The sequence below is a fragment of the Schistocerca nitens genome, chromosome 1, assembly GCF_023898315.1.
Source record: "Schistocerca nitens isolate TAMUIC-IGC-003100 chromosome 1, iqSchNite1.1, whole genome shotgun sequence".
Classification (NCBI taxonomy): Eukaryota; Metazoa; Arthropoda; class Insecta; order Orthoptera; family Acrididae; genus Schistocerca; species Schistocerca nitens.
The window spans coordinates 933,392,310-933,464,398 of record NC_064614.1 but is presented as its reverse complement, the minus strand read 5'-3'; positions in this window follow the sequence as shown (position 1 = coordinate 933,464,398).

The following is a 72,089-nucleotide window of genomic DNA, read 5'->3' as shown; positions in this document are numbered from 1 at the left end:
AAAGTGTGATGATTGCTTTCAACAAACCGCTCCCCTTTTGTAACATTATGTTAAAACATTCAACCTGGCGTTTCTGAAGATCGATAGGCATGCCTTAATTTCTAGATTCTTGCCTGATTATCTTTTTGCTCTGAATTATATATCGTGTGTGCTTAAATTGTTCCCGTATGCTTGTTCCAGTTAATAACACGGATCTTTCTATTAATGTTAGCACGTTAGTAATGCTGCTTACTAATTCAGAGAATAATACCGTTCTTATATTAAATTTTCCCAATTTTAATTTAATTCGATGATGACCAAGCAAAATTTTGTAGCACACAGAGCTTCCAGTATACTGCAGATTTTCACATTAGCTAACTACCATTACTTTCTGTTTGCAGATCGCCTTTGAGTTAACCATTCACCTATTAATACACATTTAACATAAGCTGAAATGTCTCATAAAATACCTTCTCCGAGTTGTAGGTATAAGGGGTGATCAAAAGTTTGCGTTTGAGTTTTGCTGCAGAATGTATGCAACCCAGCGTGACTCCATTGTAGGTATATAGGCACTGACATGTGGTTAACTGGCTAGTGTGATGTTCAGACCGAAACGTTTTGATCGCCCCTTACACTTCCCGTAGTGGGCGGCAGATTGCTCCAGTATTTAACTCGGAACTGATAAGCGAACTAACTGAGAGCGCAACACAACAGTAACCATCTAATGGGTACTACAACCCTCTAGGGACTACACACTATTATTATTATTGTTGTAGCTGTTATTATGAGTGGCAGTGTTCAGACGCAAAAAGCATTCCCAGCCTGAAGTATTCCAATCGTGCCAGTTCAGAAATAAAGAGTCCACCAGTTACGTGATTCACGAACATTACGTGTAGTATACGCATTTTATGTTGCTTGATTTTAAGTGAGGCTTCTGGGTCTGGATGAAGTAAGTGTCGGGAGTGAGATGAATGGTGTAAGAATAGCATGTTTTGTATCAAGTGTCTGTTCTCAATATATACAGGTGACTTTCTTTTTCGTGGAGCAGTTGTAGGTCGCGCTTGCGATGCACTAAGAATTCCTTAAGTATCCATTCTCTTCCCTCAGCCTATAAAATAAGCGATATTTTCGTCTTTTTTTAAAAAAAAACTAATGAAACAATCAATGCACATTATTTATTGATTCTTAAACAGCCTTTTCCGTTTTTTTTAAAAAAAAATTCAATCATCATTAAGCTCAACTCCTATCCGAGGAGTTGAAGTTGTTGCGTCCAAACTGAGGTGTGTCTATGACAGCAACCCTGCATTATCTGAAATAAAAAACTTACAATTTTCTTAATCTATAGGATACTGCACACTGAGTAATAGCACAGTTTCTTGAAATTTGAGAAAATAATACAACGGCATACGTTTGAAATAAAGGTGTTGTTTTGTTGTGTGTCTTTAGTCACGTTATTTGCAATAACTAATGCATAAATTGAATAAAATATTAGCTTATTACTCCTTGCAGATATGTCCGTGGAGTAATTCGGGCAAATTTCATAAAGATATCTTTATTAGTGTGCCTGCAGACCATTCTGTCAGCTTGGAATACACTGTTTCTCAAGCTGATGGAGTGGATACAGGGTACACTAACAAAGAATTTTTCCAAAATTTGGCTGAATTACTCCTGGGCCATGTCCAAAAGGAATAATAGGCTAATTTTTTATTTTAATATTTTCATTAGTTACTGCAAAAAATGTGACCAAAACGCCCGCCATTTTATTATTTTCCAAATTAAAATAAGAACCTGTGCTATCACTTCGTGCACAGTGCGCTATAGATTAAGAAAATTGTTTTTTGATTTCAGGTAAGCTCTGTAGCCCGTAGGACTTCTGTTATGGACAAACCTTATTTTGGACAGAGCAACATCAACTCCTCACATGGAAACTGAATTTCGTTAAAAAAATCTAGAACTGTTGTCCAAAAATCAATAAATAAAGTGCAAAAAGGTTTATGTTGGTTGCTTCATTAGTTTTCCCACCCAAAAAAGAATCTTGAAGATCGCTTTTATTGTAGGCTGACTGGGACAATGGACCTTAATCATTCTATACAAAAATGTTATAGATGAATAGTAGCGATTGTCTCATTGGCTCATTAGCTCGTGGTTTCATAAAACACTTTGTAAGTAGGCTGTTTAGGTTTTTATGTTGGTAACGCCACGTAGCGCTCTCTATGAACATCATTGACTGTGCTGTGTGCAGTCTGTGGCAGATTGGACTCATTGTTGGAATATTCGCTTGTAGTGTTGGGCAGTTGGATGTGAACAGCGCGTAGTGTTGTGCAGTTGGAGGTGAGCCGCCAGCAGTGGTGGATGTGGGGAGAGAGATGCCGGAGTTTTGAGAGCGGACGATCTGGACGTGTCTGTCAGAAAAACGAAATTTGTAAGACTGGATGTCATGAACTGATATATATGACTTCTGAACACTATTAAGGTAAATACATTGTTTGTTCTCTATCAAAATCTTTTATTTGCTAACTAAGTCTATCAATCAGTAGTTAGTGCCTTCAGTAGTTAGTATCTTTTATTAAGCTGGCAGTATTGGCGCTCGCTGTATTGCAGCAGTTCGAGTGACAAAGATTTTTGTGAGGTAAGTGATTCATGAAAGGTAAAGATTATTGTTAGTCAGGGCCATTCTTTTGTAGGGATTATTGAAAGTCAGATTGCGTTCCCCTAAAATATTATGTGTCAGTTTAGTGATGATCAGATTAAGTAAAGAGAAAACTGAGTACGTTGAGTTTTGCTCAGCTGTTTGTAAAGCAAATAACGTAAAAGGTTTACCAGCGCAGTAATTCGTAATTTTTCTAAGGGGACATTTCAACCTACAAAACTAGATATCATTTATCTTTCGAAACTGTTCAAAAAAAATTCTCTTTCAGTCTTAAGGATTACTTTGTAGTAACGTTGATGAAGGTGGGGGAATGGCAGGGAATACCAGTGAATATCTGACTCCGCTCGTGGACAAGGGTCTCAGAAAGATTGGTAATCACTGATCTAGTCATTATCAGCAGCCCATAAACATTGCTTGGCCGTTGGGAGCTTCATACTATGCTAGAAGTGAACATTTCCTTTAGGCTTCCAAAAATCTTCTAGCAGGAACCTAAAATGAGATACCTGGTGTTCTGTCGGTGGCGATAAAAGAATTTAATTGACTTATACGATACCCAACTCTGAAGCCAACTTCCGCGCACATTACAACTTGGAAGTCGGCCGCCCGCACAGTCTGCACACCAATAGAAACACTAGACGACAAATAACATGTTTCCGCATCCGTCATACTTAGACCGTCTGCTGCTCCATGGGGTCAACCAGTCTGTCACTCGGCCAATCAGCTTGGATATCAAACGTGGCTCACGTGCTGGACTTCGATACCTCGTTGTGATGGATCACTGCCAATCGTTGCAGACACAGGATCCTTCCCACTTTCACACAGCAGACAATTCGTGGATTTAGCCGTGAACCGATACTACCACGATGACATACTCTCGTATGACATGTACAACCAGTCACTGGACCTTACATCTCTATAGCATGCTCTCCCATAGCCTGACCCCATGTGAGGTTCACGTTCTTCCTCAGCTTGTCTGTCCTTTCCTATATCAGAAAATTTATCCAAAACACGTTTAAATCCCAAATTTTTGGAATCTACTGTATTTTATGCTTCGGCATTCAGCATGGTTCTGCCTGAGTCCCTTAAACCTCTTTCTAATCCCGACATATAAGTTTCCACTTCTTTCTTTATATCCTCCCATAACATTCTCCGATTCTGCTTGAACCTAGCCTGATCCTGTGTGGTTTGGAATTGCTCTTGTTTTATATCGTCCAATGTTTTCTAAACGTTTCTCTATCATTTCTCTAAAAACTGTAATCCATGATAGAATATTATTTCTGACCACGTGTACAAACAAAAAATAGATCTCTAATACAAAACAAATCTGAATATAAATACCAGTGTTACTTTCGTTCTAAGTCGAAAACGATTACAAACACTTCGTTGATTATTATTCTGAATACAGTCTCACTACTACTGATTGTTCTAGTTCAGATATCACTAAATTATTTATAAAGATATGACGCGTTTCAGCTCACTGTACACAGTGTTACTACTCCCAGACGCTCACGTTACAAGTGGAATCGAGTTCATCTTCATACTTTTACAGAATAAAATATATTGATAAAACTCTTACCTATACTGCAACCGTTGCGTTGTCGTTTCAAGGCAGTGTTGCCAGCTAATGATGAAATCGTATTTCTCGACAGCAATCAGTTACTCAGCTTCTGGCAAAATTCAAAAATAGATAACAGTAAGTGTTAACCAATATTCAACAAAAACATGTCGTTGAAAGAATGTCTTTCGCAACGATATGCTGTTTTTAATGACAGTGATTGTTTAACAGTTAGTTCTTATCTATGCTAAGCACTTGGCGATATCATTCGAAGATTTCCAGGATATCCGGATCGTACTGATATATTTATATCTGAGCTTTTACATTCACAGGCAACGGCCTTGCCGCAGTGGATACGCCGGTTCCCGTGAGGTCAAGGAAGTTAAGCGCTGTCGGGCGTGGTCGGCACTTGGATGGGTGCACCATGCGCTGTTGCCATTTTTCGGGGTGCACTCAGCCTCGTGATGCCAAATGAGGACCTACTCGACCAAATAGTAGCGGCTTCGGTCAGGAATACCATCATAACGACCGGGAGAGCGGTGTGCTGACCCCACGCCCCTCCTATCCGCATCTTCAGCTGAGGATGACACGGCGGTCGGATGGTCCCGGTAGGCCACTCGTGGCCTGAAGACGGAGTGTTTTTTACGTTCACACACAAACCATCTGATCCATATGAACAAATACAAATATATCAGTTCTGAGAGTGCAATCAATTATTTTATGAGTAACAATGTCTTGGAGAAATGTAATGCTTAAACTAATCAATTATTTTATGAATAGCAATGACTTGGCGAAGACTTATGCTTAAAACTGTCGTGATGAAATTACAGGGTCGCCAAAATAAAACTGGACTGGAATATATTCTATGCACCTTAAGATAGACAGTCCAACTTATACGTTCCGCTTAAGGTGCATGGAATATTTTACAGCTTAGTTTTATTTTGCGCAGTCCGTAAAAGATTACATTGTCTTGTTGCGGTCAGTGCAAACCTCACAATCGGAATTTAATTTATTTATTCATACATGAGTCGGCAAAATTGCGTATGAATTTCAGCTCTTCCTTCCTACTTCCACACGACAAACAATTCAAGATTTTAGTCATCAACCAATACTACTGTGATAACAGACTCTTCAGATCCTGTCCGAATGTCACGTATAACTAAACACTAAACCTTACGCCGCCATAGTATAGGCTCCCCCAGCCTGTCCCCTGTTATCAGCCTCACCCTCTTGAGGCAGCAGAAGCACAGACACCGCCGGCACGGTAGCTCAGCGTGTTCGGTCAGAGGGTTACGTGCCCTCTGTAATAAAAAAATCTGAGTCAATCGATCAACAATGAACATAAATGGATGTCTTACGACGTCCGTCCCGAGCACATGCAACGAACAAAAGCGAACAAAATGAGAGTTAAAAAAAAAAAAAAAAAAAAAGGGGGGGGTAGCGTGTTTGATTCATAATCAAAAACGTCTTCGGTTCCGGGTTCGATCCCCACCACTGCCTAAATTTTGATAAATAATCAGCATTGGCGGCCGAAGACTTCCGGCATAAGAAGTCAGCCTCATTCTGCCAACGGCCTTGTCAAAGAGGGCGGAGGAGCGGATAGAGGTTCAGGGCACTCTCTTGTGCTAGGGGTGGGAAATTGCCCCTAAAGGCGGAAGAATCGGCAATGATCAACGACATGAGGATGCAGAAGGCAATGGAAACCACTGCATTAAAGACACGTAACGTGTATCCACAGGACATGTGGCCTGTAATTGAAGAAGTGTCATGATGATCTCTCCATTGGCAAAAGATTCCGGAATAGTCCCCCATTCGGATCTCCGGGAGGGGACTGCCAAGGGGGAGGTTACCATGAGAAAAAGATTGAATAATAAATGAAAGGATAACGTTCTACGAGTCGGGGCGTGGAATGTCAGAAGCTTGAACGTGGTAGGGAAACTAGAAAATCTGAAAAGGGAAATGCAAAGGCTCAATCTAGATATAGTAGGGGTCAGTGAAATGAAGTGGAAGGAAGACAAGGATTTCTGGTCAGATGAGTATCGGGTAATATCAACAGCAGCAGAAAATGGTATAACAGGTGTAGGATTCGTTATGAATAGGAAGGTAGGGTAGAGGGTGTGTTACTGTGATCAATTCAGTGACCGGGTTGTTCTAATCAGAATCGATAGCAGACCAACACCGACAACGATTGTTCAGGTATACATGCCGACGTCGCAAGCTGAAGATGAACAGATAGAGAAAGTGTATGAGGATATTGAAAGGGTAATGCAGTATGTAAAGGGGGACGAAAATCTAATAGTCATGGGCGACTGGAATGCAGTTGTAGGGGAAGGAGTAGAAGAAAAGGTTGCAGGAGAATATGGGCTTGGGACAAGGAATGAAAGAGGAGAAAGACTAATTGAGTTCTGTAACAAGTTTCAGCTAGTAATAGCGAATACCCTGTTCAAGAATCACAAGAGGAGGAGGTATACTTGAAAAAGGCCGGGAGATACGGGAAGATTTCAATTAGATTACATCATGATCAGACAGAGATTCCGAAATCAGATACTGGATTGTAAGGCGTACCCAGGAGCAGATATAGACTCAGATCACAATATAGTAGTGATGAAGAGTAGGCTGAAGTTCAAGACATTAGTCAGGAAGAATCAATACGCAAAGAAGTGGGATACGGAAGTACTAAGGAATGACGAGATACGTTTGAAGTTCTCTAACGCTATAGATACAGCAATAAGGAATAGCGCAGTAGGCAGTACAGTTGAAGAGGAATGGACATCTCTAAAAAGGGCCATCACAGAAGTTCGGAAGGAAAATATAGGTACAAAGAAGGTAGCTGCGAAGAAACCATGGGTAACAGGCGGAAGTACAAACATGTTCCTGGAAAATCAGGAATACAGAAATACAAGTCGCTGAGGAATGAAATAAATAGGAAGTGCAGGGAAGCTAAGACGAAATGGCTGCAGGAAAAATGTGAAGACATCGAGAAAGATATGATTGTCGGAAGGACAGACTCAGCATACAGGAAAGTCAAAACAACCTTTGGTGACATTAAAAGCAACGGTGGTAACATTAAGAGTGCAACGGGAATTCCACTGTTAAATGCAGAGGAGAGAGCAGATAGGTGGAAAGAATACATTGAAAGCCTCTATGAGGGTGAAGATTTGTCTGATGTGATAGAAGAAGAAACAGGAGTCGAATTAGAAGAGATAGGGGATCAAGTATTAGAATCGGAATTTAAAAGAGCTTTGGAGGACTTACGGTCAAATAAGGCAGAAGGGATAGATAACATTCCATCAGAATTTCTAAAATCATTGGGGGAAGTGGCAACAAAACGACTATTCACGTTGGTGTGTAGAATATATGAGTCTGGCGACATACCATCTGACTTTCGGAAAAGCATCATCCACACAATTCCGAAGACGGCAAGAGCTGACAAGTGCGAGAATTATTGCACAATCAGCTTAACAGCTCATGCATCGAAGCTGCTTAAAAGAATTATATACAGAAGAAAGGAAACGAAAATTGAGAATGCGCTAGGTGACGATCAGTTTGGCTTTAGGAAAAGTAAAGGGACGAGAGAGGCAATTCTGACGTTACGGCTAATAATGGAAGCAAGGCTAAAGAAAAATCAAGACACGTTCATAGGATTTGTCGACCTGGAAAAAGCGTTCGACAATATAAAATGGTGCAAGCTGTTCGAGATTCTGAAAAAAGTAGGGGTAAGCTATAGGGAGAGACGGGTCATATACAATATGTACAACAACCAAGAGGGAATAATAAGAGTGGACGATCAAGAACGAAGTGCTCGTATTAAGAAGCGTGTAAGACAAGGCTGTAGCCTTTCTCCCCTACTCTTCAATCTGTACATCGAGGAAGCAATGATGGAAAAAAAGGAAGGTTCAGGAGTGGAATTAAAATACAAGGTGAAAGGATATCAATGATACGATTCGCTGATGACATTGCTATCCTGAGTGAAAGTGAAGAAGAATTAAATGATCTGCTGAATGGAATGAACAGTCTAATGAGTACACAGTATGGTTTGAGAGTAAATCGGAGAAAGACGAACGTAATGAGAAGTAGTAGAAATGAGAACAGCGAGAAACTTAACATCAGGATTGATGGTCACGAAGTCAATGAAGTTAAGGAATTCTGCTACCTAGGCAGTAAAATAATCAATGACGGACGGAGCAAGGAGGACATCAAAAGCAGACTCGCTATGGCAAAAAAGGCATTTCTGGCCAAGAGAAGTCTACTAATATCAAATACCGGCCTTAATTTGAGGAAGAAATTTCTGAGGATGTACGTCTGGAGTACAGCATTGTATGGTAGTGAAACATGGACTGTGGGAAAACCGGAACAGAAGAGAATCGAAGCATTTGAGATGTGGTGCTATAGACGAATGTTGAAAATTAGGTGTACTGATAAGGTAAGGAATGAGGAGGTTCTATGCAGAATCGGAGAGGAAAGGAATATGTGGAAAACACTGATAAGGAGAAGGGACAGGATGATAGGACATCTGCTAAGACGTAAGGGAATGACTTCCATGGTTCTAGAGGGAGCTGTAGAGGGCAAAAACTGTAGAGGAAGACAGAGATTGGAATACGTCAAGCAAATAATTGAGGACGTAGGTTGCAAGTGCTACTCTGAGATGAAGAGGTTAGCACAGGAAAGGAATTCGTGGCGGGCCGCATCAAACCGGTCAGTAGACTGATGACCAAAAAAAAAGGAATGTGTTATTTTCTGGTTTGTAAAAATTCACTTTTTACCCGTTGGCATATTACAACTAATATGCTTTTTTAATAGACCTACGCAGTTTATTATGCCATTCGAGAGATACTGAATGAGAATAATAGGGGAATGACTTGTTAGTCTAGGCAGAGGCTTTCACGCTAAAAGGTTCTGAAATACAGTCAACAAGAAGAAGAAGCCCACTGGTCACATCAGTTCATCTTAATTGCCAACATAAGAGTATGAGGTGCCAACCTTTCGGATCTATTATTCACTCATTGCTTGTCTTCTTTGACTGGAAATCTTAACAAAACAATGTACCATTGTATTTCACTTCTATAGTTATCGAATGCCGTTTTAAGGAAGGCGGGCTGCATTTAAAACAAAAAGTTCCATCTCCATTTTGACAGATGGAAAATACGCGAGAACAGAAGTATAAATTACTACACCATCATTCGCGTGCTATAAACTACAGCATGCCTGAAGGCTCATTTCTAATTTTTGATCTTTTTAGCGATGGCAGCGTTATATGTTATGCTCTGTATACCTTGAGGCGCCGATGCATCGTTTATAATCCAGCTACTCCCTGGGCTTTCTACTTAGCGAGATGCCGCAAAGGTGTCATGCCGAGCTCACATTCGTAAGGGCGACCATTATAATCACCGGCCTGACTGAAGTTTTCTATTGTTTTTAGAAATCGTTTAAGGCAAATGTCGGGGTAGTTCGCCGGCCGCTGTGACCGAGCGGTTCTTGGCGCTTAAGTCCGGAACCGCGCTGCTGCTACGGTCGCAGGTTCGACCCTGCCTCGGGCACGGATGTGTGTGATTTCCTTAGGTTAGTTAGGTTTAAGTAGTTCTAAGTCTAGGGGACTGATGACCTCAGATGTTAAGTCCCATAGTGCATAGAGCCATTTGTCGGGGTAGTTCCTTTGAAAAGGACATTAACTTCTCCAACTCGACTATTTTCTCAAAAATAAGTTGTCGTATGAGTAAAACTGTAGCACAAGCTCGGAAGACAAAGGTAGAAGTCAGAGCATTTACTTGAAAGCAAGGAAGAGACAAAGCCTGTACTTCAGACTGAATGAATAACTTTTACCTTTCCCTCCTACCTTTTACTTCTAACGGAGAAGCAAAAGCTTCTAGCTATCTGCTTCGTCAGCATTGTCAGCAACATTTCTTGAGTAAGCGCAGGCATCTGATTTAGATTATCTTTGACTGTAAGAATTCCTTTCGGTTCATTTATTGTAAGTGAGCACTTGTAATTCGTCGATCAAAGATATCCTTCATCATTCAAGAGAACAGTGTTCTTAAATTCACTTAGCACTTCCCGAACACTTTAATTTCTCCAAAGTCGATTGTTATGTATTGACCCGGGACAGATGGCCTCAACACTAGTGAACATTTCGTTTACACTACATGTAGCCTGCACATTTATACTAGCGCAACTCTTTCTATTGATAGTCGGAATTCGCACGTGGGTACAGTCTTCTACACGAGTAGCACTTGAAAATTTACATTTTTCTAGCCACCCCTTTTTTGCCACAATCATACCATATGCTGACGATGCAAAATTTGAGTATTTAAAAAACAATACTCACTGTTTTTGTAACTGCAGTTTGATGAGTCCCCATTTCTTCTACAATGCTGGACTGGAATCCGGGATCAGCTATATACCGAAGGAAAATCTTCATCCTCTGTTCTGACGATAGTGCTCCACTTCTTCTATCCCTATGTCTGACAGGCAATTATTCGCAATCTATTTAACATTTTCTTCGTTGAAGCGATATAGAGTTTTATAATGATTTCCTGGTGGAAATCGACGTGGTCTGTAATATTTTACGGTGTACACATCCTGATGGTTGAGCTATATATGTGTTATAGTGGAAGTGGAAGATTAGGGAAGGTAAACCTTCCCTAGTGGATGCGCATCACCATTAAAATGATCAGTGAGAGCTTACCATAAACTGAAAAAAAACACATCCGCTACTGAAGGTGAACCATCACTGTACCCATCTAGGGAAAGTGTACAGTAGCATATTATCCACTAGTGAATGTGTATCATCGCTGCTCCCGAGTTATTAAGGGTGCATCCAGCAATGCTACCATGCATCGACATGAATGTAATTGTCATCAGCTCACTATTGTTATGTTATACAGAAGTGCAGTTATGGTTGACAGTAGTGCAGTTACGGTTTACATTAGTGCAGCTATGTTTGAATCAGTGAAGTTCTCCGAACATCTTAGAGTGGAATGGGGAAATCTTAGTTATAATTCTGTCTTGATGGACAGAGAAAAGTACGAGTCACTTATCAGCAAGGCTAAATCACTAGAATCTGGACGAAAGAGGAATGGCAACGACTACAAGTTTTTGAAGAGATATGAAGTGCTGGAAGTGAATGGAGTAACCAGATTAATACAACCTGTAACTGAAGAAGGTAAGATGAAATACGATGTATATGACGAAGAAATGTATATTCTGCATGATGCTGGCCACGGTGGACGCGAAATTATGAAACGCTTGACCTCAATGTTCTGTAATATAACATACAGAGATGTCCAAATTTATCTTAGTTTGTGAGAGCCTTTTTTACAAAAGAAAAAAGGTCAGAAAAAAGGAACAGTAGTGAAGCCAATGCAGTTCAAGGAGCTAAATTCCAGATGTTAACTTCCAATCGCAACCAGATGGAGAATGCAAATTCGTAATGGTTTATCTCTACCACCTCACTAAATTCGTTGTTCTCAGGCCACTGAAGTCCAAAACATCTGAAGAGGTATGCGGTAACATTATCGACATTTTTACGTTGTTAGGCAATCCCTCAGTATTGCAGTCTGACAATGGTAGGGAGTTCGTTAACAAAATAATGAGCAGCTTAACTGAACTATGGGCCAATTTTAAGATTGTCCAAGGTAAACCTAGACACAGTCAGAGCCAAGGCAGCGTAGAGCGAACAAATCAAGACATAGAAAATATGCTAACCACATGGAGGCAGGGGCACAACACGGCGGGCTGGAGCCGTGCATTAAGATTCGTGCAGCTAATGAAGAATAGCGCTGTACAGTTTAGAATTAAAAGATCTCCGTACGAAGCGATGTCTGACTGCCCTTCTAAACATGGTTTGTCTTCAACAAGTTTACCTTCTGAAGCATTGATGAACGTTCACTCTGAGGATGACATTGAAAATATAATTAATCAAGCGAGTGTTAGCACTGAGACAGTGTAAGAGGTATGCGCTATATGCGCTGCCCGCAACAGGCAAGACTTAGTCTCTGACCAGAGAGCAGTATGTAGTTAGTTGTTGCTTGTCGCTAGTCGGCATCAGTCTGCATTAGTCTTCAGTAGTCTGCGTGAGTCGGCAGTAGTGTGCAGTAGTCTTCAGTAGTCTGCGTGAGTCAGTAGTCGGCGCGTGTCTGTGCTTGTGTGCAGTCTGCTCTGGTCGGGACTCTGGAGGATGAGTATTATTGTAGAAGGTAAAGAAGCAGCCTTGCACATATCTAATAATGTATGTCAACTGTCATTCAATTTCTTTTAAAAAATACCCCAATAATAATTTTTATAATATAAAGTAATTTTTTTTAAAAAAAAAGCATTCATTTCAATTTAAAGATTATATCCAATGGATAATTATTCCTTTCACGAATCACAAAGCATAGGGCAGCATTGCACGAAGTTGTGCCGAAAAAATTTTTACGTAAGAGCAGATATATTTGCAGTTTTTATTGAGGTAAGAATTTTTGCTTTTTTTTAATTCAGAGTACAGGGCCGTGGCGCATCATAAAATTTACCAGGTTACTGATTTTTTTATTATTTCCGCGTTTAGGAATTGAATTTTGTGAGTACATCAAATGTGAATGCATTTCTGCACAGAGATTATAAATGGAAGCCAATTTTGTTCAGAGGTTACAATATTTAAAATTCATTTAATTCTTATTTCCGAACGGAGTTTACATTTGGTTCATATTTTAATTTAAAATATTTCTTGTGGGGAGGTTACAACAGTGACTGAAACGTTGCAGGATAATGATCACAATAAATTTCCATTGCAAGAGGATAACATACCAACAGGAACAGAGGTTGAGAAGAGAGAGAAAGAAAGTATTCCTGACAATAACGACTACTGCCTGACTGATTTAGACGAGTTATCTCATGCTATTAAAAAACACAGAACTGAAGCGTACAAGTGCTTTTAAACAAGCGCAAAGAATGTGGCAGTGTTCAGATCGCTGCTTTCCAACAGTGGAATTTGGCTGTACTGTGAGAGTTTCGGCTTCCGACTTTGATAGAGGAAGAGAACATGCTAGGTCGATCTTGGGCGTCGTCCTCGAGACAACGGCAGATGGCTCCTACCGAATCGGGACGAGAAATGGTCTGCAAGGGCCAACTATACGCACGGTAATAAGTTGTTTGTTTTTAAATAATTATGGAAGGGACTGTGGCTACCACTACAACACGTTGTTTCAGGTCCCAGTTCAGTATTTGCCCTCTAAGAGTAATCTCAGAGGATGAAGTTCCAGCAGAGAAAACTGTCGCCCTGAGAACAGTTGCGACGTCTCAGTCGATGGGAAGCGGCCAGGGATTCTTCGGATGCAGCTGACAGCAAAAATTTCAGACTCTGAGATGCTTTTGTAAAAACAAAGATGTGTTGCCCAACTCAAAGTGCCATGGTGCACGTCCTTGCTGCAATAAATGAATTTTACATAATGTGACTACGTTTTCAAATTACAGGTGATAAATGTAACTTTCCAAGTACGACTGTTTTGTTATTACAGCCATGATTCACATTTCTTATCACTTGGCAGTGAAGGTATACATTCACCAGTGATAGTGCACTATCCCTAGTCAATGTGTATTGTTTGACAGAACTGGAATCAGTAATCCACCCTCACTAAATGGGCCAGTGAAGGTACACTATCACCAGTGATGGTATACCTTCCCTGGGACTTCCACTGTAACATCTGCACTTTACAAACGTGAATTTACTACTGTCCAGCCTTCACATTTTATGAACTATTGTTTCCAGAGTGAAGTAAAAGCTTCTCTTTATTCATACATTTTATCTGATGCCGCAGTCAAACCTCAAGGCGAAGGAAAAGCTTCTTTCCCTGTTTTGTCTCCACAAGCTACAGTTCTTGCTTCATATTTTATTCATACATTTCAAATCTTAAGCTCCGAAATTCGAGGGAAAAGCGTTTGCTTGATTTTATTCATGCGGTCCGAGGTGAAGGGTACCATTATCGACGCGCTGAAGTATTTCATCACAGCCAGAGAACCTGCAAAGGGTCTGCCATCACGCTAATTCAGAAGATGAAGTATAACCATTAATGATGCTATTTGGTAGTTTTGGAGCATCTTCGCATTGTGGAATATTTCAGTTTACTGCAGTGTTTATGTAAGGATCAGGACGTTACACCATAATCTTCCGTGCTTTCTAGCCCACTTTTCAAAGGTTTTACAGAAGTTCTAGAACAACAGATAATGTACATAGCTTACAGCTTACAGTTCTTTTCTCCTTCTCACTCTACTTCTCTTTGTGTGACACGAAGTGAAATTCCTTCTTTTCCAGAGATTATTAACAATATTATAACTATTTTTCCCTGGAAATTTATTCAGTCTTTTAATTTTGAGAGGTACTCTGCCATTGGCTCGTAATTTTAAATCCAGCTTTCACTCCGAGTTAAGATCTCAGAAATAAGGTGAAGGGTACCATTATCGATGCGCTGAAGAATTTCATCACCGCTGCATTCAAGAGACGAAATCTTCTAATCATTATGGATGCTTCTCGGTAGTTTTGCAGCTTCCTAGCGTTGAGATATCTCTCAGCCTGCTGGAGTGTCCATTTGGGGATCTGGTCGTATTATTCTTTTTTCGGTCACTGCTCTCGATGGCCTTCTACTTCACTCTTTATACACATTCAAAAGAATTAGGGGAACACTTGTATCAAGGTCCTTATGGTAAATCTGTTTTGATAGAGGCGGTGCCTGCGATCTTATTGCATCTGAAACTTCCCCTTAGAAAAATTATTGAATTACTGTGCTGGTAAACCCCTTACGTTATTTGAATTTCAAACAGCTGAGCAGTACTGAACGTACTCAGACATTTCGCTCTTTACTTATTCTGATCAACACTAAACTGACACACAGTATTTTTAGCGCAACGCAATCTGACTTTCAAAAATCCCTACAAAAGAATGGCCCTGACTAACAATAACCTATACCGTTCATGAATCACTTACCTCACAAAAATCTTCGTTACTCGAACTACTGCAATAGAGCGAGCGTCACTACTACCAGATAAATAAAAGATTCTACTGAAGGCTCTTAACTACTGATAGGCATAGTTAGCAAATGAAAGATTTTGACAAAGAACAAAGTATTTACCTTAATAGTGCTCAAAAGGTTCATGATATCCAGTCTTACAAATTTACTGTCTCTGATCGACTCACGTCCAGATCATCCGCTCTCAAAACTCCGCCATCTCTCTCCCCACATCCACCACTGCTGGCGGCTCACCTCCAATTGCGCAACGCTACGCGCTGTTAACAGCCAGCTGCCCAACACTACAATAGCATATACTCCAACAATGCAAACCAACCACAGCCTTCACACAGCATAGTCAGTGATTTTCATATAGAGCGCTACGTGGCGTTACCAACATAAAAACCTAAACAGCCTACTTATACGTCCTTGAGATCTTCGCTTTCAGTTTAGGAACAATTAAAATCATTCTCACCTACTGGCTGTGTTATGGATTAGTGTCAGGTGACCCTTCAGAAGGAAGTGAGTACCGGTGCCCCAATGTTTTCTAGTGAGGTAAACAGGTGGCAGTTGTTATTTGTGAACGTCGTTCTCAACCATGCACATGCAATGCGACATCTTAATGCAGCGCAAGATGCAAGGGCAGTCTGCTTGATCCAAGAATGATGGACTTTCGGTCGTGTTGCTGCAGATGTCACTGTCTCTCCATGTGTCATCCAAAGGTTGCGGACACGCTACACGGAGACAAGTTAATACACAAGGCCAGTTGGACAAAGTCGCCGACGCATTACAACCCTACGTGAAGTCCGGTATCTGGCCATCTCTTCGTTGAGGCGTCGTACGAATAGAACCAAAGCACTGCAAAATAATCTCAGAAGGGCCACCGGAGCCGCTGTGCCCGATCAGACAGTAATGAAAAGGTTACGAGAAAACGCTTTACAACCCAGACGTCCTGTTCGGGTACCACGCTTGATACGACATGTTGCAGCTCTCCTTCAGTTCTTTCTCAACTGGCAAGTTCGTCATTGGCGAAACGTGTTATTCACAGACGAGTCCATATATCCTCCTACACACGCTGATGACCGTCTTCGTGTGCGGAGAACCATGGTAAACGGTACCTGTCAAATGTTATATAGGAAATCGACAGAATTCCAAGATTCTGTGATGTTGTGGGGAGACTTCATTGTTGACAGCAATACGGATTTTGTCGTTGTCCATGATCGCCGTACTGTCTGGCAGTATATGGAACAGATCCTGTTGGACAATGTAATGGCTGCTGCATACGGTAGTGGCCCTGAATGCCTTCTAATGCTAGGATCTGTGTGGCAGGTCTCAGCAGGAATGTTTTCCGAAGCCTGGAAACTGAAGTAATGGAAAGGCCGGCGGTCAGTCCCAACATAAAACTGATGTGTTCGTTGTCGATTTTTCCGCCACGGATTCTCCAAGAACTCTCATGGGTTCTCACTGAAGAATGGGAGTAGATAACTCGGGGTGACCTCCATAGACTTACACGGAGCATGCCACGTGGGTGTAATGCATTGATAAACGATCATGGAGGGCATACATGTTATTGAAGTTCTCAAAATAAAATAAAAGCACCCAGGGTGACTGGTTCGATGTTTCCACTTTGTTTTCGACACGTGTCGGACTGTACAGTTCTTTTTATGTAAACTATCGAGGATGTCAAAACATTTCGTTGTGTACTTCATTTGCGACAGATATAGGTGTTACTCTGTAACATACGCAGTTCTCAGTTACTGCGCAATGGAGTACGGCAGAAGCTCAAAGTCAGGTACCCCTAATTCTTCTGAGCAGTGTATTTGAGGAGTATTCTGTCCCCGTCGAATTCAGTTAACCAACTGGAAAACGACGCAAAAGGAAGAGCAACGCCTTCGTAGACTTGTAAACGTTTTCCCACAGAGCCTTCCAGAGTCATCTGCCATCAACAGTATAATAAATAATTTCGCTAATATGTGTTCTGTTCACCATTATACAGTGCGTATCACAATTCATCGTGAAAACTTACACTGGTGAAAGCATATGACAGCAAAAGTATTACCTACCCCAACAAAGACGGGTCCGCAAACTACCTGTCTGTGAAATGGTTCATAATGTGTGGTTACGAGCCGCCACTGACTTCACTCTGAAATATCGTACTAGGTAGGACATATGTATTTAAAATTAAAAGTTTTCTGAGAAATACTATATAAGTGGGCTCGCGTTTCATCCGCGTAAAACGATCCACAACACATGATGAATGTCGAATTGTGTAATGTATACTGTTTGACAACACAGTTAACATCATGAACCACAGTCACTGTAACATGTTAAGACCCCATCCTCTTATACACTACTGTTCTAAAGTACTGCATGCCCTTGATTTGAATGATATTGTTTTGTTACTTACACATCTTCACGCAGAAATATATATGTATTTTGGGGGGGGGGGGGGGAAGGGGAGGTTATACGCGACAGTGCCTAGCAGCAACGTGATCTCATACTGCCGATTATTTCCCTAGACTTTGCCCTTTTTTAACTGAGGTTTGGCGTTCGCTATCTTTGGATCAAAAGTATTGCTGTTTTTTTTTTTTTTAAATTTTCTCCCTATTGTGCGTGTGTGCATTTACGGTCATGGTGAAAACTCTTGAATTAACCCCTAGAAACGGGAAATGCATCGAGGTTTTACACAACGAAGGCCTAAACAACACTGAAATTGCGAAGAGATTAAACTGTATGAGGTCAGCTGTGAGTCGAAATCTGCAGAAGCTGATGGCCAAAGGAGATACGGAAAATTCACCAACAAGCATTTCTGCGCTCCGGGAGGACAGAATATTTCGTAGACTAAACCGAAAAAACAGGAGTGCTGCTTCAGTTGAAGTGGTGCAAAAGCAAAGCAAGAGACAACGGGAGTGGATTCCAGGTCATCAGTTGTTAGGAAAAGACTCTGTGCAATGGGAATGAAGGCTAGAGTTGCCGAGAAGAAGCCATTTTCAAATGCTGCAACGAGGAAAAAAGAGGCTGCCCCGGGCCAGGCAGCACGTAAACTGGACGAAAAAGCAGTAGAGAATCGTGGTATTTTCAGACGAAAGCCGATTTTTCATGATGAGCAAGAGACCACAGCTGGCCAGGTGTGGATCCAATGAAAGGATGGGTCCTGACTGACTTGTGCGAACCATAAAACATGCTTCATCGTTAATGTTTTGGGGAACAGTGAGATAAAGTGTAGAGAGACTGACCTTTGTTGAGGGAACAATGAACAGTAATCAATACGAAGTTGCGATTCGGCGCCCTGTGATGTTCACTGCACGTGATGCTTTTCCAGATGCACACTGGATCTTCTAACAAGATCTGGTTCCATGCCACATATTATTGTAATACAGTTTCCAAGGTTACTGCTGTTGATCATAGTCGAAATCTATCTTTTCAGATTCATTCTGTTGTTACTGAGATGGGTATCAGAGAACTTCGATGGTCATGAAATTCGCCAGACCTTAATCCAAATGAGCATCTGTGACAACGGCTATGAGGAGGAGGAGGAGATTAGTGTTTAACGTTCCGTCGACAACGAGGTCATTAGAGACGGAGCGCAAGCTCGGGTGAGGGAAGGATGGGGAAGGAAATCGGCCGTGCCCTTTCAAAGGAACCATCCCGGCATTTGCCTGAAGCGATTTTAGGGAAATCACGGAAAACCTAAATCAGGATGGCCGGAGACGGGATTGAACCGTCGTCCTCCCGAGTGCGAGTCCAGTGTGCTAATTACTGCGCCACCTCACGCAGTGTGGCAACGGCTAGGCAAAAGGTTCAGAAGAAGAAGTCTGCAACAAAACAGGAGCTGTTGGAGGTGATTGTGAAAATGTGACACCATGAGATTGACATCGGTACCATTAGAAAACTGATTGACCCCATGCCTGACAGAGTGAAGGCTATTGCAGTGGGTCAAGGGGGTCCAGCAAAATACTAAGATCATTTAAAGTGCGACTACTGAAGAATACACATGTGAAATTCAGTATTTTATAGTATCACCACATTAAATTCATGAAGATATTTAATAAATAACTTTCATATCATCATTGACATGGCATGTTATTGTACAGGCATGTACGTACTGTTGACATATTTCCTTGAATTAAAATATTAGAAATAATCTTGTCCTTCATTATAGTGTTCCTTCTAACTTGTAGACTATCCTTCTTTAGTAAATATTTGAAATTTCGAAGACGAATCTGCCTTTAGAAGTTCTGTTCCAAAATTATAAAAATTCTATAGGGACGTGCAATACTTTAGAACAGTAATGTTCAAGAAGGGTCAGGAACATTTTTACGATTTGCACCGCAAACGTTAACGAGCGTTATGTCACTACTGCTGATGTAACTAACTTAAAAGTAAAACTCATGCCTTTGGATACGACCACATCTCAAAAAGTACATTTATTTATTTTGAGCAGTCAACTAAATATTAGCTGTGTTATTGTGTGTGTGTGTGTGTGTATGTGTGTGTGTGTGTATGTGTGTGTGTGTATGTGTGTGTGTGTGTGTGTGTGTGTGTGTGTGTGTGTGTGTGTTTGTGTATGTGTGTGTGTGAAATCCTATGGGACTTAACTGCTAAGGTCATCAGTCCCTAAGCTTACACACTACTTAACCTATATTATCCTAAGGACAAACACATATACCCATATCCGAGAGAGGACTCGAACCCCCGGCGAGTCCAGCCGCAAAGTTCATGACTGCAGCTGTGTTATTAAACAGATTATTCATACATGGGGCATGGTAAAACGGAAGTGCGTTCTGGGGAAAAGGTAAAGTGCTTGGTACGTCAGTACATCTGTGGACGTTAGCTGGGACTTTGCATCCTTAATGAGTGATTACCAAATAAACCAAAAGAAACCAAGGACGCACTCATTTCGTGATTATATTCTCATAGTTCAAGACTTTATTTGAAAGTACTGTAGTCCATTATAACAACTTCTTATAGTATATTCCAAGCAGTTACTGGTATCCAGGGGCGGCGACTTATAAAAAATATTGGGTAGTGGGGGGGGGGGGCATACTGGGGGTCTTGCCCCGTGAAATTTTCTAAATTTTAGTTGAAAAATGAGTTCTAAAGTTCTTTTAAACATTTAAGTGTCATATGATTAACATTAAAACCGCAAAAACTGGACTCTCAATAACTCGACACTCTGGGAAACTCGACAAACCTGACAAATATTTGGCTTTGAAAAAAGAAACAACACATAAAAACGCACAGTAATTTCTTAAAAAGCTAATTTAATTTACAGTAATAATCATGCTTATAGACTAATACAGATCAGTGAATATACAGCTCTGGAAAGACTGAAATTATATTGAAATACATCCTAAACTATCATTAAAAGAATAAAACATAAAATATTGCTGTCGCACAGTAATAGCACTTTTAAGCTTACTTTGAATAAGGCTCAGGATTCATTAAATAAAAGCAATAACTCAAAGTTAATGCTTTAATACAGTTAATAAAGTCAATACAGTATGCCTAATACTTTCAGTCAAAAAGTATGTAAATAGCGGGTTTTAATTGGGTTTTACACCCTAAAAATATTTAAGTATTTGAAAACAACTAATACAGTACTAAACTAGTACGAATATTTCGAAACTGAAAATTTAACATTACGTCTGCATTTAATTCTCTATTTTATAATGATTTTTAATATTGCGCTAATGCCATTATTAGGGCTAGAGTGTCTTTAGAATGGTGCAAATGTCGACCGTCTGACTGGATTACTGAATATGATGTCGTTGATGACTGGTCGGATATCCAATTTATCCAAATCATCTCGGTGGGCATGAAGAACATCGCTTCTGTCCCGTTGTTGATGGGAGATATGACTTCAGACGTCTAAGGCCGCTAAATGAGCGTTCTGCTGTTGCTGTCGTGATTGGAACTACTTGGAGAAACTTAATGCACTTCACTACTTCACATAACATTTCTCCAACTGCAGGCTCTTGTGTAATGTACTTTTTTACACCACGCATGTTTTTTAAGACCAGTTGTTTTTTACTAGCCATATTGGCTAACACATTCAAGTGTAAGCGCAGTTTCTCAATGTCTAGGTCATTTATGAAAAACTCAGTTGATTTTTCCAAATTTGTTTCACCTCTGTTTACTAAAAGCAAGCACTCTTGTTCAACTGCAATGACCTGTTTGAGTCCAGTTGAAGCAAGCCGCTCAGTAGTGCAAGATTGCACCGTTTCACAAACTTCAATGTAAATGGCTTTGTTGTATTCCTTTGGGGTTTTGAAAGTGTGCGGTGAGCTGGCTTCGTTGTTTTCAGACTTCTTTGGTATACTTCTATTCTGAGGAAGCGAAAGATCATCAACTTGTGAAGGTTTTTCTTTGAAACACAATTCCCCAAAGTGTTCAAAACTACCATGCCTTCGATTCAATATACAAATCAAGCCCTCATATATTTTTTCCAGATCATCAACACTTAGATGAGGGCGTTGCACGTTTTCATTGACGTCCTCTACTGGGTTCATTGCATGGCAATAAAGACGTAAAAAGAAATAAGTCTTGAATTATAACATTGTTTCAAGGTAGCCTGTACATTTGCAACCTGCTTCTGTTTTGTCCTCAGCAGAAAATGGTCCAAAAACTCTAGAAATTCTTCAAAGTTTTTCAATATTCTCAAGATACTAGAAGGTCGCATAGTCCATTGAGTCGGGCGAAGTGGTCGTATACCAGCTTGGTCGTTGGCGCTCTCATAGCGCTTACTTCTGAAAGGTCCCATCTTTTTGTTGGATTCCATTACGGTGTTTATTAAGTTCTTGGTTAAAGCCATAACATCGCTCATAGATGTAGGATGGAGGAGACTGTCTACAAGTGCCAAGTCTAAACTGTGAGAAGTGCAGTGCACATAACGTGCTTTTGGCTGTATATCCCAAACTAACATTTTTAGTCCTTTGAACTTACCTCTCACAGCCGCGCGGAATTAGACGAGCGTCTTAGGCGCTACAGTCATGGAATGTGCGGCTGGTCACGGCGGAGGTTCGAGTCCTCCCTCGGACATGGGTGTCTGTGATTGTCCTTAGGATAATTTAGGTTAAGTAGTGTGTAAGCTTAGGGACTGATGGCCTTAGCAGTTAAGTCCCATAAGATTTCACACTCACACACACACACACACACACACACACACACTTACCTCTCATATTCGAGGCACCATCATAGCACTGTTTTCTTAAGTTATCCATTGACAAATCAAGACGAGCAAAAACGTCTTTTAAAATATTAAACAGAGTTTGTGATTCAGGGTTGGCAGGTCTCGTATAAGTCAATAGTCTTTGTTGATGATTGACAGTACGAATACAAGATGACACTTGTTCGTGAGTCGAAGAATCACTTGTTTCGTTAACCATAATAGAAAAAAGTCCAGCCTTTTTGATTGAAGCCAATACCTTTCTCAACACAGACTTTCCTAGTACATTAATGATCTCGGTTTGAATATCGTGGAGCGTCCACTTATATGCCGAACGCCCTAACCAATCTTTAAACTCAGGTATGTCATTCTTTCGGGGTTCCAACAATTGAAAAAAAATTGAGTTTACATCTTCGTGCTCTCTAATAGTTATTTTAAAATGTAACTACCGTCAAACAAGGAAAATAAAAAATTCCAACATAATTTTGTGATTTTACAAAGCACAATATAAGGAATAATTTTCTTAAATTACTGGGGGGGGGGGGGGGGGGCGGGGAGGCTCCGCCTCTCCAAACGAATTATTGAGGGGGCTCGGGCCCCCTCAGGCCCCATGGAGTCGGCACCTGTGCTGGTATCATCAGCGCATCGCATCGAAACCCGAGAATCAGGTGAGCCAACACAAATCAGAGAGCTGACCTATCACGCACTTCTCACAAAGATTCAACATACACGGCTTGCTGAGTCTATCGGACGAGAAACTCGCCTCGGATAATGACAGTCGATCGAGCATTGCAGCAACCTGATGGACTGAGTGTTCCGCCGCCAGCCCGTTCTGCTCACAATTACGGCACGGCGGCCAGGCGAGTTTTGTGTTTTCGACGGCAGGCCTGGCTGGCATTTTGATAGCGGAGCTTTCTAATTGTTGTGAGCCGGCCGTCCTTGGCGCAGCAGGCGCGGCCGAGAACGTGAAATGCCGGGCTCTGCTCTGCAACGCCCGCTTCGCTCTGGCCCTGTCGGGTTCCGAAGCCACGGCCCTGGGCAGCGGCGGCCGATCGTGCTGACCTGCGCCCGATAACTGTGGCAATGTAGAGCATCCGATCTGACTGAGGGAAAGGAGCGCTAGCGGAACTCGTTAAGCAACTTACCAGGTGAAGAACTTGCGGATAAGTAGTGTGTAAATAAACACGCTCTACGGGAAACGGGACTTACCTCATGCAGAGGCGTGTATTGCGAAGTCCTACAACTAGAGGAGGCAGGTCAACTTACTTCCTTTATTGAAACTGTCGGATAGCTGATTTTAAAAGTTATCCAAAATACATTAATTTTTATGAGTTTCATAACCACAAGTGGAGGAAACAGGAAAACAATATTAGGTTTCCTTCTCGTCGACGACGTGCGGGTTGATGACGTAGCATTAGTTCGGATTTGGAAAAAGAGACTATGAAATTGGCTGCATCGTTTTCGAACTAACCATCCCGGTATTTGGTCAAATCATTTCTGGAAACCATAGGACAGCTAAATCTGAATGATAGTACAGAGAATTTTAACTGCCGTCTTCTCATGTAAGAGTACCATGGCTTGCCATTGTGCCCTTTCATATAAATGTATACACCACAAGCCGCGGTGCGGTGCACGCCTACGTACCAAGATTACGATTTCCTCTTCTATTTCCTTCACGTGAGGACCGAAGTTAATGTCCGCTTTGCTCAGTTTGCATCCAAATCTCTCTCATGTCACACTCATAATTAAAGAAGGGATTTCAAGGTGCAGTACCCTTCCTAAAATATAGCTTTTTACACAAAGATATCAACATATTCATCTGGGAACACAGTTTGTGGCACCTTTTTGTGATATTACTACATTTTGCATCTTTTCCCTTCGACACCATGCTTAAGCACCTTTTACCCATTTTTATATGCGTTTTTAGTAGATTAAACAGAATTTTTTTCCTCTTCTTTAACAGGATTTTAAGGTTATGTTCAACCGGAAGTCAACATTAGCCGATAAATATTGAAATATAATTTATGGAAAGCACCAGTAATTATTTGCACCACGAGCAATAATGACCAACCTCGCAACAGTAGTCAACCTCATTAACAATGGTCATCCTGCAGCTGTGAAGTGAATTTTACGGTTCCTATCTATTGATTATGTACTGACTTGTTGGCCTTGTTAGTGTTTTACCATAAAGAACTTTTCACAACAACATCATGCCCAAGGTTAAAAAGGAAAAGCCGTGTGCACTGTCAGAGGAATTCAAGACTTTGTTTATCGAAACTGATGGCATCATTCCGCAATGTGCCGTCTGCGAAGTAAATATTGCAATCTATGACAAGCATCAAGGAAAATGGATAAACCAGCACATTCAGAACAACAAACATTCAATGAACACTGAAGTTCGCAAGTCGAAACATAATGCAATTACTCAAATACATACTTTCATTAAGTATCTGAAAACCAGTGGTCATTTAATGAGTTTAGTGCGGATCTTGCCATGATATTAACCCAATCAGTAATTACAATTCATTTCTTTAGAAAGTCACAGAAAGGTCCATACCGGATGAGAGCACTCTGAGGAAAAGCTACATGTAGTCGATTGATGAGAATGTTTTGGTGAAAAAAAAGTTTATCGGCAAGCAGTAGGTAAGATCCGTTTTCTATGAAACTACTAATGAGCTATAAAGACGTATTTTGGTTTTTCCATTGTATGGCGAATGGGTAAAATATATTCTTTCTAAAATGTACGATGTCACGAAGACAAATGCCTGCGCTATAATGCAGTCATTCAACAACTCATGTATGAACCTGTAGCCAGGTGGGTATACAATATAACAGCCTTGTGGTGATAGATCAAGCAAGTTACATGCTTACGGCTTTCCAACAATTGACGGGCAAGTACCACAACGTCAGCCACGTGACACGTAATGCAAGTGGTGGACACCGTGTTTGTGAAAGTATTAGTATTGGATTTAAGTGCTCATCCTATGTCGCATCGCTTCTGTGCTTTATCCTTAAGATGTGTTTACACCTGTGCGATTTGCCGTGCTCATTAGGTATATGCGGCAGTTGCAAGTTCCTCTGGTTTGTACGCACATGCCACCATGCGCAAGCGCGTGAATCTCCCCATCCCTGACGGAAAGAAGTGTGCAACAGTTTTGCGCCTCTCTTTTTCGTGGTTTGTTTGAAGTTTCAGTTTCCACAAGCATTCGAATTCGCCTCTGCGTAATACTCTGGCTGCGCAGTCTAATGGGAAACACTTGCGATTTTGATAGTGTTATCGTGCGTGCGTTTCTTATTTTCTGGTTGGGTAATTCTGCAGTTCATAAAAACAGAGTGAAAGGAAATAAATGTCTGATATTCCTCTCCGCGTGGGATTAGTCGGGCGGTCTAAGGCGCTGCAGTCATGGGCTGTGCGGCTGGTCCCGGCGGAGGTTCGAGTCCTCCCTCGTCCTTAGGATAATTTGGGTTAAGTAATGTGTAAGCTTAGGGACTGATGACCTTAGCAGTTAAGTCCCATAAGATTTCACACACATTTGAACATCTGATATTCTTCAAAAACAGTATCAAACTAGAAATAACAAAGCCACACTTGAACAAAATAAAAAACCTTGTCCATAGTTCAGACAAATACTACATGTCGAAGAATAGGTGTAATTCTCAGGTAGTGTTGGCAAATGTCCCTATTTTCGTGGGAGGCCTCGATTTTTAGGGATCTGTTGACACGTCGCGATTACCCTCTATCGTGACGCTGAATGTCCCGATTTTGGGTCAATCGAAGATTATAGAAGTTCGGAAGCTAAAACAATGGTGCGATACAGACATCTCACTGTCTCTTTTCACTGACGTGTCGCTACGGCCATTGTCGTGCACGCGCCTTGCGCCGCTCCACATTTCACTCACAAGGCAGGCATGTTCGGTCGTGTTCATTTTGTACGCCTTGCGGAATCTAACGTAAAGTGCACCCACGCAATACCTTTACACATCTTTTAGAAGTTGTATCGTTTCTGTTGTTGCTTTTACCTCTACATTTAAGGTTATCCATCAAAATTAAAGCGAACAATTTCATGGAAAAACGGTAAGTAAGGAAAAGCCAATACGAGACATTTCTGTATTTGTGTGTGTTGACTGAGGGATAACTGACTGAGGGTGAAGGTTGCGTTGAAATTTGAAGAGAAACGTAAGTAACTGAGGTTTTTTTTACTTCCGAAACCATACTTCTCATATAAGAGGCATTCTTCATTCCTTTGTTTTGGCTTAGAATTTAAAAAAGTTTACACAAGCACCCATGTCAAATTACACAATAAATATTGCACATAGCGTTTCAACTTTTTAAGTATAGATTTTTCCATCCACATGGAAGTCATCAACTACAATACTCTGGCGGTAGGTGCGTTCGCCTCTGAAAACGGAGGTGCTGTACTATGGCAGGCAGCCTTTGTCTGGTATTTATCGTTCATTAAGTTTCCCGACCACCTATCTTCATGGTGGGTCTACACTGCTCATCGTCTCCATCCATCACTTCAGAAAATCGTGCTGCAAAAAGTTCTGAAATGGGTAGACACTAATGACAAAGGAATCGTAAACGAAGAAACAGTACAGGGTGTACATAAAGTCCGGGAACACTTTCAATTATTTATTGCACAAGAACTAAACATTGTGTAGATGTCATACGTATTACATTTTGAAGAGAAACTCTGAAAGTAGTAGTTGTTTTTTTTTTTTTTTCAAACATTCGATGTTCGAACCATGAGTGACCCGGCAGTGACGGTAATCGAATTCTTGCCATACCCGTCCCAGCATGGCATCTTCGACTGTGGCAGTCGCTCCCCGTATTCTCTCCCGGAGCGCTGCTTCATCACGTGATAGAGGCGGTACATACACCAGATCTTTAATGTGTCCCCACAGAAAAAATTCACACGGAGTGAGATCTGGTGATCGGGGAGGCCATTTAAAGAAACAGTTCGCTTCGCACCTGAAGGTAAGGCCATGTTTGCGACTAGAGCTGACTATCGGCAAATTACCAGACTACGCTGTGGCCGTATACATGGAAAAAAAAAAACTTTCAAGATTTCTCTTCAAAATGACATACACTCCTGGAAATGGAAAAAAGAACACATTGACACCGGTGTGTCAGACCCACCATACTTGCTCCGGACACTGCGAGAGGGCTGTACAAGCAATGATCACACGCACGGCACAGCGAACACACCAGGAACCGCGGTGTTGGCCGTCGAATGGCGCTAGCTGCGCAGCATTTGTGCACCGCCGCCGTCAGTGTCAGCCAGTTTGCCGTGGCATACGGAGCTCCATCGCAGTCTTTAACACTGGTAGCATGCCGCGACAGCGTGGACGTGAACCGTATGTGCAGTTGACGGACTTTGAGCGAGGGCGTATAGTGGGCATGCGGGAGGCCGGGTGGACGTACCGCCGAATTGCTCAACACGTGGGGCGTGAGGTCTCCACAGTACATCGATGTTGTCGCCAGTGGTCGGCGGAAGGTGCACGTGCCCGTCGACCTGGGACCGGACCGCAGCGACGCACGGATGCACGCCAAGACCGTAGGATCCTACGCAGTGCCGTAGGGGACCGCACCGCCACTTCCCAGCAAATTAGGGACACTGTTGCTCCTGGGGTATCGACGAGGACCAATCGCAACCGTCTCCATGAAGCTGGGCTACGGTCCCGCACACCGTTAGGCCGTCTTCCGCTCACGCCCCAACATCGTGCAGCCCGCCTCCAGTGGTGTCGCGACAGGCGTGAATGGAGGGACGAATGGAGACGTGTCGTCTTCAGCGATGAGAGTCGCTTCTGCCTTGGTGCCAATGATGGTCGTATGCGTGTTTGGCGCCGTGCAGGTGAGCGCCACAATCAGGACTGCATACGACCGAGGCACACAGGGCCAACACCCGGCATCATGGTGTGGGGAGCGATCTCCTACACTGGCCGTACACCACTGGTGATCGTCGAGGGGACACTGAATAGTGCACGGTACATCCAAACCGTCATCGAACCCATCGTTCTACCATTCCTAGACCGGCAAGGGAACTTGCTGTTCCAACAGGACAATGCACGTCCGCATGTATCCCGTGCCACCCAACGTGCTCTAGAAGGTGTAAGTCAACTACCCTGGCCAGCAAGATCTCCGGATCTGTCCCCCATTGAGCATGTTTGGGACTGGATGAAGCGTCGTCTCACGCGGTCTGCACGTCCAGCACGAACGCTGGTCCAACTGAGGCGCCAGGTGGAAATGGCATGGCAAGCCGTTCCACAGGACTACATCCAGCATCTCTACGATCGTCTCCATGGGAGAATAGCAGCCTGCATTGCTGCGAAAGGTGGATATACACTGTACTAGTGCCGACATGATATCTGTACAATGTTTGGTTCTTGTGCAATAAATAACTGAAAGTGTTCCCGGACTTTATTTACACCCTGTAGATTAACTGACAGCTTAATATGTGTTTAGTCCAGAAGGGGAACTTGACCATCAGAGGTCAAATCTGATGCCGAGGCAACAATCTCAAAGAGTTCTGCCTACCTCAACGAAGCGGGTGCTGCAAATGAAAGACTATGAGATACTCTGAATGCAGCTCAGTTCTACAAAAACAACCTTCGGCACTTTCCTCCCTTTTTAATTTCTTTTAGAAAACAAACTGAAAACTCTTTACTCGCACTGCACTTACTAATACATTTGCATATTACCGGTGGTACCATACTCGTGGGATATATAAGTGCACCGCCGTCTATTGGCTCAACAATGCGGTACCAGCTCTTGTTCTGCTTGACTGTGGCTCATTTCTGTCTGGGGTTGTTATTAAGCTACTAATGTTTGCTTTGCCCAGTGTCCAAAGTAACAGAATTTCAGGACAACAGAATAAACATTACTGCATTACAAACACAAAAACTGAAAGTTTTTGAAGCAAAGCCAAGTCAAGGTGATTTTGTTATTTTTTCCAATCGGCTATTAGTAAAAATAAAATAACTGGATCTAAGTAAGGCAAAAAATAGCTGAAGAACCGGATGTTCGAACCTAAAGAAGTGTTTTTTGGCTATAACCAGTACGTTTTTACCCCATCACTAATTCTAAATCTAAATAAAAGTTGAAAAGATACGTTTTCATTTTACCATAAGCTTGAGAAATTCGTGAAACTAGATGTTTTACAAATAAAAATAGATTAAATTATATTTCGGCAATGCATTATGTTGATTCAATAGAGCAGTATACTTGATTCTTAATTCGGTATGTGTGTGCTTCCAGTTTGATTAGCTTTTAATGATTCTACAAGCTTATATTATTTTTTTGAAAGACCTTTTCTTGATTATGAAACTAAAGAAGTCACGATTACGTCGGTACTTGAGTGCATAACTCTGTGAAATTGTCTGCATCTGTCCGTATGCCGACAGTTTGTACCATAAAAAATTATGTTATGTCTCCAACGCGCTAAAAATAATTGATTAATACTGAAAACCCGTTTTGTTTGTGATCTTTGTTGTTGAGAAATGTGAAACATAAAACCAAGTCATATGCAATACCACTGTACTCCCATTTAAAGGTAGCGCGTTAACTGTTTTCACATCTTCCACCTCGTCGCCCCCAGAGACCGCGGCGTGGCAATGGGGCAAATGTGAAACGAGGCTCTGCACTTTGGCATTCTGGCCTGCGCATGACCCATGAGCTGAAATCTTGGCTACCCCTGATATAGTGCTTACGCGGAAAGAAGTCCCCTCCGCTCAGGGATGGAGAGGGGCGAGGTGGTATTCCCACCACGTGGTGGACGGACGTGAGAGGAGAAATATTTGCCACGATACTACCAACCTACAAGTGAGTGCACTGCATGCTGATTAGAAGGTATATACTACACTTGGATATAACAATGTTATAGAGATGGTTGTCTTCAAATGTAATGCTTATTTCTAGCAAAGACTCTGAGATTATGTTTAGGCTGTCGTTATTCTACCATAAGGTCGCTGAAGTTGGCACAATTAGAAAACAGAGGACAGTTCACATGAAATGTCCAGAATCATGCTGACACAACTTGAAGCAAATTAGTGGATAAGGGAGCTTGTTTCTGCATAAGCACTATACATGAAAGACAAAACATGCACTCAGGAAGGTCTGGATTGGACAGTAGCATTAACGTTCATAGTGTGTTTTACTTCATAAATATTCCGCTCAGTTACTTGATCATCTAACAGCCTTATATTCCTATACCTTATGCAGAAGGCTGTATTATAAACGAATATAATTTTATGTTCATCTTTATTTCCTGCATGCAAATCTCTCACTGTTTAGGAACTGTGCATACTTTCAACTGAGAGCGATTATTCTGCTCCTGCGTCATTTGAAACAACCAGTAGCAGAGCACATAAGCAATTCGCAGTGCACTCAGCTAAATTGGCAATTGTAAAAGTGACGGGTATTACTTATTTACACCCATTTGCTATACGCATGTGGTGTGTAATTACTAAGTTTTTCTTTTCAGCACTGGATTAAAATAAATAATTACAAAACAGATTTTGACACAAAGAATACTGCATGAACGAGTTCTGTTACTATAAAAAAGATAATGTGATGTTTGTGTTATTTTCAAGATGTTTCGTCAAAAAATTATTTATTCAGTGTACCAGTCCCAGATAATAAAAATAGAGCACACTGCACATTATGCTCAAAGGATTTCAGTATACCTCATGGTAGAAAAAAATGACATAGAAAAGCACAAAAGTAGCATTGATCATACAAAGAAAGAAATGACGTGCAAGTATGACGAAATCTGTAAAAGCGTATCTGAATACTGATCAGATAAGAATTCAAGCAGAAAACTTATAGGTTCCGCAGTAACAAAAATCTATCATTACATTAATCACACTCTTTCATGTAATTCTCTGGAATGTGAAGCCAAGCTTGTTAGTGTCTTGTATAGCGATTCAGTAACTGCAGAAAATTTTGTACTTGGAAGAATAAAGGACAGTGCATTTGCACATAATGTTTTATGTCCAACATCTATTCAAGAAATAATAGAGGTCCTTCAAAGTTACACATTTCTAATGTTGCTACAGTTGCTTCTGTTCATGGTACTACAAAAATATTTCCAATGCTGGTAAGATTTTAGGTAGACCAAAGACAAATTTAAAAACATGAGTGCTTGACTTTTTGAAGATGCAGAAAAAAGTGCATTGGCTATTTACACAAATTTAGTAGCATGTCTCGAGGAGCACGATACTGACATAAAATTTCTTTCTTGTGTTTGTGCAGACAATGTGAATGTTAATTTCAGACACCATAATTTCATTTTTCAGATGCTGTATAATGAAAACAATAATATCACTCCAGTGGGATGTCCAGTACATATTTTACACAACAGTGTAAAATTTGCTTTGAGGTTAAGTAAATCAGATTTAGAGAATTCTATTATTAAATTTTTCATACTATGCAAAAAGAGGAAAAGCTTTAAAAGATTTTTATGAACTCCATAAAGCTGAATTTGCTCCTCTCCAGAGACATGTAAAAACGTGATGGCTATCACTACTTCCCACTGTCGAGTGTGCAATGAAATCTTATAATATATTGAAGAAATATTTCATTTTTCAGGCAAAGATGTGTGTTCTTTTGTTCTCTGGAATTTCTTTAATAGTGGACAAACAGAACTTTACCCCACTTTCTTCCAAAAAGCACTGGAAGTCCTACAAGATGCTATACTGAGCCTTGAAAATGAAACTCTGCTGCGTTACGAAGGCTATGATCTAATGGTCAGAGTCACTATCAAATTAAGGCAAATGATTGATGATGAATTTTTGGGTTTCACTTCCAGAAATTTAATAAAGAGATTACCTATTGAAACTACCTCAGTAATAAAAGTAGTTTGCTGTTCCCTGTATAAAATATTGTAAATTATGTAGAATCAAGGTATAAATTTAATGATAACAAATTAAAATTTTTAAGCCTGTTTCTCTATGTGATGACCATTTAATGTATTTATCAATTGTTAATATTATTGAAAGACTTACTAATGGCACACATTTTCAAATGGACGATCTTTATGATGAAATTTCTGATGTCAAACAAGCACTGAATGCAATAGCACAGAACAAAACCTTAACAACACTACAAAAATGGTGCACTTTATTTGAAAACCATAATCTTTCTAATTTGAAGAAGTTAATTTTTTCACGGTAACCATACCTGTTTCAAATGCTGTAAGAGAGTGAATTTTTTCTCTGTCAAATATACTTTGAACTGAGAAATGAAATTGATTACCTCTTGAACATGTAAAAGCAGATACACAAATTAAGTTCAATTTTAAAATATCATGCACAGAATTTTACAATTATGCTATAAAAACAAAGCCCTGCTTAAAGCTGTAAAATCTAAATCAAAACATAATTTTAACCAAAAATAGCTATTTCATAACCAGATAATGTAGATTTTAATAACAATGTAATAATATATGTTAACAGATTACATGACAACCGCTCAAATTACTTAATTTCTGAATACATTTAGAGATGTTGCGATTTGATGTGATATCTTGAAAAACATGGTTGAATATACAAAAATGATGATGACTTTCTTACGTTTGATAAGTCAGTCTTTACTATGAAGTCAAGTATATTTCTAAAAATATTTTAAACTATTTACAGCAATTTAAAAGTTAGCATTTTTGTGTTGAAAAAGTATGTCGATGTCCGTTACTAGGTAGGTAATACTAGTTTTAATGCCACAACTTAAATGTCACTGGCTAATGACAAAAATAAATACCTAATTATAAAAATTATGTTTGTTTTAATTGTCCCGATTTGAGAAGCAATGATGTCCCAACTTTTGTAAGCCACTACCCCACAAATTAATACAGTGGATCTGGCCACACTATTCTGGGGGCCATGATACGCCGAAGACCTCCTTATTCCTGTGTGAGCTGCTCAGATTTGCGTCGATGAGAGAAAATAAAAGAACTCTGAAATCGTGTTTACATTTGAAATAGCTGCTTCCTCTGTTGTATGGGCATGGAAAAATAATATATTCTCCATTCAAAGAACACAAAAAATACAGAAACTACATTTCACTTCATAATCTTGCATGAACTCCAGTCATTAGAGAGATTTGGGTGCTGAATATTAAACCCTTTTAAAAATGCAAGACAATCCCTCACTTTCAATGTGTCCGCCCCTGCTAGCTGAGTGGTTACCGTGACAGAATGTCATACCTAACAGCCTGGGTACGTTTCCCGGCTGGGTCGTTCAGGGACTGGGTGTTGTGTTGCCCTTATCATCATCATTTCGTCTCATCGACACGCAAGTCGCCGAAGTGGCGTCAACTCGAAAGACTTGCACCACGCGAATGGTCTACCCGACGGCAGACCCTAGCCACACGGCATTTCATTTCACTTTCTATATGTGCCACTTTTAAAAATGTAAGACAATGCCTCACTTACAACATGTGCATATTCGAAAATTAACACATATACACTTATTGTGGAACTGTTGGCTGTAAACGTTAAGCAAGAATGAAGCATTTTGTTTATTATAGAAAGAGAAACATTGTGTGACATCAGCTTTCCTTAATGTAGCCTTTCAGGGATTTCACAAGAACCTGACAATCTTCAAGAACGATGTTAGATTTCTATGTATTAGATCCCTTTACCTGGAACTGCAAATTCGGGTAACTGTCTATGATGACAGGTATTCGAAGTGTCAGAGGTAACCTCTTCGCCACTGGGGCAGTGCCTCTGTACTTTGTTCTTCTTTTTCTTTGCCTATCAGTGGTCCAACTTAGTAGAAGGAGAAGAGCAAAGAAATTGGATCCCATATTTTGGAACGTAATAGTTCCAGGCTTACTCATAAAAAATTACGACGAAGAACATGGCTACAAATTCACAGGACTATCTGGGCCTAAAACGCAAGCACAGAGTAATTGATGACATAGGCCCAGCAAATGATGAAGCCCTTACCCTGCTATGAAACGTGAAGACAGCACATGTCTCCAGCAAAAGTACGCATTCATATAGTACTTTTTGATTTGCAGCCGGAATTTGAAACCTTGCAGCTAATGTCTAGTATTTCTACATTAGCCACAGCCCATATTTGTATGCTGAGAATTCGTGTACTACAGAGACTGCTCCCCTCTAAGCTTCACAAATTTTATCTCAAAACACATCCAGCTAAAACCAGCGAATCAAATTAATAAGAAAAGCTGCAAGATGTCCAGACATTTCAGACTTTCTGTAATGTTTCAGTGTGTAAGCTCTAAAATTAAGCAAAATGCAGCGATCGTGATGTAAAGATTTTTAAAGAATGTTTCTTTGATGTTTGCTACATTTTTCTTACTATGAAGTTTTCTCATTTTTAGAAGTCACTTTTATGTGAAAATAAATGCGAGATAAATAAAATACATCTAATTACGAATTTTTGACCCATTTGTTCCAAATGTTGAAAATCTAGCAAGGGGTTTCTTCTTCACAGTAAGCTTTATAAATAGCAATAGGTGGTCGTCGTTCTACCTTTAAGGAACACTCTTACACTGCAGCCTCACTGATGTACATCACCATCACTGCACTGGCCAGCCACACAAACTTGTTTACCTGTAGCTGCGGCTTCATCTGACTGCTGGAGTAGTATGCATGTTTCTCGCTAAGTGTGAATGGAATCACCTGTGTGCACAGGATGAGAAAGAGGAATGCACCTGCACATATGCCTCTTCTTGAATGTGGGGCAAGTGACAAATGCACAGCCACTAGGTGCAAGGCACAAAGGTGTAAGTACATCTTTAGTTAAATTATCTCAGTTTTACAGAATGGTGTCAACAAATCCTAAACTTTCCATTCACTTTTTCTGCACTGGATTTAAATCTTCATCCTACAACATCTTATATGCTGCTTCCTTCACAGAAGCACCTCAATTTTACAGAATCCTTTCATTAAATCTTAAAATTCCCATTTACCTTCCCTACTATTCGATTTAGGTAGTCGTCCTATGTCATACCATTTGTGTTAATTACACTTAATAAGTAGACAATGTGACAGGATGTATAAGTAAACAGCTAAATTAGTAATCAACCACTGGTGGGTCTTCTCTCTTACTTGTAGACATTGTCTATCATTTGCCCACATATAGTACATCAACAAATATAATATGATGCTTCTGGACCAGTTTTAAATTTTTCTAAATTTATTTCAACATATAAAACTATTCCTACTTTACACCCAATGTAAACAAATTTTTCAAAATCCTCACAAATAAGTTTGACAAAATATTAAAAAATTGAAAATCAGAATAAGGCTGAAAATGGAAGAAATCTGATACATTACTGTTGTGCAGCTTGCACTCCATATCTTGCATCTCCTCATAGCAGAAAATCTCATTTTTGGAATTTTTCTTGGTATAAAAATATTTAAAAAATACAAAATCAAAAATGTTCTACAAAAATTGCAAAACAGTTAGCTATATAACTTGAAGATATTCATGAATACTCTTTAATTGTCCTCAAAATATTAGGAAAGATTACTATACTTAGCTACGAAATCATCATAAACTAAAGGCTATGTCTTGTCGATTTAGCCACGTCCCTCTCTCCATTGTCATCCTCTTCAGTTCTTCATGCAATTTTATTCCGATATCTTCTTTGATTTTATTAAAATACGTTGCGCTTGGCCTGCCTCTTGGTTTTTTCCCTAAAACTTTTCGTTCAAATACATTCTTTAGGAACTGGTTGTGTCTCATTATGTGCCCTATCATTCTTGATTTTCTTCTTTCTATATAATTTAGCCGCGTTCTGTTCTCATTCACTTCTCTTAAGACCTGTTGATTACTTTTTCTATCTACCCAGCTTGTTTTCGTCATTCTTCTCCATATCCACATTTCCATTGCTTCCAGTCTCTTTTTCTCTGCCCTTCCCAGAGCCCATGCTTCACATCTGTATGTTAAGACACTCCAGACAAAAGTTTTGCAAACTTTTTCCTACTTCCTAGGCTTATCTGTTAGTAAATTCCTTTATTTCTGAAAGCTTGCTTTGCCAAGGCTATTCTTCTCTTTATATCTGTGACACATTTATTGTCATCAGTGATTGTGCTCCCCAAATAACAGAAGTTCTCAGCCTGCTCTAGAACATCATCTTCTAGTTTAATATTAACTTTACCATTTTCTTTTGTCTTCCCTACTACCATAGATACGAACACAAAGCAAAAAATCTAAAATAAATTACACAAAACCATCACCCAGTAATTGCATCCTGCAAATAAACGACGCTATTCAGGATTAACTTTTCTATATGCTCGCATACTGTGAAGTGAGGTTTCTAAAATAGTCAAAAGTCAGTACAGTACATCTATTAAAGTTGTCTTTGTGTGTTCAGGCTGCCTTCATTTCTCTTATGTATACAAACATTCTCATGTAATACCAAATTCGTACTCATAGTTTCATATGAAAAACATTACTTTTATCTTTGACAAAAAACTAACAAAAATGGAATAATTATGCTTGTATTTTAATACATTTACATGTTTGCTTTGAAATATGTTATGCATGACACCCATAGGCCCTGTAAAATTTCTCAGCTATACTCCTTTAATCATACAGATCAAATTAGATCAGAGTCAGAATACTATTATCATAATTTATAATAAGAGCAAATGTAACTTCGAACTGACTTTTTTGTACAATGAATTTAGTGCGCCACCCGCAGGTGTTCAAAAGTACACAGTATATCATGATATATATATAAGTCTCAACACAGTTAATGAAAGAGAATTGAGAAATGACTCCAACATCAAATTTAGTTTGTATGTAAAATATTAGGTTCTAGAATATGATAGCAAACCTATCGGACGCACGTTAACTCACACAAAGGAAAAACCGGTAGTCGACTTATCTACAAAGATAAACGTGCTAAATGCACGAATTTTGTAATTAGCTTAATTAGTGGCACTTTCTAAAGTAGTCTTCCAAAGATGAATATAATAGCGACTGCTTAACCCATTCAAAAGAGCGAAAATTGAGGATCACCTACAAAACATCTGCTTTATTCGGCTAACAGCTTAGAGGTCATCAAAAGAAAGTAAGCAGTCGAGCGAAGACACGGATACTGTAGCTACCAATTGAAACCTGCATTCGTTACCCTTTCGTTTTCTTCACTTACCATTTGAAACCCACTACATCAGATCAGAGGGCAGACTTAACACTTATTTGGAAAACATATTCTTTTACTTAAGTACGCTCCATGTTGTTAGTATTCGGATATTCACGATCTACGGATAAATTAGGGGCAACTTTCAGCTTTCCCGAGCTAATTTACTACGTTTATGTTGATCAACAGTCCTGACAAAGTACGTGAACCTAGTGCGATACCAAATGCCGCACATTACACCATTTTCTGAAAGTAACAATTTCATATATCTTATCTCTTTAAAAGCTGTCGTTCGTTTTCTTATGTTAATTTTTCTTAAATTATCTGTAGTTTATTTATTACACCTTGTTAATTAATGCTCGTTTGTTGGTCTCATCAATGGAATTTTTCAACCTAACATAAAGACTTCTTGCCTAGAGGACGACATCCTAGTAGTCTGGAATAAATCGTTAACAAAAACGCAGTCCGGCTGTTTACGCCTTTACCACGGTAGACCCAAGGTGGGCAATTTTATGAACGTGACAAACTGAGTGTCAGAAGCCTAACGATATGAGCGTTATCTGTTGAAACAGACTGTCTCTACCTCGCACAGAACGTGCCAAAACTGTAGAAATAGTATGGTAAGGCAATGTTTTATCAGTTATTATCTGTACTCAACTACTTTAATAGTGACATGTGGAATAATAGGGTCTACTGCCGGATGTTTGTGTCGCTCTGGCACAATATTTCGGCCACGTAACTCGTTGCCTTCTTCAGGTGATACCTTATATTGTGCCAGAGCGACTCAAACATCCGGCAGTAGACCCGATTATTCCACATGTCATGATCTCGCCGGGAAAGCCTGAAGAGTTACTTTAATAGTACTTGACACAATTCAACTACGCGTTTCAACAGACAATGCTCTCGTCATCAGGCTGCTGACGCTCAGCTTATGACGCTCATAAAATAAAATGACACAAAAATGGGTCCTGGTCTTACATAAAATCGCCCACTTCACATACAGCAACTGTGCAGCAGACAGTGTCCTCTGCATGAGCTATGGATACCAAGTGTGCGCACTTCACGCTTCTCCTGGTGTCACGAGATAGTACAGTTCTATGCTACCATGGGTGCGGTACCACCCTGCGGGTGCAGCTTATGTTTATCTTTCCTAAGACATTGTTTGGCCAACCTCTAGCTATTATTTGCATGGAACACAGCATACATTGCTCTGCAAAAAGTACGAATGAGATAGATAACGGAACAACTCAATGAAAATGAATGAAAGTGCGGGAGCTCATTGCCAGATATCTCCCACTCGTGCACAAGAAGTTTGAAATCACGTGGCGTGAGATCAGCATAACAATAGTGCCAAATGGGGATGTTCCTGCAACACGAGGTGGATGAACGAATAAGAAAACACAGTGTGTGTCCATCACTGAGCAGTTTCGGCGCCCTTTGGTGTATTCTGCATTACTACATGGCCGGATGACTTCACACCAGGAAGAACCATCGGGAAACTGGAAGAAGGACGAAGTGTGAAGATACTAAAATGTAGACTTTCACGGCCGGAAATGTCATGTCCATTATAATTATCCGGGCTGTTATGCCGTGGTCGGTTGATGAATTCTGTGTCAATTCCCAATGTTGTGGGTACCACTGAAAGAACTGTTTCAAAACGTTTGGAAGAGCACAAGGGCAATTGTAGAAGAGGAGAAACGGAACGATCTGCTGTTGCGGAGCGTACTTTCCAGCCAGGTAATCACCATATTCGTTTCGAGGAGACGCAAGTACTAGCGGCCACAAGCGGATATTACGAAAGGCTCTACAGGGAGGCAATCGAAATCACCAAACACCCTAATCATTTCAATCGAAAGGAGGAGGGCGTGAAATTAAACGGTATATGGATGCCGGTGTTGAAGAAGATGTGTACCACCCGTCCTCTACTGGGTGATGGCAACGGCGATCGACGGCAGCGGAAAACGGCCAATTGCACTGACGTTTTCAAAACACGTAACGTCACGCCTCGGTGCGCTAGCGAGCGGACACGGAATTTAGCGGCAGTCAGTAGCGAGCCAGTGGGTGTGTTGGACCTTCCATCGAGCTAAAGATCCCCTTGAAGATATCCTCCGCAGACGGGGACGAAACGTTGGGAATTGACACAGAATTCATCAACCGACCACGGCATAACAGCCGGGATAATTATAATGGACATGAAGTGTGAAGAGTTTGGTATTGCTCATAGCATCGTTTCACGTGCATGGGTGGGGGGTAAGGGGGGAGGGGGCGAGCTTCCGACCAACAGACACTGCTGCCTGAAGGAGAGGAGGCGGTCGACTATGTACAATTACAGCAACAGAAGACCGCTACATTGTGCAACAGCCAAAAAGGGACCCACGTAAGTCAGCAGGTGCAACCAAATTAAAAAGGATTGCAAGACTCACAATCTTACGCTGTACCGTGGCACTACGACTTCACTGGGATGGTCCTTTTGCCCGACGACCAGGACGTTGTGTTCTGTTGAGACACGTATATCGGCGGCACCATTTGCTAAGATGACAAGAGCATAAGGACTGGGCCAACGAGGAGTGCAGTCGCATACTCTTCACGAGTAAGAGCAGATTCAGCCTGAGTATTGATTCTGGATGCATCCTCATATGGCGCGAGATGGAAACACGTAATACACCACAGGAACGTTATCCAAAACGATCGTTTTGGTGGTCCAGGCAATATGGTATGGCGAGGCATAAAGTTGCATATGAGTACTGGCATTCAAATCTTCGAACATCGTACACTCACCGGTCAACGCTATTGTGCCACCGTACTCCTTCCACATGTGCATCTTTTGATGGGTGCTTTCGGCCATGACTCTATCTTTATGGATGACAGTGCTCCACCGCATCGAACAGCGTAGGTGGAGGAGCTCTTGGAAAGAGAGGATGGGCTCGCCTGATCTTCCCCCGGATTACAGCCCACATCGAACATGTGTGGCATGCGTTGGGCAGACGTATTGCCGAACGTCCACATGCACCAACGACCATCCACTAGTTGCCAGTCGTCCTAGTGGGCGGATGGAACTCTTTACCAACCTTATAAGCAGCATGGGAGCACGTTGCAGACCTGGCACTGCCGTCCCTGGTGATCACACACCACATTAAGAACCATGTGATGCTCTTTGTAATGTCCAGGGGACCTTCATAAATGGCAGTGACTTCAGTATTACAATTGTCTTCTTTGAATAAAAGGGTCATATGCGCTTCTCTTCAGCCGAAAGACATAGAACAAACAACAGAAGACATTTAAAAAGAACAAAAGAGAAAACATGGTGAACATAGATATAAAAAGGGGGAAAATCATGGAAGACAATAGACAAAAAAAAGGGGCGACTGTAAAATGGAGATAAAAACCGTAAAAAAGTAGCACACACATAAAACCACACTCTGGAACAATTAAAAGAACACAAGGCAAAGTATGACCAGAGCATAAAAGTATCGACAGATGGCGTACCACATAACAAACACTGACAGTAGCACTAAGTACAAGGCCGGCACACAATTAAAATCACACCTCTCGATGCACAGGAGAAACGGCACTAAACACAACACTGACGTGGCACATTGATAATGATCAAAACAGAGGATCAGCCAGGTGCAAGGAGATAAGAGAGAATGGAAGAAGGCAGGGAGGGGAAGAGGGAGGGAGATGGGCAGGGGGCGCGCCGAAGAGGGCCAGGTAGGGTGGGACGTGGGAGGGAAAGAGGCAAGGATGGGGTGCAGGGTCTCAGGGGCAGGGGGAAGGAGGAAAATCCGCTCTGGGAGAAGGAGGGGAGAGGAAAAAGCGGGCCCTGGGGAGGGGGGGGGGACAAGGCCAGGTTATAGTTGGAAGGAAAGGTATATGTCATCCAGGAGGGGGAGGCGCTGGAAATTGCCCTGATGAAGGAGATGGAGGGTGTGGAGGTGGAGAGAGGGAGGGATACAGCGATAGAGACGCGGCAATGGGCAGAGGGGGGGTGGAGAGGAAGGAGGAAACCAAGGGGTGGGGGGTAACAAGCCTGCGGACTATGTAAAGGACACGGAGATATTGGAGGAACAGGAGAAGGTGGGGGAAGGGGATGAGTTCATACAGGAGCCGTGTGGGGGAAGGAAGGCAGATACAGAAGGCAAGGCGGAGTGCATGGCATTCAAGGATTTGGAGGGCCTTGTAAAAGCGTGTGGGTGTGGACATCAAGGCAATGCTGGCATAACAGAGGATAGGAAGGATAAGGGATTTGTATGTGTGGAGGATGGTGGAAGGATGCAATCCCCATGTCCAGCCAGACAGGAGTTCCAGGAGGCAGAGGCGGGGATGGGCTTTCTGCTGGATGGTCTGGAGGTGAGGGGTCCAGGTGAGGTGACGGTCGAGGGTGAGGCCAAGGTATCTCAGGGTGAGGGTGAGCTGGATGGGATGACCATAAAGGGTGAGGTAGAAATCATGGAGACGAAAGGAGCGGGTGGTGCGGCCTATGATGATTGCCTGGGTTGTGGAGGGGTGGAGACGAAGGAACCACTGGTTACACCAAGTGGTCAACTGGTTAAGGCGGGTTTGGAGGGTACATTGGGACCGTTGAAGGGTGGGATAGAAAGCCAGGAAGGCGGTGTCATCAGCATACTGGAGAAGGTGGACAGGTGGGGTGGCTTGGGCATATCAGCTGTATACAAGACATAAAGGAGAGGGGAAAGGACAGAGCCCTGGGGGACGCCAGCAGTGGCATAAAAGATACGGGTTGTTGTGGAGGGTGACACAGGAAGGACGGCGCAAGAGGAAGGAAGCGACCAGACAGACAAAATTGATAGGCAGGACATAGGTTTGGAGTTAAAAGAGGAGACTAGGATGCCATACACGGTCATGGGCATTTTGGAGGTTGAGGGAAACAAAAATGGCTAAGCGATGGGGGTTGAGCTGGAGGGAGAGAAGGTGAACGAGGTTAAGGACTTGGTCTTCAGCGGAGAAGGAGGGCCAGAAGCCACACTGGGTAAGGGGGAGGAGGTCGTGATGATTGACGTGCTGATGGATACGGCAGGAGAGGATGGATTTGAAGACCCTATTGAAGACAGAGGTGAGGCAGATGGGATGATAGGAAGAGGAGGCAGAAGGCGGTTTGTTGTGTTTGAGGAATAAGAGGACGTGGGAAGTCTTCCACAGGTCAGGGTAGAATTCAGTAGAGAGGATGACGTTATAGAGACAGGCGAGGACAGTCAGGAAGGAATAGGGGCTTTCTGTAAGGTGGCGGTAGGTGACACAGTTGTGACCAGGGGCTGTGTTGCATTTGGACTGGAGGATAAGTTTAATGTCTTGTGCTGTGATTGGAGTGTTGATGTTGGAGGGGGGCAACTGCCCCAAGTACTGGAGACCAGGAAAAATTGGAGTGACCGAGGTATCGGCACTTACTGTGACAGTGGGGAAAAGAGAATAATCAAAGTGGGGATCATCTGGGATGGAGAAGACCTCGGAAAGGTGGGAAGCGAAGTGGTTGGCCTTACTGAGGTTGTCAGGAAGGGGCAATCGTTATGGAGAAGGGGGTAGTGGGGAGTGGAATGGGAACCAGTAAGGCGATGGAAGGCGGACCAGTACTTGGAGGAGTTGACAGGGAGGGTGGCGTTGAGTCTGGTGCCAGTCTCGGCGTTTTGTTGCTGTAATAAGATTCCGTACGTGTCGCTGTTTTTGCCGTTGGCGTTGGAGTATATCGCTGTCACGAGTGCACAGGAAGGAGTGATAGAGCGGTGGGATTCACGGAGGAGGTAGACAGAGTGGGACGGTGGGGGAGGATGGTTTTAGTAGGAACATGGGCCTCCACAGCGTCAGTAATTACCTTCTGAAGGAAGGACGAGGTGTGGATGATGTCGTCAGGATGGTGATAGGTAAGAGGGTGACTTTCGACCTTGGTGGTGATGGATTCCTGGTAGGCGTCCCAGTTGGCACGATGGAAGTTATGGATGACCTTTAGAGGGGGTACAGGGTGGGGAGCTGGAGGGGGGCAGTGAGCAGACATTATGGTGAGAATGATGGGGAGGTGATTGCTACCTATTGGGTCAAGGATGGCGATGGCGATATGCCCAAGGAGGTTGGCAGAGGCAATGACAACATCTGGGGTGGTGTCACTTTCGGATCGGGTGTGCTGGGGAAGGGCGACAGGAGAGTGGCTATGGATGTTGAGGTCGGCGGCAATCACACAGGTGCAGAAGGAGCGGTTAAGATGAAGTCATAAGGAAGAGAAGCAGTGGAGTGGGCATAGATGGTGGCACAGAGTGAGGCAGGGGAAGAAGATGCTGAGGATAAGGTGTTCTGTGGGGTCATTGAGGAGAGGCTGTGGCTGGACGGGGATATGCTTAAGGTGGCCAATCTCGACTCCAACCTGCACACGAGGACCAGGAGCATCAGTGTGGTGGAGGATATAGGGAGAGGTGCGGATAGAATCGTGGGGCTGGAGAAAGATTACGTTCAAGAGGAAGGTGTCAACCTGGTGGTGGGAGAGGGAGTGGATTAGTCGGTATTTGTTGGAGTGGAAGGAGCGAATGTTCTGGGAGAGGATGTGATAATTGTGCCGCACCATGATGGGAAGAGAGGGGGGAAGAGAGGGAAGGGAAGAGGCTTAAACTAGGTTGTCGAGGTGGGTGAAGGTGAAGTGGGCTTGGTTGTGGGAGTAAGTGGCAAAGGTGTTCAGGTTGAAAACGGAGCGGGCGGCAAGGGAGATTTGTTGGAAGGTGTGGGGGTGCTGAAAAGGGTGAATGTTTTGGAGTACAACGGTAAGGAACCGGATGATGTCCACAGCTGTGGGGGGTGGACGGAGGGAATTGTTGGGGTGGACAGGGGAATCAATGGGATGGACAGGGACTGTAAGCTCAGGGGTGGCTGGAGGGGGTTTGGCTTTACACTTGTGGGAGTAGGTGGGATGGGGGCCATTGCAGGTGTTACAGAATGAGGAGCAGCGAGGTTTGGGCAGTTTTTAAGAAAGTGGGATACCTTGCAATGGGGGCAGGTGGGGGGGGGGGTTGCAGTCAGGGGGTCAGGTGGTCATTCTACATGAGGCATCGCTGACAGTGGCAGGATTGGGGAGGGGATTTGGAGGATTCAACAGAGTGACGACGGTGGTAAATCAGGGCACCCTGGGTGAGGAGATGGTCAGTGGAGGGGGCAGACTCTGAGAAGACCCGCATGAGGTATGTGGGACCAGAGGCATTGTGAATACGACGGGCAGAACGGATTTCCAGGTCTGGGTGAGAGTTTAGTTCCGCCAATACCTCATCCTCCGTGATCACTGGGCTGAGGTTGGTGATCACAGCGGTGTAGGTGGGGGATGGGGGGCGATGGGGAGGCTGGGGCTGATGAGGAGTGGAAGAGGAGAGGAAGGGTGTAAGACAGGGCTTAATAACTGGCCGGTTTTGAGCGCGAGTACTCGCGTCTGCTCAGGCACATGCTCGCGAGCAGGTGCAAGGTCGCGGAGTAGGGGGAGAGGGGAGGGAGGGGAAATGCGCGCGCACGTTTGAATAGGGCCGCAGCGTGCCTATTGAATTCGCGCCGACTGTGTAACGTTTAAAGTACTACAATCAGCTCTAACAGTCACTTCGCTGGTTAAGAATCATGTCAAGTCGCCGTTGTGTAACCCCAACCATGCTTTCGCAGATCAACCCCCATTGGGAGGAATTGTATCTGTTTACAGAAAAAGGTGGTGTTGCAAAATGTGTAGTATGTCACAAAACGCTGAATTCTTTTAGGAAATTTAATTTGCAGCGACATTATATGTCGTACCACGCGAAAGACTACGGAAGTGGAAAATGTGATGGACCAGATCGTGCACAGGAAGTTATTAAACCTAAAAGGAACCTATCCAAAGAAGATCTGTACGATGAAGAAAAATCAACTGAGGCAGCTCTCAGAGTGAGTTACAAAATTGCTTTGCTTTTAGCAACATCCCTGCGCCCCTTCACTGATGGCGATTTAATAAAAGAATGTTTGGTAGTTGCAGCGGAATATTTGTGTCCATCTCAAGTTGAACAGTTTCGGATTGTGCCATTAACTAACATGACCATTATGCATCACATACAGGACATGGCAGACGACGTCCAGAGCCAGCTTGCAACTATCTGTAAAGATTTTATGGCTTATTCTCTAGCTCTGGACGAAAGTGTTGATATCACTGGAACAGCGCAGCTTGCCATATTTATTAGAGGTGTTAATACAGATGTTAATAGAGATGTGTGTTGAAAATATAGGATTGTCGTGGAATTCTTTAGTTTCAGTGTCTACAGACGGTGCACCAGCGATGACAGGGAAAAAATCAGGTTTCGTTGCGCTGTTGAAGGAGCAAATGCGAAAACTGACCGTGCCGAATGAAATAAGAGGCGTTCACTGTGTGATCCACCAGGAAAACTTATGTGCAAAGAGTATCACTCTAAAAAAGGTGATGAGTGTTGTTGTTCGTACAACCAATTATACAAGGAAGCATGGGCTACAACACAGACAATTTAAAAGCTTTCTTGAGGATGTAGAGCCAGTATGGTAGCCTGCCTTATTACAGCGAGGTCCGCTGGCTTAGTCGTGGCGAATTATTAAATCGATTTTATTGCTTATTAGATGAGATAAATATGTTCATGGAAATAAATACACTCCTGGAAATGGAAAAAAGAACACATTGACACAGGTGTGTCAGACCCACCATACTTGCTCCGGACACTGCGAGAGGGCTGTACAAGCAATGATCACACGCACGCCACAGCGGACACACCAGGAACCGCGGTGTTGGCCGTCGAATGGCGCTAGCTGCGCAGCATTTGTGCACCGCCGCCGTCAGTGTCAGCCAGTTTGCCGTGGCATACGGAGCTCCATCGCAGTCTTTAATACTGGTAGCATGCCGCGACAGCGTGGACGTGAACCGTATGTGCAGTTGACGGACTTTGAGCGAGGGCGTATAGTGGGCATGCGGGAGGCCGGGTGGACGTACCGCCGAATTGCTCAACACGTGGGGCGTGAGGTCTCCACAGTACATCGATGTTGTCGCCAGTGGTCGGCGGAAGGTGCACGTGCCCGTCGACCTGGGACCGGACCGCAGCGACGCACGGATGCACGCAGAGACCGTAGGATCCTACGCAGTGCCGTAGGGGACCGCACCGCCACTTCCCAGCAAATTAGGGACACTGTTGCTCCTGGGGTATCGGCGAGGACCATTCGCAACCGTCTCCATGAAGCTGGGCTACGGTCCCGCACACCGTTAGGCCGTCTTCCGCTCACGCCTCAACATCGTGCAGCCCGCCTCCAGTGGTGTCGCGACAGGCGTGAATGGAGGGACGAATGGAGACGTGTCGTCTTCAGCGATGAGAGTCGCTTCTGCCTTGGTGCCAATGATGGTCGTATGCGTGTTTGGCGCCGTGCAGGTGAGCGCCACAATCAGGACTGCATACGACCGAGGCACACAGGGCCAACACCCGGCATCATGGTGTGGGGAGCGATCTCCTACACTGGCCGTACACCACTGGTGATCGACGAGGGGACACTGAATAGTGCACGGTACATCCAAACCGTCATCGAACCCATCGTTCTACCATTCCTAAACCGGCAAGGGAACTTGCTGTTCCAACAGGACAATGCACGTCCGCATGTATCCCGTGCCACCCAACGTGCTCTAGAAGGTGTAAGTCAACTACCCTGGCCAGCAAGATCTCCGGATCTGTCCCCCATTGAGCATGTTTGGGACTGGATGAAGCGTCGTCTCACGCGGTCTGCACGTCCAGCACGAACGCTGGTCCAACTGAGGCGCCAGGTGGAAATGGCATGGCAAGCCGCTCCACAGGACTGCATCCAGCATCTCTACGATCGTCTCCATGGGAGAATAGCAGCCTGCATTGCTGCGAAAGGTGGATATTCACTGTACTAGTGCCGACATTGTGCATGCTCTGTTGCCTGTGTCTATGTGCCTGTGGTTCTGTCAGTGTGATCATGTGATCTATCTGACCCCAGGAATGTGTCAATAAAGTTTCCCCTTCCTGGGACAATGAATTCACGGTGTTCTTATTTCAGTTTCCAGGAGTGTAACAAGGGTGTTCCTGAATTGAAAGAGCCTTCATGGAAATGTGATCTCGCGATCTTAGCAGATTTAACTAGCCATCTGAATGCTTTGAACATTTCACTACAAGGTAAAGATCTGCCAATTACTCATTTCGTAGATCGAATACGAGCTTTTAAAATGAAATTGACACTTTGGGTGAGTCAACTGGAAACAGGAAATCTAGCTCATTTTCCTAAATTATCATCCATGCAAGATGTTCACAAAGACTGTGAACGTTATTCACATAGTTTAGTTGCCCTTAAGGAAGAATTTGATCAACGCTTTCAAGATCTGACAGCACTGGACAGTGATTTTGATCTGTTCTGCTCTCCATATTCAGTGAATATTGAAGAGATTCGTCCTGAGCTGCAATTAGAAATTATTGACCTGCAGTGTGACAGAGAATACAGAGACAAATTTCAGAACAAGAAAAACATTTTGGAATTCCACAGACACTTCCCTCAGGATAGATTTCCTCGTTTGCACAAACTGGCTGCTACAATAATATCAATGTTCGATTCCACGTATGTTTGTGAACAACTGTTCAAATGGCTCTGAGCACTATGGGACTCAACATCGTAGGTCATCAGTCCCATAGACTTAGAACTACTTAAACCTAACTAACCTAAGGACATCGCACACATCCATGCCCGAGGCAGGATTCGAATCTGCGACCGTAGCGGTCGCGCGGTTCCAGACTGAAGCGCCTTTAACCTCGTGGCCACACCGGCCAGCTGTGAACAACTGTTCTCTGCAATGAAATGTAACAAGACGCATCTGAGAAACGCATTTTCTGATCGAAATTTAAACTGCACACTGCGCCTACAATGCACAAGAACAATTACTCCGAACATAGACGCAATTGTAAAGGCAAAAAGTGCAAGATAACCGAGAATCCCACACTTCAGTGACTCCTTTTATTGTGTAACAGTTCGCAAGTTAATACGAATGTAGAGGCATACACTAAGCTAATAAAGGTATGTGGCACGTGTACATTCTCCTTTATTTGTTTCATTTGTCGCAGTAATAATTCGTGAGTGATATCCCTGCAGGTGGCCGCGGATTTACATTGACTGGCGGCAGCTGTTGTGTGCCCCACGTGACTCTCCCCACTCTCCGCTCTGGTCCGGTAGTGGGGGTAGCGTGCTCGCCCTGCTCCGTGCTCACGTCTTGCTGCTCACAACTTGCTCCGCGAGCACGTATGTTGTGAAGCCTTGGTGTAAGAGATGCATGGGGGCCAAACATAACTCGTGGGAGTTTACGGAGGAGGTCCGTGTGAAAGGTGGAGGACGGGGACTTGATAAGGACTTAGTCCCTGCGGGGAATGAGTTGGGAGATGGGAGCACCAGGTAAATACTTTCGTATCTCCACGGTAAGGGTACGGGCATCAAGGAACTTATGATCGAGATTTGACAGGACAAAGGTGTGGAAGGTGGGGGCCGGGGTATGGGTGGCTGGAGGAGGGGTGGTGTCCATGGAGACGACAGGAGGAGAGGAAGGTGGTGTTGACTTCTTGTGGGAAGTGGCAGCAGCAGAGTCGGTAATGACGCGCTTTTGGGCTTTTTGGAGACTGGAGGCTGGGAGGAGAGGAGAGGGTCGGGGAGGAGAGGGAGGTGGCGGGTGGCAGATCCCTATGGTGTAGTGGAGGAGCCGGGAAAAGCAGCCAGTTCAGTGGTGGCGATGGTGGCTCAGCGTGACGTGTTGCATGCGGGGGATGCAGATGACGAAGTGACGGGGTGGGTGAGAGAGGGGAAGCTGACCACCTGAGGGGTGGCAGCAGAGGCGGCAACTGAGACGTATGTGAGAGCGAGGGTAGTAGTGGGAGTTGTTGAGGGTGTGGAGGTTGGAGGAAGGGTGAAGAGGCGGGGGTACACAGCAGTGGAGGAGATAGGGGAACGGGTAAGTGGGGGAAGGGGAGATGAGGTGTACGGAGGGAGGCCAGGGGCGGCACTCCAGGAAGTGACTGTGGAAGAGGGGGAAGGGGAGGTGTAGATGACAGTGGAGGTGGGAGTGCTCATGGTGTGCGAACGGCGACGGAAGGACAGCAGGCGGCGGCGACAGTGGCGATGGACGATGGCGGTCGGACGGCGACGGACAGACAGCAGGCAGCGGCGGCGATGGACGGCGAGCAGACAGGCAGGCAGGCAGGCAGGCAGGCGAATGGACAGACAGACAGACACCAAAATTAACATCAATGGCAACTAGCGCTTCGAAGACGTAAATCACACCCTGAGGGTAGCCCAGGCTCTGGAATCTTGTGCCTTCGAAGGAGGGAATCCAACCCTCTAGATGTGTGTTGTGGACCTTTTGTTTTTTACTTTATTGTTATTTTAACACCTGAGCAATCAGGTAGGCTGGCAGCGGCATGCTATGCCGCTCTTCAGCCATAGTGGTGACAATAACAGTACAAGAACGGAGAATTAAAATGAACAGAGTGATGGGCAAAAAATAGTGGTCACAGATACACAAAAAACACGGAGCCGTTCACACGCGACGATAACGACACTGAAAACACATTGACACGGCGCACATAACGCTGATGAATCCAACGGCACAAGTGAACGTAGAAGCGGGACGGCGGACACTAAAAACACAACAGATGGCGGTGATCTCCGGCGCGCGAAAGTCCACGTAGCGTGTGCAAGTCCGGGGACCTGCCAAGAGGGGAAGAAGGGTGAGGGCAGGTGGAGAGGGTGGAGAGGGGAGAACATAGATGCCAATGGCTGAGGAGATGGGAGGAGGAGTAGAAGGACAGGGGAGGGGAGGTCTGGGGGAGGAGTGGGGAGAAGGGGAGGAGGGATGGAGGGATGGAGGGTGCCCAAAGGAACAGATACAGGAAGAGGGAAAGAGGATCAAAGTTGGTAGGAGGGGTAGATGGAGGGGAGGAGGACATCATCAGGGAGGGGGAGCTGGCGGAAGCCACCTTGGGAGAGGGTAAGGAGGGTGGAGAGATGGAGACCAGGTGGGACGTGGGAATACAGGCGCGGCAGTGGGCGGGGGTGGGAGAGGATCGGGGAGACGAGCGGGTGAGGAGGATCGAGTTTATGGGAGGTGTACAGGATCCGTATCCTTTCAAGGAAAAGGAGGAGGTGGGGGAAGGGGATGAGATCGTACAGGATCCGCGTAGGGGAGGGGAGACGGATGCGATAGGCGAGGCGGAGAGCATGGCGTTCAAGGATTTGGAGGGATTTGTAAAAAGTAGGGGGGGCGGAGATCCAAGCCGGATGGGCATAACAAAGGATATGGCGGATGAGGGATTTATAGGTGTGGAGAATGGTGGAGGGGTCCAGACCCCACGTATGGCCGGAGAGGAGCTTGAGGAGACTGAGTCGGGAGCATGCCTTGGCTTGGATTGTCCGGAGGTGGGGAGTCCAGGAGAGGCGACGGTCGAGGGTGACGCCAAGGTACTTAAGGGAGGGAGTGAGGGCGATAGGACGGCCATAGATGGTGACATAGAAATCAAGGAGGCGGAAGGAAGGGATGGTTTAGCCTACAATGATCGCCTGGGTTTTGGAGGGATTGTCGTGGACCTGTGAGGCTTCGGCTTTTATAAGCAGCGGATGGCTTCTCATTGGCTGGATGACGTCACGGTGAAAACGGTGCGTACAGAGGTGGCGGCCTCTATGTCCATAGATTTTGTTTGCGCGCTTTATCCAGCGTTGCTTGCAGCGCCATCCATCGTAACAGGCGGAGAACTGCGAGGAATGTATGAAGTCGACCTCTGTGCTCTTTCTTTATCAACTGCGCGCTTCCATGCATTGCTGAGTGCATATCCGGAGTCTCTGTTGAAATTATTTTCACAAAGTCTGATTTCAACTGCTTCCCTGATGACAGGGTCCCAATACTTTGAAGCGTGAGCAAGTATTCTTGTTTCATCGAGTAAAATCTTTTGTTTATTTAACAAACTGTGCTCAGCCACCGCTGATGTTTCTAGATACCTATATTTAAGGTGACACTTATGTTCCACACAGCGATCGGCAACAGTTCTTACAGACTGGCCCACATAATTTTTGCCACACTCGCAAGGAATGTTGTAATTTCCCGGTACTCTCAGGCAGAGATTATCTTTCACGGGTCGCATCATTTCCTTAATCTTCCTGGGTGGACGGAAAACTGGTCTGATTCCCTCCCGGCTCAGGACTCTACCGATCTTGCTGGTTGTTGCATCGCAGAATTGTAGCCGCGCGATGTATTGGTCCTCTCGATCTGTTCAAACAGCGTCCTTCCTAGGTTTCTTCGCCAAAGTAGATCTGATACCACGATCAGAATATCCATTTTTTCTGAATACCGTCGTCAGATGGTTAATCTCGGAACCGAGATGATCCTTGTCCGAAATAGTCCTCGCTCTGTGTACCAAGGTATTCAGCATAGCTCTCTTCTGAGCTGGATGGTGAAAACTACGTGCGTTTAGATATAAATCTGTATGCGTCGGTTTTCTGTACACAGAATGTCCGAGACGTCCATCTGATTTTCGCTCCACCAGCACATCTAAGAAGCGTAACTTCCCATTCTTCTCCAGCTCCACTGTAAATCTTATGTTCTGGTGTATATCATTCAAATGATCAACAAATTGCTGCAGTGCCTCATTGCTATGTGGCCATATTAAAAATGTATCGTCAACATACCTGAAGAAGCAGGATGGATGTAAGGGAGCACTGTTCAACGCTCGTTCTTCGAAATCCTCCATGAAGAAGTTAGCTATGACTGGTGACAGTGGCGAACCCATGGCTGTTCCGTCAGTCATTTTATAATATTTTCCACCATACAAAAAATAGGTGGTCGTCATAGTGTGTCGAAATAACTTCAGTATTTCAGGAGAGAAATGAGCAGCCAACAGTTTTAACGTATCTTCCAGCGGTACCTTTGTAAACACAGAGACCACATCTAGGCTGATCATATCATTCGGACCTATCCTCATCTGCTTTATGATGTCAAAAAACATTTTTGAGATATTAATATGATGGCTACAGTAGCCGACTATAGGTGCTAATAATTTGGTTATGTATTTTGCCAGCCAATATGTAGGAGACCCAATAGCACTAACAATAGGTCTCAATGGGGCCCCATCCTTGTGATTCTTGGATAGACCGTATAACCTGGGTGGCCTTGGTGCTCTTGTTCGTAGATTCTTGACTAGTTCCTCTGGAAGGCCAGAGTTCTTCAGTAGCTCCCCCGTCTTCCTACTAAGTGCTGCTGTGGGATCCCGTTTAAGAATCCGGTACGTGGTATCTTCCCATAATAGGGCCGCTTTCTTATGATAATCGGTAACATTGAGGATAACTGTGGCATTCCCTTTGTCGGCTGGTACCACAACTAACTCTTCATCCTTCCCCAACGATTTCAATGCCAGTTTCTCCACTCTGCTTACGTTGGACTTAGGAGGCTTGGCTGTTGCTAAAATCCGACTAGTGGCAAGCCTTACCTCACCTGCTGCCTCTTCAGCACTACTTAATCTAACTTAAACTAACTTACGCTAAGGACAACACACACACCCACGCATGAGGGAGGACTCGAACCTCCTACGGGGGGAGCCGCCTGGACCGTTGACGCCTAAGACCGCGCGGCTACCCCGCTTGGCTGGCCTGTTTCATGAAGATGATTTGATACTGCTGACTTACCGTAATTAGTCAGTCTGACGTGTTCTTTGTATCTGACCGAAAAAGTTCTTCGTGCCATTTCAATGTATTTCGCATCACGGGACGTGCACTGTATTTTACACTGATGCGCCAAAGAAACTGGTACAGGGATGCATATTCAGATGCAGAGATATGTAAACAGGCAGAATATGGAGCTGCAGTCGGCAACGCCTATATAAAATAACAAGTGTCTGACGCAGTTATTACATCGGTTACTGCTGATACAATTGCAGGTTATCAAGATTTAAGTGAGTTTGAACGTGGTGTTATAGTGGGCGCACGAGCGATGGGACACAGCATCAGCGAGGTAGTGATGAAGACAGGATTTTTCCGTACAACCATTTCACGAGTGTACCGCGAAAATTACGAATCTGGTAAAACATCAAATCTCAGACACCACTGCGGCCGGAAAAAGATGCTGCAAGAACAGGACCAAAGACGACTGAACAGAACTGTTCAACATGACAGAAGTGCACCCCTCCTCAAATTGCTGCAGATTTCAATGCTGGGCCATCAGCTAGTGTCAGCGTGCGAATCATTCAACGAAACATCATCGATATGGCCTTTCGGAGAAGAAGTCCCTCTCGTGTAGTCTTGATGACTGCACGACATAAGGCTTTACGCTTCGTCTGGACTGGTTAACACTGACATTGGACTGTTTATGATTGGAAACATGTTGCCTGATCGGACGAGTCTCGATTCATTTTGTATTGTATTTTATTTGTCAACTAGGTTCTGACTTCTCTTGAATCTGTGATGAAGCTCTCCTTGTTCATGTAGAAGTTTCTTAACATAGCTGTTAAGTCACGGTGGGTCTTTATCATCCCCTTAAGACTTTGCTTGAAACATACTTGCAATGAACGATGCTTTTGAATTTATTCCCTAACGTCAAAAACCCGAGTTGAACAAAAGAACCAGCCTGCATCTTAATACGGCATCTGATTCGAGAGTTACGGTCGCTGACGTGAGCGACTGCCTTGTCTCAAACGAGGACGTACGCAGGAAGTGCAGGTCCACTGGACTGCATGTAAGCTATGACCCACAGAGACGTGAAAGGAAGGAATCTCGAGTAATCTAGAACTTCGGCTTAGGAATACTTCTGTAGTAACTAAAAAGTAAGAAGCAGTTAGAGGGCATGACATCCTTTGGAAACAGTAGGATGCTCCTGTCCTGATAGAGTGGGAGGCAGGAAATAATCCTTCGTTAAGTATACGGTCTATGTGAGACGAATTGATCGTAAAATAGTAGCAAGAATGACTAACAGTGAGTATAAGCGAGCGCTACCGTTGTGAGAAGTGCTTATATGAATATTAGCGATAGTGACGTATCTGACATTACAAGTTGAAGAAAAGTTACAAAGGCAGAGTCGCCTTCTCGGCAGATCACGATGGATGTTGGCTGGTTGCAGCTCAGCCTCCCGGCACAACAAGCTTTATTGTTGGTTCATGTGACGTTTCCGATATATAACCCTGTCACCTTCCATTTGAAGTGTCTTTGATCAGGGCTAAAAAAGCTACATTTTGAGCTGTCATAAAACAGGTTTAGACGTGACTGTGTCAAGCGAACGAAGATTACGTTGTGCTGTTGCTTCGTAGCTCACACAGGTTTTGGTAAGTAAGGCTACGCTTGAGACCTGAGTTTCTCCCGACGTATACATTGTTCAAATGACTTACGGGAACACAGCCGGGTGGCGTCGCACAGTCGCCGATTTTCGACAAGAGACCACCCTGTCATTTTCAAGACAAAACTGCAGCAGGAAAGTGCTGTGCAAGGTAATTTAAAACTCCGTTTTCCGGAAAGATAAATCACACACACACACACACACAAATACTGTAAACACTAGCGCCACGTCACCAACCAGAGATGAACGACGTTATCGATAGCGAAGATTACTGAACAACGAGTGAGGTATGATTAACTCTGTTTCCTCTGTTTTTGACAAGGGAGAGAACAGAATTCCACGCAGAATTTAAGCAAAAGTCTACATCTCTATTTACAAGGTTACTGGTTAATTTAATCTCAACAGTTTCCTTAATAATATTATCCCAATAGCTGGAAGCGCATGCCAAATTCTCCGTGTTGTTTTATTCTATTGTGTGACTAGTGAAAAGACAATGTTCCTTCCACAGTAACCGATTTGCTCGGCTGTGGTAAGCGTGTGTGACGCTTATGCTCAGTACACCGGTTCCCCAGGGTCCTGATAGTCTGACTAATATACGACATGCCGCAACTGCAACGAATGCGACAGACACCCCCCTTACGCAAACCAGATCATCTTTAACAGAAACTAAAAGGACCCTAATCTTAGACGGAGGTCGGGAAACACATTTCACATCACATTTCCGCAAAGTACGACCAGTCGTATTGGAAATTCTTCCTGCGTAAGGTAGAAAGGCCGTCGACCTTGTTGCCAGCTAGCTACTGTCATCACTTGCCGTTTGCACGGTTGTTCGATAGCGCAACGCACGAGTGGTCTGTCTTGCAATTTGTCTGTCGTATTCCTTGCAGTTGTGGCATGCCATATATTGATCAGGCTATCAGGACCGTGGGGGACCGGTGTACTGAACGTAAACGTTACACACGCTTACAATAGCGGAGAAAATTAACTATTGCTGAATATTGTCTTGGCACGGGTCACCCAATGGAATTTAACAACATGGTGACTCTGGTGTGCACTTCCTGCTATTGGGATAGTGTGATTAAGGAAGCATTTAAAATTAAATAGGAAAGTAACCTTGTAAATGGAGATGGAGGTTTCTGCTTGAATCCTGCTCTCTCCCGTTTCAGATAACAGAGGGGCTGAGGTAACGCTACTTCACCCGCTGTTTAGTAATCTTCACTGCCGATAACTTCTGCCGTCGGTCTTCTTTGGTCGGTGAGGAGGCGTTAGTGTTCATAGTGTGTGTGTGTGTGTGTATAACATCTTTCCGGAAAACGAGGTTTTAAATTTCCTTGCACAGCGCTCTCCTGCTGCACGTTTGCACTGAAAATGACAGGGTGGTGTTTTGTCGAAATATCGGCGGTTGTCGATGACATCGCCCGCCTGCATCCCCTAAGTTATTTGAACAAGGCTATGCTTATTACCTTACTGCGTATACGCTCAGTGTTCTGGGAGATGGCCTTCTGATCGCGATTGAGTGGGCATAAATATACCCTATTAAATTATAGTTGTTGAGAATCTTGTGCAGCTCAGAGCGAGCGAATACCAAAACTGTCCTCGAGTTTCATGTATTAAGTCCCGGAGGATATTCCACTGATGTCACTAGTTTGTCAAAATTCTTGGGAAGACGACTGCTTTGAATTAGCGTCTTTCATGATGGCTCCATAAATTCTGGTGTGATGCACATTGATCTTAGATTTGAAATAGTTTCTGACGTAAACCAATGTAATCGGAGGACACTGGATTTGAACAACGTAATCTGTTTTTACAAGTGCGTTGGGTCTTACTGTCTGGCCAGCCACCCTCTTCCCAGGTCCACTACTTCATTCAAAGGTTGTGCATTTACCAGCAGTCTGCGCGGAACATCAGAACACTTGCAGATCGGGTGTGTCAGATGCCTTTTTGTCCGTTAGCAGAGTCACATATTGGACCGAGTGACAGCAATTCATAGCGTCGTCCGCAGTATTGCCCCAGCATTCTGTGATGGCCGGATGTTAAATTTGATAGCTTATTACGTGTAAACATAAAATATGAGAATATAGGAAATTATATTTTAAATAGACTTTCTTTTTAATGAAACTCGAACCAAGATGGCGAAAACAGCCAAAATAATCCACAGAGTTGTAAAAAATAGCTGTTCTTTCATAAGTAAAACATTATAGCTCTGGTTGAAATAAAAATGTCAAATCAGAAAGTTGTAGGGCTTAAAAAGATCTGTCGATTGCTATTTAGAAGTAGTAATTGATTTGTTGCGTTTCGAGATATATAAAAAAAAAACAGTTAAAATCTCATAGCATTCACGTTCCCATACTTAATATTTACTGTGCGTGTAGCCCGCGGGTAAGTCAAAAAAGTATCTGTTTGAAAAATTAAAAGTTTAAATGTTTTTCGAGATATATCAATTTTTTGAAAAACGGTGCTCTCGATAATTGGCTAGATCTACTCAGAGGATAGTCCTACAGAACAGTTTTAGGCTTATCTTCTTCGCAAAGAGTTGTTGTGCCCCGCTATTAAATAAGTTTTACGATTTTATTCACAAGGATCAAAAAAGGACTTCAAAAAACTTGTACTTTTTATTGGGCGTAACTAACTAGCTCAGGTTTTACTTACGAAAATTACTTTTAAAGAAAGAAATTGCCATTATTTATCAAAAATTAAAATTCTGTGACGTTCTGAAGCAGCGAAAGCTTTTTTTAAACATGGATCTGGAAGACACAGTTAACATTTTATAGCAATGTGCTTGATGGCGGTTATATTGAATATTTATATTTTCAAGAAAAAGAAATATCCACGGTTCGCGGATAGTCTAACGAAAACAGCCTACACACACATGATTTTGTACATGAATAAATTCTACGTGGATATTTACTACAGGTATTTTTCATTATTTTACTCGTACTTCACCACAAAACCTTAATCAATCGTATGATCTATTTTTATTCATGGTTGCAACAGTAAGTTCACAAACTTTTTGTGCAGGGTTTACTCACTAAGCAACTGCACCTACATTAAAAAGGACCATGGTATATGTATATAGTTGAATCACACGTATTTAAGTGATTGAACATCACATTTAATACTAGTTCACTCTTTTCGATGACAGCAACACAACAGCCCACGCTGGTAGGGGAACCTCCGCGTTAACAAATGCTCTGATGCAAGATTTTTGTTGTGTTTTGTATGTGATACACGAAAATAGCAGATGGTTCACAACTCCTTCATCATTACATAAATCGCATAATGGAGATCCCTTCAATCCTATTCGGAACTGGTGGGTTGGAAATAAGCCATGGTTAAAGCGCATACATGTAATCGCTTTTATCACTCGTTTCCTTCTATCATTAAGCCAGAGGCATAATGCTATTTTAGGCTGCAGGTGGCCATAATGCGCTGCTTTTAAATCTTATTCAAATCCCATTGCGTTTGTAGGTCGTTGGTTGCCTTTTAACTGATTAAAGTTCGATATTTCTTGATAGGGAAGTCTAATATTTAGCATTCTGCCTACGTTTATTGCCCGCTTCGCTAAGCTGTGTACTGTTTCACTGTGAAAGATGCCACCGTGTGAAGGAATCCAGAAAAAATCGTTACTATTCCTGTTTGATAAAGTGTATCGACTTTTTTAATAATATTTATAATTGTAGGCGACACTACAAAAAATCCAAACATCGCGCAGCAAATCAAGGGTATCAGTGATATAACAGTACACCGGATCCATCTTCTGGAGACCACTAAACTGTTGGGAAACATCACTTTTAAACGTCCGAAGCAATTCTGACACTTGACTTCTGTCGTCCAAACCAATAGTGGTACAGGACATAATGCACCTGATGAGCAAAAACATTATGATCACTTGCTTAACATCCTGAAAAACACTGTAAAGCTATGATTCCGCATGACATGTGTTTTGTAAGGTTTCCGGCTGTATGTGGCACTACACGTCTGCTCGCAAGTCACGGAATTCCCGTAAATTACGGACCAGTGGTTTGCATATACGGAGCTGGAAGCCGGTAGCGACCTAAAAGCGTACCATCAGATCAGGCAAATTTGGTGGCCAAATGTGTCGTCGTCAGTTCACTGTGATGCTCATCAAAGCACTGTAGCATGACTCTGACTTTGTGACAGTAACAGTTACCTAACTGGAAAATGCCGTCGTCGTCGATGGACACATCTAGCACGAAGGGATGCAGGTGGACCGCGATAATGATCAAGTGGTCCACAGGTGTCATGCTGCCTTCGATTACTATCACAGATCCCATATAATCCCATGTAAAATGTAAATGAACGTTTGGCGTCATTGGCCTGGACGCCCCTTAAGGGGCAGGTCCGGCCGCCAGGGTGCAGGTCTTATTACATTCGACGCCACATTGGGTGACCTGCGCGCCGGATGGGGATGAAATGATGGTGAAGACAACACAACACGCAGTCCCTGAGCGCAGAAAATCCCCGGGCCCCTTAGGATAGCACTCCGTCACGCTGACCATTCAGCTATCGGGGCGGACATACAATCCCAGCTGAATCACACCGATAGCATAACACTACCCCTGTCGGGCTGCGTCTGTTGCACTGGGCGAGTTTCGAGCAGCCGTTCTCCTGGATGACAACGTTTCTGGAAACGACCAACGACCTGGTGTAGCAAGAAAAGTGGTTCCTCCGACCAGGCGAAACGTTCCCATTGATCCACTGTCCAATCTCGATGATACTGTGCCCACTGCAGTCGTAATTGACGTCGTTCGGTCGACAAGGGAAGGCGTAGGAGTCGTATGCTGGGGAACCCCATGTGAGACAGTGTATGCTGAATGGTGTGCTCTGAAACACTTGTACCTGGACCAGCGTTGTACTCGGCCATCACTTGTGCCAAAGAACAGCACCTGTCATGATCCAGATAGCGAGCACACGTCGGAACTCTGCGTCCTGTGATGAGGCGCGGACGTCCAACATCGTGACATGTACGCGTGGTTTCACCGCCCTTCAACCCCTTTCCGTAAATGTTCACGATAGGAACATGCGAACAGTCAATCAGCTAACCACTTCCAAGATGCTCTTTCGCACGGGCCAGGCCATAAAAATTTGCCCTTTGTAAAAGTCGCTCATATCAGAGGATTTACCCGTTTGCGGCACATACCGTCGCTATGACGATTGCCTGTTCGTCCCTGTTCCGCGCAGAGCATCCAGTCTCTTGGTAGTTGATGGGCAGTGGTTATGGTGTTTTGGCGGAATAGTGTATGTACACTACTGGCCATTAAAACTGCTACACCACGAAGATGGCGTGCTACAGACGCGAAATTTAACCGACAGGAAGAAGATGCTGTGATATGCAAATAATTAGCTTTTCAGAGCATTCACACAAGGTTGGCGCCGGTGGCGACACCTACAACGCGCTGACATGAGGAAAGTTTCCAACCGATTTCTCATACACAAACAGCAGTTGACCAGCGTTGCCTGGTGGAACGTTGTTGTGATGCCTCGTGTGAGGAGGAGAAATGCGTACCATCACGTTTCCGACTTTGATAAAGGTCGGATTGTAGCGTATCGCGATTGCGGTTTAACGTATCGCGACATTGTTGCTCGCGTTGGTCGAGATCCAATGACTGTTAGCAGAATATGGAATCGGTGGGTTTAGGAGGGTGATACTGAACGCCGTGCTGGGTCCCAACGGCCTCGTGTCACTAGCAGTCGAGATGACAGGCACCGTATCCGCTTGGCTGTAACGGATCGTGCAGCCACGTCTCGATCCCTGAGTCAACAGATGAGGACGTTTGCAAGACAGCAACCATCTGCACGAACAGTTGGACGTCGTTTGCAGCAGGATGGATTATCAGCTCGGAGACCACGGCTGCGGTTACCCTTGACGCTGCATCACAGACAGGAGCGCCTGCGATGGTGTACTCAACGACGAATCTGGGTGCACGAATGGCAAAACGTCATTTTTTCGGATGAATCCAGGTTCTGTTTACAGCATCATGATGGCCGCATCCCCTTGTTTGGCGACATCGCGGTGAACGCATATTGGAAGCGTGTATTCGTCATCGCCATACTGGCGTATCACCCGGTGTGATGGTATGGGGTGCCATTGGTTACACGTCTCGGTCACCTCTTGTTCGCATGGACGGCACTTTGAACAGTGGACGCTACATTTCAGATGTGTTACGACCCGTGGCTCTACCCTTCATTCGATCCCTGCGAAACCCTACATTTCAGCAAGACATCTACATCTACGTCTACATACATATTCCGCAATCCACCATACGGTGCGTGGCGGAGGGTACCTCGTACCACAACTAGCATCTTCTCTCCCTGTTCCACTCCCAAACAGAACGACGGAAAAATTACTGCCTATATGCCTCTGTACAAGCCCTAATCTCTCTTATGTTATCTTTGTGGTCTTTTCGCGAAATATAATTTGGCGGCAGTAAAATTGCACTGCAGTCAGCCTCAAATGCTGGTTCTCTAAATTTCCTCAGTAGCGATTCACGAAACAACGCCTCCTTTCCTCCAGAGACTCCCACCCGAGTTGCTGAAGCATTTCCGTAACACTCGCGTGATGATCAAACCTACCAGTAACAAATCTAGCAGCCCGCCTCTGAATTGCTTCTATGTCCTCCCTCAATCCGACCTGATAGGGATTCCAAACGCTCGAGCAGTACTCAACAATAGGTCATATTAGTGTTTTATAAGCGGTCTCCTTTACAGATGAACCATATCTTCCAAAAATTGTACCAATGGGCCGAAGACGACTATCGGCCTTCCCAATGAACGACCGCATGTTGCAGGTTCTGTACGGGCGTTTCTGGATACAGAAAATGTTGGACTGCTGCCCTGGCCAGCACATTCTCCAGATCTCTCACCAATTGAAAACCTCTGGTCAATGGTGGCCGAGAAACTGGCTCGTCACAATACGCCAGTCACTACTCTTGATGAACTGTGGTATCGTGTTGAAGCTGCATGGGCAGCTGTACCTGTACACGCCATCCAAGCTCTGTTTGACTCAATGCCCAGGCGTATCAAAGCCGTTATTACGGCCAGAGGTGGTTGTTCTTGGTACTGATTTCTTAGGATCTATGCACCCAAATTGCGTGAAAATGTAATCAGATGTCAGTTCTAGTCTAATATATTTGTCCAACGAATACCCGTTTATCATCTGCATTGTTTCTCGGTGTAGCAATTTTAATGGCCAGTAGTGTACAAAGAACAGAAATAAAAGTAAGGGGTTAGGACGAGAAGCTGGCTACAAAGGCGCCCTACTGATGCGCCGTTGGCTGGCGACTGCCCCGGAACGGGAACAGTTGGTGACGGCATTTCTGCACGCACACGCAGCCGCAGCCCAGGGCAGCAAGGCCACGGTCACAGCGGCCGCCGCTGTGCCAGGACCGCCGCGTTCCCGGGCCACGGCTGCTCTCACGCTGCGCTGCTCCGGTATGCTCGCGGCTGCGCCAAGGCCACGCCGGGTTCCGCTTCGTGCACCGCAAGCCCAGTGCGGGTTCCGTGTTTACGTGTGGCCCAGCGGGCTCCAGACCCGGCAAGTCACTCCAATTCTAATCTCTCTCTCTTTTTTTTAGATACGCTTTTCATTTTCTACTTTGAAAAGTAGAGGGGGTTGTGGGGTTGTTCGAGATTCGACCACTAGTAGAGATTAGTTGGTATGAGCTAAATGTCAGGCCCTAGTGGAGCAGAGGTGATCCCAATTCGGGAAATATGGAGGATCATTTACTTTCCCGGCATTTACCTTACAGCTGAAAGTAGGCTGTTTAGGGTTTTACGTTGGTAACGCCACGTAGCGCTCTGTGTGAGAATCACTTACTGTGCTGTGTGCAGTCTGTGGCTCGTTTGCATTGTTGGAATTTTCGATATTGTAGTGTTGGGCAGTTGGATGTGAACAGCGCGTAGCGTTGTGCACTTGGAGGTGAGCTCTATTGCAGTAGTTCGAGTAACGAAGAGTTTTGTGAGGTAAGTGATTCGTGAAAGGTATAGGTTATTGTTAGTGAGGGCCATTCTTTTGTAGGGATTATTGAAAGTGAGATTGCGTTGCGCCAAAAATATTGTGTGTCAGTTTAGTGTTGATCAGAATAAGCAAAGAAAGAAATGTCTGAGTACCTTCAGTTCTGCTCAGCTGTTTGAAAATCAAATAACGTAGAGGTTTTCCAGCACTGTCGTTTATAAAATTTTTCTAAGGGGATGTTTCACAGTTATGGAAAACCTCCCGTTATCTTTGATCGGAACTAGGCAATAATACGCTTACCAGACACGATATTAATGACTCGCGTAAGGGGGGACGATCATGAAAACGTACGCCGTTCAAAAGACGCGTCGAATCCACAATTCTGAAGACACAGCAATGAAATTTTTTTATCATGCTTCACCCGCAATTAACACATTCCTCGGATATATACAGGGTGGAGAAAAATTGTGTCACGAAATTTTAAACCCGGATAGTGATGCCAGTAGGAACCAGGATTACTAATGTTGTGTAGGTCGACAATGCACTATTTTTGAACTACGGGAACTCGGCGTCACGCGCTCCAGTTTGCCGTGGGATTGCCCTGTTGCCGTTCGTCGGTTGACGGACAGCGCTATGGTTGTCGGTTCACACACAAACGTCCCTCGCCCCGTCACTGCCCCAACATGATACGCACAAGTGTCGAATAGGTCTTCCTGTTTGTCTCCGCCTCACGTCAGAGGTATTCACACGTAAGCTTCGCTTCGGAGCACACACACGTCTCCTGCGATTTAGTCATACAGTAAGCATGGCGGCACAGTATTCCTTTCAAGAACAACGAGATATGATTTTTGTTTATGGACTAGCCGACTGTAGCGCGCATGAAGCTCGACGGTTGTGTGACGAACGGTACCCAGCAAGTCGCCACCCACACCCGCAACCGTTTACAGCAATTCACCGGCGACGTGGAGAAACAGGCTCGTTAGCGGGATATCATGGTGATGCTGGAAGACCTCGAATACGACGGGGTGCTGCATTTGAAGGGACTGCTCTCGAGCGCTTCGAGGAAGCACCTACGACAAGTACTCGAGGGATAGGACACGACATGGGGGTCATTCATTGGTTAGTCTGGGAGGTTTTGAGGGATGATGGCCAACATCCATCTAGTTTCCACCCTCTCCAGGACCTAAATCCTGTGGCGGATTATGAACACAGGCTAAGATATTGCTAGTGGTTTCTGCGACGTGTTGCACGAGATCCCGACTTCCCCGCCATTGTGTTGTTTACCGACGAGTGTACCTTCCATCGATACGGCCTTTACAACACTCGAAACGTTCATTACTAGACAAGTCCTCACGTCACGTACGTTTATGGACACCAGGAACGATTTTCGCTCAACATTTGGGCAGGCATTGTGGATGACCATCCGATTGGAAAGGTCTGTCTACCTCCTCGACTTACCAGGGCAAATTATCTTCACTTTTTGCAAGAAACTCTACCGGCCTGCTGGAAGATGTTCCCTTGGACATATGGCTATGCGTCTGGCTGCAGCATGATGGAGCGCCTGCACACGATAGTCGTGCTGAGTGCGGATATTTAAATGAACTCTTCGAAATTCGCTGAGGTGCTCGTAGGACATGCCCCCGCCATCACCAGACCTCACGCCACCGGGATTCTTCAAGGTTCTAGTTCGCCTACCCAGACGCGAACCACATAGAAACGAAGAGGAATTAACGGATCGCATTCAGTATACCGCCAATCACATCAGGGCAATGCCAAGAATCTTTGAAAGGGTTTGGCAAAACACCGTTCGACGTTACCAAGCTTGTGTCGCGTCAGAGGGTCGCCAGTTCGAGCATCTACTTTAGGTAAACGAATGTCCTAGCTACAAAAAGGCCCTTTTCAGGGTCGACACAATTTGTAAAAGACTTTTTATACGCGAACTAACAGCTGTTGACGGGTTTGTTCCCTGTACGTCTTATCATGAAGCTACAATGGATGTGTTGGGGCCGCGGCGGATTCGCCCCCAGGTTCCCAGAGTGCAAGGCTGGTGCGCTACCACTGGTATCAGCTATCCACGATTAAAATTTCGTGACACAATTTTTCTCCACACTGTATACAGTGTGTTACAAAATGGTACAGCCAAACTTTCAGGAAACATTCCTCACACACAAAGAAAGAAAATATGTTATGTGGACATGTGTCCGGAAACGATTACTTTCCATGTTAGAGCTCATTTTATTACTTCTCTTCAAAGTAAACAGCAACAGAACGTACCAGCGTGACTTCAAACACTTTGTTACAGTAAATGCTCAAAATGTCCTCCGTTAGCGAGGATACATGCATCCACCCTCCGTCGCATGGAATCCCTGTTGCGCTGATGCAGCCCTGGAGAATGGCGTATTGTATCACAGCCGTCCACAATACGAGCACGAAGAGCCTGTACATTTGGTACCGGGACTGCGTAGACAAGAGCTTTCAAATGCCCCCATAAATGAAAGTCAAGAGGGTTGAGGTCAGGAGAGCGTGGAGGCCATGGAATTGGTCCGCCTCTACCAATCCATCGGTCACCGAAACTGTTGTTGAGAAGCGTACGAACACTTCGACTGAAGTGTGCAGGAGCTCCATCGTGCATGAACCACATGTTGTGTCGTACTTGTAAAGGCACATGTTCTAGCAGCACAGGTAGAGTATCCCGTATGAAATCATGATAACGTGCTCCATTCAGCGTAGGTGGAAGAACATGGGGCCCAGTTAAGACATCACCAACAATGCCTGCCCAAACGTTCACAGAAAATCTGTGTTGATGACGTGATTGCACAATTGCGTGCGGATTCTCATCAGCCCACACATGTTGATTGTGAAAATTTACAATTTGATCACGTTGGAATGAAGCCTCATCCGTAAAGAGAACATTTGCACTGAAATGAGGATTGACACATTGTTGGATGAACCATTCGCAGAAGTTTACCCGGAGAGGCCAATCAGCTGCTGATAGTGCCTGCACACGCTGTACATGGTACGGAAACAACTGGTTCTCCCGTAGCACCCTCCATACACTGACGTGGTCGACGTTACCTTGTACAGCAGCAACTTCTCTGACGCTGACATTAGGGTTATCGTCAACTGCACGAAGAATTGCCTCGTCCATTGCAGGTGTCCTCGTCGTTCTAGGTCTTCCCCAGTCGCGAGTCATAGGCTGGAATGTTCCGTGCTCCCTAAGACGCCGATCAATTGCTTCGAACGTCTTCCTGTCGGGACACCTTCGTTCTGGAAATCTGTCTCGATACAAACGTACCGCGCCACGGCTATTGCCCCGTGCTAATCCATACATCAAATGGGCCACTGCCAACTCCGCATTTGTAAACTTGCACTGATTGCAAAACCACGTTCGTGATGTACACTAACCTGTTGATGCTACGTACTGATGTGCTTGATGCTAGTACTGTAGAGAAATTAGTCGCATGTCAACATAAGCACCGAAGTCAACATTACCTTTCTTCAATTGGGCCAACTGGTGATGAATTGAGGAAGTACAGTACATACTGACGAAACTAAAATGAGCTCTAACATGGAAATTGAGCGTTTCCGGACACGTGTCCACATAACATCTTTTCTTTATTTGTGTGTGAGGAATGTTTCCTGAAAGTTTGGCCGTACCTTTTTGTAACACCCTGTATGTTGTTGTTGTGGTCTTCAGTCCTGAGACTGGTTTGATGCAGCTCTCCATGCTACTCTATCCTGTGCAAGCTTCTTCATCTCCCAGTACCTACTGCAACCTACATCCTTCTGAATCTGCTTAGTGTATTGATCTCTTGGTCTCCCTCTACGATTTTTACCCTCCACGCTGCCCTACAATGCTAAATTTGTGATACCTTGATGCCTCAAAACATGTCCTACCAACCGATCCCTTCTTCTAGTCAAGTTGTGCCACAAACTTCTCTTCTCCCCAATCCTATTCAATACCTCCTCATTAGTTACGTGATCTACCCACCTTATCTTCAGCATTCTTCTGTAGCACCACATTTCGAAAGCTTCTATTCTCTTCTTGTCCGAACCAGTTATCGTCCATGTTTCACTTCCATACATGGCTACACTCCATACAAATACTTTCAGAAACGACTTCCTGACACCTAAATCTATACTCGATGTTAACAAATTTCTCTTCTTGAGAAACGCTTTCCTTGCCATTGCCAGTCTACATTTTATATCCTCTCTACTTCGACCATCATCGGTTATTTTACTCCCTAAATAGCAAAACTCCTTTACTACTTTAAGTGTCTCATTTTCTAATCTAATTCCCTCAGCATCACCCGATTTAATTTGACTACATTCCATTATCCTCGTTTTGCTTTTGTTGATGTTCATCTTATATCCTCCTTTCAAGACACTGTCCATTCCGTTCAACTGCTCTTCCAAGTCCTTTGCTGTCTCTGACAGAATTACAATGTCATCGGCGAACCTCAAAGTTTTTACTTCTTCTCCATGAATTTTAATACCTACTCCGAATTTTTCTTTTGTTTCCTTTACTGCTTGCTCAATATACAGATTGAATAACATCGGCGAGAGGCTACAACCCTGTCTCACTCCCTTCCCAACCACTGCTTCCCTTTCATGCCCCTCGAATCTTATAACTGCCATCTGGTTTCTGTACAAATTGTAAATAGCCTTTCGCTCCCTGTATTTTACCCCTGCCACCTTCAGAATTTGAAAGAGAGTATTCCAGTCAACATTGTCAAAAGCTTTCTCTAAGTCTACAAATGCTAGAAACGTAGGTTTGCCTTTTCTTAATCTTTCTTCCAAGATAAGTCGTAAGGTCAGTATTGCCTCACGTGTTCCAACATTTCTACGGAATCCAAACTGATCTTCCCCGAGGTCGGCTTCTACCAGTTTTTCCATTCGTCTGTAAAGAATTCGCGTTAGTATTTTGCAGCTGTGACTTATTAAACTGATAGTTCGGTAATTTTCACATCTGTCAACACCTGCTTTCTTTGGGATTGGAATTATTATATTCTTCTTGAAGTCTGAGGGTATTTCGCCTGTCTCATACATCGTGCTCACCAGATGGTAGAGTTTTGTCATGACTGGCTCTCCCGAGGCCATCAGTAGTTCTAGTGGAATGTTGTCTACTCCCGGGGCCTTGTTTCGACTCAGGTCTTTCAGTGCTCTGTCAAACTCTTCACGCAGTATCTTATCTCCCATTTCGTCTTCATCTACATCCTCTTCCATTTCCATAATATTGTCCTCAAGTACATCTCCCTTGTATAAACCCTCTATATACTCCTTCCACCTTTCTGCCTTCCCTTCTTTATTAGAACTGGGTTGCCATCTGAGCTCTTGATATTCATACAAGTGGTTCTCTTCTCTCCAAAGGTCTCTTTAATTTTCCTGTAGGCAGTATCTATCTTACCCCTAGTGAGACAAGCCTCTACATCCTTACATTTGTCCTCTAGCCATCCCTGCTTAGCCATTTTGCACTTACTGTCGATCTCGTTTTTGAGACGTTTGTATTCCTTTTTGCCTGCTTCATTTACTGCATTTTTATATTTTCTCCTTTCATCAATTAAATTCAATATTTCTTCTGTTACCCAAGGATTTCTACTAGCCCTCGTCTTTTTACCTACTTGATCGTCTGCTGCCTTCACCACTTCATCCCTCAGAGCTACCCATTCTTCTTCTACTGTATTTCTTTCCCCCATTCCTGTCAATTGTTCCCTTATGCTCTCCCTGAAACTCTGTACAACCTCTGGTTCTTTCAGTTTATCCAGGTCCCATCTCCTTAAATTCCCACCTTTTTGCAGTTTCTTCAGTTTCAATCTGCAGTTCATAACCAATAGATTGTGGTCAGAATCCACATCTGCCCCTGGAAATGTCTTACAATTTAAAACCTGGTTCCTAAATCTCTGTCTTACCATTATATAATCTATCTGAAACCTGTCAGTATCTCCAGGCTTCTTCCATGTATACAACCTTCTCTCATGATTCTTAAACCAAGTGTTAGCTATGATTAAGTTGTGCTCTGTGCAAAATTCTACCAGGCGGCTTCCTCTTTCATTTCTTAGCCCCAATCCATATTCACCTACTATGTTTCCTTCTCTCCCTTTTCCTACTGACGAATTCCAGTCACCCATGACTATTAAATTTTCGTCTCCCTTCACTACCTGAATAACTTCTTTTATCTCGTCATACATTTCATCTATTTCTTCATCATCTGCAGAGCTAGTTGGCATATAAACTTGTACTACTGTAGTAGGCATGGGCTTTGTGTCTATCTTGGCCACAATAATGCGTTCACTATGCTGTTTGTAGTAGCTAACCCGCACTCCTATTTTTTTATTCATTATTAAACCTACTCCTGCATTACCCCTATTTGATTTTGTATTTATAACCCTGTAATCACCTGACCAAAAGTCTTGTTCCTCCTGCCACCGAACTTCACTAATTCCCACTATATCTAACTTTAACCTATCCATTTCCCTTTTCAAATTTTCTAACCTACCTGCCCGATTAAGTGATCTGACATTCCACGCTCCGATCCGTAGAACGCCAGTTTTCTTTCTCCTGATAACGACGTCCTCTTGAGTAGTCCCCGCCCGGAGATCCGAATGGGGGACTATTTTACCTCCGGAATATTTTACCCAAGAGGACGCCATCATCATTTAATCATACAGTAGAGCTGCATGTCCTCGGGAAAAATTACGGCTGTAGTTTCCCCTTGCTTTCAGCCGTTCGCAGTACCAGCACAGCAAGGCCGTTTTGGTTAATGTTACAAGGCCAGATCAGTCAATCATCCAGACTGTTGCCCCTGCAACTACTGAAAAGGCTGCTGCCCCTCTTCAGGAACCACATGTTTGTCTGGCCTCTCAACAGATACCCCTCCGTTGTGGTTGCACCTACGGTACGGCCATCTGTATCGCTGAGGCACGCAAGCCTCCCCACCAACGGCAAGGTCCATGGTTCATGGGGGGAACACCCTGTATATAAGGAACTTAAAAATTTTATTTTCAAAAAATATATGTACTTTTTTCTCAGAAAAATTCAAGTGATTTCTACAAAATTTTCTCTATTTAATCTCTTTGCATATAGTAACCTTCATTATAACTCTGTTAGTATAATATAAAATTCATGCACATTTCCAAGCTCTTTGTCCCAAATCTCCGCTTATACTAAGAATTTCAAAATTTACTCTTGACACAAGATTTATTGGGCTTATAGAATTAAGCAAGTAACTTTAGTCCTCTAGGAAAAAGCTACATAAACTTTAAGAAATAAAATTTTCTTGAATTTCAATTTAAAGTTTAACCTAACGCTTTCTCTTACGCCATATCTTCAGACTCAGGGTCCTCTTTACCTTGAAGGCTTCTGTTGTGGTTTCTTCTTTTCTCCCTTCTTTCCTTTACCAGGCATTCTACTGACTTTTCAATTGCAGAGAGGCACTGTGAATCTAATTTTCTCAAGATGTCTTGAGTGAAATTTCTTATCTTAAAGCCTGTTCTCTGAAATAGCTTCATTCTCTCTACGTTCCCATCATTAAATACAACTGCATCGTAAGTTTCAATTCGCAATGTGGTTTTGGGGCATAATTTCCATATGACTGAATTTAGAGACCTGTTTGTATTCTGGGTTTTGCCGTGAAAACACTTTCTTAGAAGTTCATAATCGGCCAGAAACATTAAGTAGGCTTGTTACCATCCAGGATATAATTTGGAAGACTCTCCTTGTGACTGTAGTGGTTGTTATCTCTCTGAGCCTGAAGACGTTTACACTTGCTAACGTGGCACAGATGATTAATGTGACGTTCATCTGTTGACACCATGTGGCAATTTATAGCCTATACTGCGCTTTTAATGTCACTTACACTGGATAGGTTCTGTCTGATAGCCTTGCCAAAATGCACTTGAAGAAGTCTATCATCTTTGTGAATCTGTTACGTCCAACAGTCCCCTTTCGATCTTCCAACTTCTTCCCCTTCGTATCACTGACAAGTTTCCGTAAACTATATCTGCAATATATCTCAGCCTTCTAGATGTATTGTATGCAAGATTGCTTGAAAGCAATCCACAGAATCGTTGTTCACCGTGCTAGTATTGAAGTGTTGCATCAAAAAGTGGGTGTGGCAGACAGCTGCTTTACTTGGCTCGCCTAAATTAAAGATATCACCCATAGCTTAACACAAGAAGCTCTATGGTAGCAGGTTAGTCAGAGTCTGGTCAGGCACATTTACATCAGGGACTACATGCTGATACCCGCCTGAGACTCCAGGGCAGCCAGAGTCATAATATCATTGACATAGCAGAAACGAGGAAGCCGCTATAATGTTGGTAAACTGCCAAGCTATGGTTCTATTCTGGATTATATTATGGGCAACAAAGGCTTGGCAAAACAGGCACAAGCCAAAGCTGTATAGATACCACCCATTTTACGAAGATAGAATCCAGTTCATCAACTTCCAGCTATGAGGGGGGGGGGGGGGGGGGTGCACACCAGTCTATGAACTCAAATGGGTCAACAGACTGTAGCCACCAGATGCTGTCCCCACAAGCTATGGGCCTGTTGTCTCTGTGAAATATGAATGCTGCTGACTTGGAATCTCTCAACAAGGTAGTAGGTGACCTCATGGCTAACTTGAATCTGCCACTGGCCACCTACTCTGCCGAGCATGGTCCGTGCCTGGGCACCTAGTCACCTAGCCCATTATTGCCAGTGTGGGCAAAATCAGTAGCTGTCAATCATCATGTGCGAGCAAACACCGTTGCTGATCTCCATCGCCTACGTGGACATACATCATCACTGTCAGCCGCCGTCAACCTCAAACATTTGATACTGCATGCCTGGAGTAAACCGCACTGCGTTAGAGTCAGACGCCAAAGCTGCCTACACCTGCCAACACTTGCTACCCAACTTCAGGCCCTGCGTCAGTACCGTCAAGGGACTGCCGTCTGTGCCAGTGTTTGCTGCTTGGAGTGACGCCACTTGCTGCCATGACAAGAGGCCGCTTGCTTACTGAAGCACACTTCACTACCCGAGCTCACCTGGCGCCTTGGAGGGTGCTGGCTGCTGCCCAGCACCATCACGGCTGTAGTATTTTAATATGGAATAAAATATTAACTCAAAATGCTGTTTTCATGAAGGGTCATTTGAAAACCACCTTAAGGAGATTTTTGCTGACAAAATTGCTCATCAGGTTACTGTTGTTTCGCCGCAGCTGCTTTACTTGGCATACTGTAATCAAAGTAAATAAGTCACCCACAGTTCAACACAAGAAGCAATGTGGAAGCAAGTCAGAGTCAGGTCAGGCACACTTACATCAGGGACTACAGGCTCGTGGATAACTGCAGGCTGTCTTGACAACCAGCAGGC